The sequence below is a fragment of the Lactuca serriola genome, chromosome 5, assembly GCF_051521515.1.
Source record: "Lactuca serriola cultivar US96UC23 chromosome 5, Lser_US96UC23_V15, whole genome shotgun sequence".
In the NCBI taxonomy this organism is placed as follows: Eukaryota; Viridiplantae; Streptophyta; class Magnoliopsida; order Asterales; family Asteraceae; genus Lactuca; species Lactuca serriola.
In genome coordinates, this window is record NC_136412.1 from 318,479,470 (window position 1) to 318,551,558 (window position 72,089).

The 72,089-nt window shown below is 36.1% G+C and overlaps 2 protein-coding genes and 1 pseudogene across 2 annotated transcripts; all 3 read left to right on the forward strand.

Annotated features, from left to right (window-relative positions):
- The first annotated feature begins 24,142 nt into the window (after positions 1-24,142).
- On the forward strand, positions 24,143-24,972 carry LOC145050880 (uncharacterized protein At2g29880-like; annotated as a pseudogene).
- Positions 24,973-40,847: 15,875 nt separating this feature from the next.
- NRPE5 (Eukaryotic rpb5 RNA polymerase subunit family protein) lies at positions 40,848-42,802 on the forward strand. Its single transcript, XM_079003325.1, has 4 exons — positions 40,848-41,344; positions 41,971-42,147; positions 42,289-42,402; positions 42,475-42,802. Exons 1-4 carry the CDS (start codon positions 41,048-41,050, stop codon positions 42,598-42,600), a joined length of 714 nt encoding a protein of 237 aa, XP_078859451.1. The 5' UTR covers positions 40,848-41,047; the 3' UTR covers positions 42,601-42,802.
- A 222-nt stretch (positions 42,803-43,024) lies between these two features.
- On the forward strand, positions 43,025-44,602 carry LOC145055042 (UPF0481 protein At3g47200-like). The gene has a single exon (XM_079003324.1). It carries the CDS (start codon positions 43,122-43,124, stop codon positions 44,475-44,477), a length of 1,356 nt encoding a protein of 451 aa, XP_078859450.1. The 5' UTR covers positions 43,025-43,121; the 3' UTR covers positions 44,478-44,602.
- Positions 44,603-72,089: the final 27,487 nt, after the last annotated feature.

A 72,089-nucleotide genomic window follows, 5' to 3' on the forward strand; every position in this document is an offset into this window, starting at 1 on the left:
CAACAAGGTTTGATTATGCCTCTTAGCCACACTATTAAGTTGTGGTGTCCTAGGAAGTGTTAATTGTGAAACAATTCCACATTCCTTGAGGTAGTCGTGGAACTCGATGCTAATATACTCACCACCTCTATCAGATCTGAGCATCTAGATCTTCCTGCCCAATTAATTCTCGACTTCATGTTTGTACTCTTTGAACTTTTCAAAGGTTTTTGGCATATGCTTGATTAAGTAGACATATCCATATCTACTATAATCATTAGTGAAAGTCACATAGAATCGATTTGCATCCCTTGTGGTGGATCCAAAGGGCCCACACCCATCTATGTGTACGAGATCCAACAATCCTTCACCTCTTTCACAGGAACTAGTGAAAGAAGATTTATGTCTCGTTTGATAGTTTCTGTCCGGGAAACGTGCTGTATGGGAAAGTTTTCTAACTAGGAAAGAAGTCATGTTGTTTTATTGTACATCTGATTGACTGTGTTGAATGATGATAAATGACAATATTACCTTGTTGTTCTATACTGTGATGGATAAAGTTGCTGAATAATTATAAAAATATACAAATTGTCATACAAAATCAAGAGTAAATTACACGAATAGTCCCTATGGTTTAGGGTAATTTGCGCGTTTGGTCCTTAACTTATTTTTTTAATTCGGAAGGTCCCTACTGTTTGTTTTTGTTACATGCTTGGTCCTTGTCTTACCTAAAAAAATATTTTTCCCTTGATTTTTTGATTTATTTAAATTAACACACCCCAATCCCACCCTCCTCACCTTACATTACCTACCTCACCATTTTTTCCTATTTAAATAATAGTCTTTTTACGTAAGATAGGGATCAAACGTGTAACACAAATAAATAGTAGAGACTAAGCATGTAACAAAAACAAACAGTAAGGACCTTCCGAGTTAAAAAAATTAATTAGGGACCAAACGTGCAAATTACCCCAAACCATAGGGACCATTTGTGTAATTTACTCCAAAATCAAATTACATAATAATCATTAAAAAAACCAAATAAAATGTCAATTAAGTTGTTTTTAGTTTATTGCTTTTCAAGTCGATGTTACGTTGTTATTCTTTTTAGCCATTTTTTATAACTCAATGTGTGATTTTTGACACGGTTTATGTCCGATAGTGGTAGGATGGATGAAATTTTTAAAAATAGATTAGGATGATGGTGATTTCGTCCAAAAAAAATAATAAATCCGATAAAAAAGAATTATAAAAATTAACTAAAAAAAATTAATAATCCAATAAACTAATTTTTACTTATATATAAATATTATATATTTATAAATAATATTTAGTAATATATAATAATCTAATAAATAGAATTAATTAATCCATGAAAAGGAAAAAAAATATTTAAAAGAAATTAATAATCGAATAAAATAATTTCAATTAATACATAAATATTATATATTAAAAATTATATTTATTAATATATAATAATCCAATAAAAAATTAATAATTCAATAAAGAAGAAATCAAAAAATTATTTAAACGAAATTAATAATCCAAGAAAAAAAGATGCAAGGTTTGGAGCACAATTATCTTTACAGCCTATTCAGCCAAAAAGATATGGTTTTGGAGCTTTCTGAGAAAGACATATCTTACTGGGAAAGACCTATTTTTTGATGCATATCAAATAGTCTTTCCAGTCCATTCAGCCAGAAAGATCTGTTTGGACCTGGAAAGATGACTATCAAACGGGGCCTGAGTCATCTTTCCAAGCAAACATGATTTGCATGTATCATCTGATCTTAAGTCAAATGATTCCAACACTCCATCCTTTTGGAGTTGGACAATGCGTTTCTTGTTGACATGTCCAAGACGACAATGCCACAAGCATGCTTTGTCTAAACCATTAGACGAATCAATTTGCAAAACACTATTACCTAAATTGTCTACAACAATCACAATTTCATACACGCCATCACAAGGTAATGCTTCAAAATAAAATACACCATTTTTATAAGCATAAATAGAGAGATTCTCATTACAAAAAGAATATCTAAAACCTTGTATGTATAAACCATAAAATGAAAAAACATTTCTTGTCATTTCTGACAAATAGTGTAACGCCCACAGATTCAAGCTAGTCAATTTAGAGACAATAAGTGTCACAAATGACCTTTTAATAGAATATTATTTTGAATGAATAATCTTAACCAAGTAATAGTATATGTCACAAGGGTTCCGTACATATAAAGAACGCTGAAATCCGAGTTATAACGAAGAAGTTATGACATGTCGAAGTTTTATAGCTAAACCGACACAACACCGTGTAACATAAAAAGTGATTTTTTGATATATTACTTTTTAGCCTTAACGATCTAAACGAAATTAGTAGTAGCAATTTAACCGAAATCGTTCATAGAGAGAACGTCGAAATCTGACTTCGTATGAGAAAGTATGATTTTTCTAAGATTTAGCATAGCCGTGCACAAACCAAAATTCGAATTTTAGATCAATCGATTTTTAGCCGACACAATCTAAACGAGAATTAAATATCTCGTTAATAAGAACTCAACGATATAATGATAGACAAAAACAAATATCGAATGACAAAGTTATGAATTTTTAATGGATTTTTACTGTCTAAATCTGTTAAAATATAACTTTAAAAATAAAATCAAATTTAGCCAATAGAGTCTAAACGAAAGTCATAGATTACGTCGCCACCTACGCATGGATAAAAAGATCATAAATAACAGAGCTCGTATGTGAAAGTTACAGAATTTAGAAGTCTGGAATAGGTTGATGTGAAGGGGGACACATGGCTTAATCTCGGCCCTTGCTTTCTCCTTACGGTCTCGCATTCGGATCTTGATAGTTAGCCCTGTACGTGTAGCATACTAAGTACGCAAAACAAACTTTGAGGATTACTCCCAACATAGTCCGAAGCTGCCACTATAAATAAGATGCGAGGTTCCTTATTCTTCTTCACACTTTTCCCATTCTTTTTCTCTCAATACTGCAAAATAAGATCCGAGAAGAACAACTTTTGGCTCAGAAATTATGCCCGCGCAGAGCCCGGTTCCTAGCTAAACTCCATTTTAAGTGAGTTATGCTTACCCTTCTTTAAGTATAACTTATATTTAAGTTTATTATCGTTATTATGAACCTATAAGCAATATATGTGCTAAGTATAAATTAGAAAAAATGTTATTGTAATACCTGATTTTCAAATAAGCATAAATATAATTTTTAAAATGGTCGTGAATTTGAGGATGTCACAGTTGGTATCAGAGCATTAGTTTAAGCAAATTAGGAATTGTAGGAAATTTCTATACTTAAACTTAAATTGCTAAGCGATGATCGTGAGGAGTGTGTCTATTTGGTAAATGATTTGTGATCCTTTATGATGTTATCGTTTGATCGGATCTATGGTCTGTTGCCGACCGGATCTGGAAACTTTATGCGTTCATATTTCTAAAAGTTTAATTGCGGTATTAGAACTGGCATGTAACTTTTCGAAATGATAAGGAGATTTATACGTCAATCATAAATAAAGCTTTCTCTACCTTAGTTCTCGTCATTGCATACCGAACGTCTGATTTGGTGTATAGATCGACATGGTGAGAACTCGAAGTGGATTTGGAAACGCCAATGGAAATGCTAATGCTAATCAACAGCCTGTGATCGAGTGTGCACCAGAGGTAGCAGCTACACCCGAGCCAATCACAATGGCAGGAGTCCAAGAAATGATTTTCGCTATGATGGTCGAACAAAGGGAGGAGATCATGAAAATGTTGCTTAATATGGATGAACCTAATGTAGCCATTATACAACCTGAACTAAACATTGAACAGTCAGATAGTCATATTGTTAGTTAAGCTAAGCCACGAGTGGTTAAAAGAAACCAACCCAATGAAGGAAATGATGGATGTAGATGTAAGTACAAGGATTTCATGGCATCCAAACCATAAAGTCTTTCTGGAAGCCTAGCACCGGTAGAAGTCATGGATTGGATCTCCGAGATGGAGATGATGTTTGAAAGTTGCGACTACAACAACAAACAGAAGACCGCCCTCACGGTAACACTTTTGAAGACTGGGGTATTAAGCTGGTGGAAGCTACTAGCTGATACCATGCCCAAAGAAGAAGCTAGTAAGATGTCTTGGGAGGAATTTTTGGTGCAAATGAGAATGCAATATTGCGCTGAGCAGGATCTTCTGGAGATCAACAACGAGTTTCATAATCTGAATAAGGGAAAGATGAGCGTCACCGAGTATGCTGCTAGTTTTACAGAGAAAATGAAGCTTGTTCCTTATTTGGATCTGACTGAACTCTCCAACGTCAACAAGTTTGCTAATGGATTAACAACAGACTTTGGTATGATGGTCAATCAAGCGACCACTTTGAAAGTAGTCGTATGGGCTGCCAGGAATGTTGAGACCCAGATAAGGGAAAAGGGTTTGGAGAGGCTTGAAGTTGGAGAGAATAGGAAGTTTGAAGGGTCTTCAAGATCCGACAAGAAAAATAGGTTCCTGAAGTCTGACCCAACAACAAGAGGTATGGGGATAACAGTGAAGAAAAGTGGTGTGACAAGTGTAGAAAGAAACACATTGGGAGATGCTCTAAAGAGGTGACCCGCTTCAAATGCGGGAAGACTTGTCACTATGCCAGTGAATTAACGGTCAAGAGCATGGTTCTAAAAAGCGCGCCATGACGTACCTCAAGGGATGCCATGGCACGAGGCATGACCTAGCCGTTATGAAAACGTCCAAGGTAGGTTTGTTAAGTGTGACTCCCAAATAACATGTCAAGGCGTGCCTTATTGCGTTATGGCACGAGTTCTTTTCAAGGCGCGGTTTTTTTTCTTTGTTTCTTCTGATTGGCCCTAAAATAGTTGAGTTTTTGTTAACTTTTTGATACTAAATATTAATATAACACTTCTAAAAACTTGATATATTTGATAAAATTCAATAATTATTTGATTTATCTTTTTTAATTTATATAGAATAGTCACGCCTTGAAAAACACCATGGACCTCACTGCCAAGCCCACGCCTCACGTTATTTAGAACCTTGGTCAAGAGAAAAGTTTGATTTAAGTGTGGTGAAGATGGACACTTCAAGTAAGACTGCCTAAATAGAGAAGGAGCTACAAAGCCAAACGTATCACCGAAGCCAAAGGCAAGAGAATTCTAGATGATCCTTAATGAGGCAGGTGATAATGCAAGGATCAAGAGTGAGGATCTATAAATCTGAAGATCGGGATGTGAAGTAGTCAAATAGATAGTATTATGTGGGTAGCCTAATATAATAGGCATAGTGTGGGGTGAACTTGAATACCTATGTAATCGTTTCAAGAAGTAATATAAACCTTGGTCATGTTATCTGATATGTTAAGTTGCTATATGATTTTTCTTGTATGGTGACTTGGAAAACTATGAGACAATACTTGGGACGAGTATAATTTGGTGTGAAAGGTAGTAGAGGCCTATACTACCGGAAGAACAGGACTCACACTTGGATCAGGGAAAGTCACAAGGTTACCAAGGCGCTAGTAATTGATTATGTTTTATTCATGTATGTCGTTACCATCGTTTCGGTAATGAATAATAAGATGATTATTATTCTGAACCTAGTGGTCATATCAGATCGAGTGCGACTAAGATGAGTATCTTACGTGGTTCAAAGAATCAAGTTTGATGTAGTATCCAACTTAATCCAAAAGAATGAGGTGAAAAATAATCGAAGCGATCAGTAGAAGTATCGCGATCATTGTTAAAGTAAGAAGCTTGTAGATAGAAGTGCTACATGCTAGAATGTAATTATATCACATTAGAAGATGAAGGAAGGTATATTCCATTCTGGAATTCGACTCTAAAAGACCTGAGTCTAAGCATTGCATCATACGATGAGAGGTCATTAGAACATGACTCATCGTTCTGTTACGAAAATCAAAGTAATGAACCTATCGCAAGTAAAGTAGGAGCCTCCAATAAGGATTGATTTTGTAACTCGAAGGTTACAATTGAAAGTCCAACATAGGATAAATAGCAGGTGCAAGATTGAGCACCGCAAACTGTCAAGAAGTCCAGGAGTTAGAAACTCGTTGGAAAAGACATAAGAGTTATGGTTATTACCTATGATGAAAAGATAACGTATGGAGCGATTATACAAGCCATGATTTGTTGATGATTCCGGGACGTAATCATCCTAAGGGGGAGATAATTGTAACGCCCGCAAATTCATGCTAGTCAATTTAGAGACAACAAGCATCAAAAACGACTTTTTAATAGAAGATTATTTAGAATTAATAATCTTAACCAAGTTATAGCATATGTCACAAGGGTTCCGTACATATAAAGACCGCTAAAATCCAAGTTATAACGAAGAAATTATGACATATCAAAGTTATACGGTTAAACGGGCACGACACCGTGTAACATAAGAAGTGAATGTTTGATAAATTACTTTTGGCCTTAGAGATCTAAACGAAAGCAGCAGTAGACGTTAAACCAAAATCATGCATATAGAGAACATCCAAATCCAACTTCGTATGAGAAAATTATGATTTTTCTAAGATTTAGCGTAGCAATGCACAACCCAGAATTTGAATTTTAGATCGATCGATTTTTAGCCGACACAATTTGAACCAGAACTGAAGATCTCATTAATAAGAACTCAATGATAAAAAGATAGACAAAAATGAACGTCGGATGACAAAGTTATTAATTTTTAACGAATTTTAACTGTCTAAGTCTTAAAATATAACTTTAAAGATAAAGTCAAAAATTAGCCGACAGAGTCTAAACGAAAGTCGTAGATTACGTCGCCACCTACGCGTTGATATAAAGAAAGTCAAAATTGGAGTTCGTATGTAAAAGTTACCGAATTTTGAATTCAGGAATTGGATGATGCGAAGGGGACACATGGCTTAATCTCGGTCCTTTCTTTTTCCCCACAGTCTCACATTCAGATCTCGACAGTTGGCCCTCGTACGCGCAACGTACTCCGACGATTACGCCTAGCGTAGTCCAAAGCTGCCAATATAAATAAGATGCGAGGTTCCTCATTCTTCTTCACACTTGTCCCATTCTTTCTCTCTTAATGCTCCAAAACTATCCCTCCCCTTCCCTAGCACTTCCTAAGTGTTAGAGGAGAGTCCCAGAGTGCCAGAAGGCTCCAAGAAGAAGAGATTTTGGCTCAGAAGTTCTACCCGCTCAGACCCGGTTCCTAGTTAAACTCCATTGTAAGTGAGTTATGGTTACCATTCTTTAAGTATAACTTATATTTAAGTTTATTATCGTTATTATGAACCTATAAGTAATATATGTGTTAAGTATAAATTATAAAAAGTGTTATTATAATACTTTTTAACTGCTCGTGGAACAGGGAATCTGGTTTGAAGGGCCGCATAGGGTTGTTAGATTTCAAAACATCTTAAATGCCAAAATGGTCCTGCCCTACGGTGTTTCATGTGTGGCCCCTGTCTATACATAGTGGTTGAAAAGTATTGTTTAACACTTATAAAACAATATCGCTCTTAAATAGTCACAATAAATATTAGACTAAAATCTAGCGGTAATGATAGTAGGTTTTGTCGAAGGAAAATACAATTGTTAGAAGCGAAGCGTTGCCCGAGATTGGAATAGTCACTTTAACAAGTGAGTAAATAGTCCCTTTCATGAACATGATTTTAATTCAAGTATTGATTAAAGTATTAAATTTATGTTTATGTGTGAAATATTTTCTATTGCATGATATATGTGTTAAGAGCATATCTGATAGTATATGATGATTTAGGATACAAAAAAACCTAAATTAATTGAGATGGATATCGGGCAGTATCTACTTATGAGTGTGGGTGAGATACATATGGAGGGTTGAACTTTAAGATTTGTCATTGATCCAAGTGTATGGATTAGACATGGTCATTTGTCCTTAGTTCAAGAGTACGAAGATGTCATAGTTATTTGTCATTAATCCGGGAGAATGGATTAGACATAGTCAATTGTCCCTAATCAGAGGGTATGGAATCGGCATAGTTAGTGATCTGAGAGCATGGATTAGACATACCTTATCCGGGAGTGTGGATTTGGTAAAGAGGTTAATTTTAGATCCGAGAGTATAGACCGTGTCGTTGTGAGGATCGACGAGGTGGGGGTAAAATGGCTTATATTAGGTGAAATTGTATATATTATGAGTTCTAAAACATATATATATATATATATATATATATATATATATATATATATATATACATACATACATACATATATTATTCTTGCCAAAAAAATATATAAACTTGAAATATTCGAATTTCACTTGTTTACCCAAATAGAATTCCTAATCAATAATTTGTGAGAAGAGCGGTACTTTGTATTAATGCTTGTATGTTGTACATTTGGAATGTTAGGAAACATGGCGCTTATCCTAAAATCCTAATACAAGTCGAGTTGACTTGGTTGATTTGTTGACTTTGTTTGATCTAGATTTGATAGTTGTCACAGCATGTTTCTCTGTTCAATTAAGAACATGGGTAATGTTTCTACTTTCAGTCCCTATTTGTCCATCATATGGAAATTTTAACCCAAAATTCAAAACATTTTACCAATTCATGGGTTTTAACCAAATTTACCCTTTCTACCCAAAATATTTTTATTTCTTATCTTTTTCTTGGTCTTATTCTTTCCAAACCCTTCTAATAATTATTTATTATTCTTTTCTTTTTGTCTAAACCTCAAAAACTTGAAAATCCAAAAAGAATTTATTTCATTATCTGATGTGTTTTGAAGATCCATATTAGCAAACTTTCTCTTTGTGATAGAGTAGGTTTAGCAAACTTGCTCTTTGTGATAAAGTAGGTTGTTGTGATTCTTCTTAACTTTCCGGATTCTCTCCATGGTATTTGTTGAAGATTCAAGGGGGGGGGGGTGTTGATTATTCAAGGAGAAGTTTGTATTTAGAAGATGATATTTGATTCTTTTTCTTTGAAGACCCCATGTTCTGATGAGTCTCACAATTTAGGGGGAGAAATGCCAAGAAGATTGGAAATCATGATCTTCATCAGTTTCAACGTCTAGGGGGAGTTTGTTGAGTATTTGAGATACTGAAACTGATTTGGCATTTTGGTGAATAATTAAAGGTTTTTTAGTCTTTTTAGTGGGTTGTGTATTTTAGCATGTTTATTTTATAATATATCTAGCCCATAGCTTAGCTTGTTAGGTAAGCTTTTTCCTGAAAAGGTTTCTTTGTACGTCCCATTCTAAATCAATAAGATACAAAACCGTTGATAGATTACTTGCAAATTTATGGTGGTTGATTCATGATTGTTCTTCAGATTTCGCATTCTTTATCTCATTCTTGTTCCTAATACAAATATTAGTGAGTTCCCCAAAATACCACATACCATACATATGTTTCCATGATCTTCCTCCATGGTCATGCATACAAGTTCCATGGGCTACCCCCATGATATTTCCTTGCACTACCACAGGCTACCCCTATGGTTTCATGTATAAGTGTCATGGGCTACCTCCATGGTCTTGATGGGTTTTACATGTAATAATGCAAAAAAATCCTTATACTCTTAAGGTTACATGCAACCTACTTTTATCTTTGTCATAACATTATTGAAGCAACATACCTCTGATTAGTTATTGTAAACAAATCTTTGATTCCACCAAGATCAACCTACAAGTCTCTTTGAAAACACGCTCCAATTGTGTGCGATCCTCTATTGGTTCACACCTACAATACAAGAACCCTAGAAAGATTAGGAGAGAGGGGAGAGAGGATGAATTTTTAGATCTTCTATGGAGAATAGTGACCGAAAATTCTCATTCATAAGGCCCTATTTATAGTTGATTAGGAGATATCTAGAAACCCTGATTTTAACATAAAATAATATTATATCAAATAAGGCACATATCTAGTTCATTGATTATCTAAGTGGAGGATTCCATAAAACCTTTAGGGTATCCAAAACCGTCCATAGGAGGAAGGTTCTTGAACCTCTCCTCTGTTCAACTTTTGAACAATTACAACTTTAGTCCTTCAACATTTAATTAATTCTAATTAACCCATAACTAATTCCAAATTAATTCTAATTAATTCTAAATTAATAATAGCTATTTATTAGTAATATATTAATCATATGTTATATTCATAAATTATTTATCTCTCTCCGATAATCAATCTAAGCAATTTTTTGGTTATGAGGGCAACGCAAAAAGTAATTTACTTTTATTTATCAACATTATACCAATTTAGTTAGGACCTTAGACACTTTAATCCAATAGTCTCCCACTCGAATAAGTCGCTAACTATAATTGCAAGTACAACTCGAAATAACCAGTAAAAAGTGTTTTCAAAGACACTACCACACTTTGTTGGTCCTAAGATAAGTGATTAACTATTCCTTCATTCTTTCGATATCGTATAAACATGAGACATGGATTAGAATAAATCTCATTGTCCAAGATTCTGTTTCCCGATAATCTCGTTTTCTGATGACGTCATTGAACTACTAATTGAACACATCAATTTAGTCTCGGTTGGTCCGAGCACTATAATGTCAACATCAAAACACCTAGGAGCCCAAAGATATATCTTTTCCTATTAAGGAAAAATCAACGAATAAAATTTGACTATATAATCATACAATTTTATTTATCGAGTCATACATGGAATTACACTTTATAACACCCACTTACAAAATGCATTGGAGTAATCCAATGTACAATAAATTTGTATATATCTTTGTTTTAAGAATAGAGGATATTATCTTCTTAAAATTACTCGTGATAGAATTCATGAAGTAATCTCTAAGCGTGGGTCTAACCAATACTTAAAATCTCTATTTCTATGTACTCATGAACTTTAGAGCAACCCCAATGTTATGTCTAGTCTCTATGAACAATATAAGCGATTCATGACAGTCTTAAATCAATAATTACTCCCAACGTACGAACGACTATGGTGTTTCGAATAACTCAATATTAAGGAAGTAAAACATGAAAATGCAAAACAAGGATAAATTAATTGACAAATGGTTTCATACACATTTATATAAATAAATCTCTATTTAATTAGTCACCATTCAATTACAATTTATCATTGTTACAATGTTCCAAATTAATCAACTACTAAAACCTAAAAGCTAATATCAACTCTTAGTCCAATGTTCCTAGCATGGTCAAAGTGCTTAACCTTACTTAGACACTCTATGAGAGGATTAACAGGATTCTCTTCTGATGATATACGATTTACCATGAGCGCACCTTCTTCAACCCTATGTATAATGTAGTGATATTTTCTCTCGATGTGCCTAGATCTTCCATGATCGTTAGGTTCTTTTGTCAAAGTTACTGCACCCTCGTTGTCGTAGAAAATATCCATTGATTCTTCGATTGATGGAACAACTCCAAGTTACTACTCCACTATTCAATAAGAAAATGCAAGCACATTTAGAATAACTATTATCCCGATCTGTTTCGAAAATGGCATCACTATACCCATTCACCTTAAGTTCATATTTTCCACAAAAAAAAATAATAAGATCATATCCTTTGATTTTTGCAAATACTTAAGAATGTTCTTCACTGCAGTCCAATGAGCTAAACCAGTATTTCCCTCATATCTGCTAACCATACTCAAGGCATAAGCCACATCAGGTCGATTACATGTCATATCATACATGATCGATCCTCTAGTGGAAGCATATAGGATTCGACTCATAGTATCTATTTCCTTATCAATATTGGGGCATTAGCTAGCCTTGCTCAATTTAACAGTATGATGCATGGGTAAATCCCCTTTCTTGGAATTTTCCATATTGAACCTTTTCAATATCTTATCTAAGTATGTACTTTGACTAAGTCCTGGTAAACGTTTCTTCCTATCCCTATAAATTTTTTTCCAAGAATATATGTAGCCTCTCCTAGATCCTTCATAGCGAAACATTTCCCAAGCCAAGACTTTACTTCTTGCAAGGTTGGAACATTGTTTCCTATTAGGAGTATCTGATCCACATACAATACTAGAAAGGTACTATGCTCCCACGAGCTTTGACATATACGCAAGACTGATCTTCACTTCTAGAAAATCCAACTCTTTGACCTTTTCATGAAACCAAAGATTCCAGCTACGAGATGCTTCTTTCAGTCTATAGATGCACTTCTCAAGCTGCCACACTTTATTATGGAATTTGGAATGTACAAAAACTTCTGGTTGAGCCATGTATACATCTTCATCTAGGTTCATATTAATGAAATTACTTTTGACATCTATTTTCCATGCTTCATAGTCATAATGAGCAACTATGGCAAGCATTACCCTAATTGACTTAATCTTAGCAACTAGTAAAAAGGTCTCATCATAATCAATTCCTTAGGTTTGAGTAAAACCCTTTGCAACTTGCCTAGATTTATAAGTCTATACATTACCATCCATGTCATTATTCTTCTTGAATGTCCATTTACAACCCACTGTCTTTCGACCATGTGCTTGATCAACCAAGATCCATACTTAGTTATCATACATGGATTGGATCTCACTTTCCATCACCTCTTTTCACTTAACAGCCTCATGGTCTGGCATCGCTTCCTTGTAGTTAGCAGGCTCATCTAAATTTACTACTGTTTCATCACTGATAAATGTGTCACCTTCTACAATTATATGGACACCATACAATGAGGGTGGCCTATTAACCCTACTGGACAGACGAAAGGGCAACGAATTGTCAATGGACTCAAATGTTTCAGTCTCAGTTTGAGAGCTAGAGTCTTCAAAAGTTGCTTCATCAGATGACTCTTGAATTTCTTCAACATCAATCGTACTCCCACTGCCCTCTTTGGAAACGAGCTTTCTCTCACGAAAGACTTCCCTTCTAGATACAAACACCACGCTCTCACTAGTTCTATAGAACAAGTATCCAAATGAATTCTATGGATAACCAATGAAAAAAACTTCTCGGCTCTACGTTCAAGTTTGTCCGAGGCTTCTCGCCTAACGAGAACCTCACAACCCCATACCTTGATATATGTGAGAGAAAAGGAGGTTTCCCTATCCACATTTAATGAGGCATTTTGACAACCTTCTAGTTGGAACAAGATTGTGTCACACCCCCAAACCAGAATGGCGGAAACATTCGGAGGTGGATGACTTCACGTAGTACCATAACAATTGAATATTGTAAAGAAAGTAACACAACCATCATATATATAATAAAAACATATATTGTTGCGTCATACATATTTCCAAAAGAATATTACAATATGATGATGTAAAATGTTTAATAATAAACGTCCTTAGTGTTCTTTCTTCAAAAGCTGGTAGTTACCTGTATTACTAATTCCCTGAGAAATACAAGTGGTTTCGAAAAAGTGTCAACAATTAAGTTGGTGAGTTCATAAGTGTTTTGTATTGAAAAGTGTGTCCTTTTGGTAGAAAATCGGTGAACGTGGTTTTCAGAAAATCCAATATTTTCTATATATAGTTTGAAAAGTTCCCAAATTTGGAGTGCGTTAGTATTTTTCGTACTTGAATGATAAAGATAAACTTTGTGTTCAAAATAAAGTAAATACTGAATGCATATATGAATCTCGTAAATCAAACTTGTTTTTATACTTTCATGTGAGTCTTATAACCATACTATTGACACAGACTGCCTGTAACAACATTCTTCAGGTGTTGTAGTGTTATGACATTTGTCACCCCAGACCTGCCGGACTAACTGTAGCTAACAGTTTAGGTGCGGGGTTGTCAATCCCGTATAGATCTATACACAAGTATCACGCTCTCCCTCCAAGAGATTATGGTATATAATACAGGACTTGAAATGCATACATAAGAGTACGTTGAAGTTTGAATATCTCACATCACTTAGTATAAATAGATTTACGATAAGAAAGACTTTACTTCATTTTGGTTGAAAGTATTTCGTTTTTCAAGATGTATACGTAAGAATGTATGAATAACTTGCTAACTATACCCATTATAGTTTTTCAGAAGGTATGTTCCATTTGGTGAAATAACTTGATGATATACTAAACTTTATACGTAAAGTAAGATGTTGGTATCGATAAATAATAAGATAGATGTTTCATTTATGTTTATAAAATGATACGTTTACTTGTATTGTACTTGTATTTCCCCCCTAAAACATGAAAAGACTTGAAAAGTAGGGGTATGAACTCACTTGTTTGGTTTGAAGAGAGTGGGACTAGAGTCGAGCAGAACTTCAACCGCGGAAAGCTGCATCTTCGAGCTTCTCGGGGATCTCGGTAGCGTAGAACCTTCGTCGAGGGATCGGGTGCGGAAATCGAGGGTGTCGGGACAGCTTCTGGTGCTTATAAATGTGTGAGAGTGAGTGTGGGTTTGAGAATGTGTGCCAAAAATCTGAAGCTTATGCCTTCTATTTATAGGGCTGGAAGGACGAGTATGCTGGGCGTACCATCGGAGTACGCTGGGCGTACTTCGGTTACACTGGGCGTAACTTTGCGTCATGGCTTACGACTCGAGTCTAGCTAGGCGTAGAGCTGCAGCCGATGGGACTCGACCCTGCACCTGAGTACGCTGGGCGTACTCCTACATTACGCTGGGCGTAATCCTGGCTTTCGTCTTCTAAATTTCATAACTTTCGCGTACGGGCTCCGTTTTTCGTGTTCTTTATATCCACGCGTAGGTGAGATTATGATCTACAACTTTCATTTAGACTCCATCGGCTAGTTTTGACTTTATTTTTAATGAAATTTTTTTAATAAGTCGGGACTGCTAAAGTCCGTTAAAAATTCATAGTTTCTTTATCCGACATTGGTTTTCGTTTGTCTTTTTGTCATTTTACTCCTTTTGTGGAGACCTTCAACTTTCGTTTAGGTTGCGTTAGCTAAATAACACTCGATCTTCAATTCGAGTTTTTAGCCTTCTACTACTGTTACGAAACTTAGAAAATTTGTAACTTCGTCATACGAGGTCCAATTTGGGCGATCTTTTTATGTACGTTTACAGTTTAACGAACTCTACAACTTTTGTTTAGATACTTAAGGCTAAAATGCATTTTATTGTAATTTAGTTTTTACGTTAAATAGTGTTTTATCGGGTGTGTCGTAAATATTTGAGTGGTTATAGTTTCTTCAATATAACTCGGTTTCGAATGTTCTTTATGTTTTTGGAAACCATGGCACGATATCTAACATTTGATGTATCCCAATTTAGATATTTGAACACTTTATTTTTGCGGTTAATTTCGTTGATTCCGAATAGTTTTCATTGTATTTGACTTTTGAGTGTTACATAGCTTTTTGGAAAAATATAGGGTTGTCACAGATTGAGGATGTGGACGGTTGTTTCTATGGTATAGCCCCAGATGGATATTAGAAGTGAAGCTCGAATCATCATGGGACGAGCCATATCAAGTATGGTTCGATTACACCTCTCATCTACAACATTTAGTTGTGGTGTCATATGAGGTGTCAAATGTGAAACAATTCCATATTCCTTTAGATAGTCATTAAACTCGATACTAAGATACTCACCACCACTATTAGATGGTAGCATCATTATCTTTTTTCCTAATTAGCTCTTTACTTCGTTCTTAAACTCTTTGAAATTTTTAAAATTTTCCAATTTATGTTTGATCAAGAAAATATAACCATCTATCTTTTTGAAGCTAATATTATATGTTTTTACATATCAAAAGTGATGTTATATGTTTGACATGAACATGCATACAAACATTAAACAATGATGGGATTGCAAGTTTGGATTTTGATCAGGGGAGTCAAAATTTGAGCAGTGACGAATGTTAAAATGAACATCCAATTTTTAAATCCTTTAATTAGTCCTTTTAAAATTGCTCATGACTTAGTGTGATAATGCGTTTGCAGTCACTTTTATGTTCATTTGAAATCGTTTAACAACAATTTATACACCAAGTCTTGACAACAACAAAGTCTTGGCATCAATTTGGGCACCAATTCCTAACAGCAACTAGGATTTTGATTAACTTGAATTAGATAAAGGAGTAGCAAATATATTAATGGCAACCTGTAAAAAAACCCAATAAGTTTTAGTTCCCTTTCTTTCCTAGCCCCTCTACAACAAATTTTTTGTTTGTACACTTGATTAACAAATAACTCCCATGTCACATCTACATTTTGTTTGATTTCTTTAGCAAAATAAATGACATCATACCATCCTGATAAGTATGAAACATGTGATTGTTTTAGTATAATTCATTTACATATTCCACATTAATAAATTTATGTGCTTTCAATATTTCATTATGTTAAAAGAATTTACTACTATTGCAGTTATGGCTCGCCTTAAAATGAATAGTAGGAAAAGAGCAAAGAAACTGGATGCATTTAGTACATTGCGGATTGAGATAATCAGTTTAGTAAATTAGTATTTTCAACTAGTGAGTACTATTTTTACCATACATATATTTATGTGTCCAACTAGACCTCGCTACAAGATGTTATACCCATAGAGAAAAGAGTATATGAAAATATTAGTGTACGAAAGTGATGAGACTTGTATACCACAATTAAGCATGAATAAGGCAACAATTGTTAAGTTGTTTCGTATGGTTGATATTGATGGAAAGTTAAAGGGCTCTAGATATCTCCAAATCGACGAACAAGTAGCGATATTTATGTATATTTTGGCCTACAATGTGAAAAACAGTGTGGCGAAGTTTCAATTTCATAGATCAGGAGAGACAATTAGTAAAAATTTCAATAATGTAATCAATATTGTTATTCAATTGGAAAATAATTGCTTAAGAAACCCGAGCCTATATTAGAAACCTCAACCGATAAAAGTTGGAAATGGCTCAAGGTATGCGATTCACTAGACTCAAGTATATATAGATTATTCTTGGTTGGTATTCTAATTCTCAAACACATTTAATTGTGGTTATAGGGATGTTTAGGAGCAATAGATAGGACACATGTAAGTATACATGTACCAGAGGCAGACAAACCTAGATACAGAAATCAAAAAGGCGAAATAACAATGAATGTACTTGCTCCTTGTACTCCCGATATGCAATTCATTTGTAGCATTTGTAATTTGGTATATTTCCTTTTATCCACTTAATTCAAAGTCTATATCTTTCTGGTCTCTAGCTAGTACGTGGGGCGTACTCTATGACTACGCTTAGCGCACTGACTCTTTTTTGGACGTGTGATTCACCCATGTACGTGGGGAGTACATAACGTACGCATGGTGTATGTCGTGTAGTGGCAAACCCTAATTTTTAGGGTTGGCATCCTATTTAAGCAACTTATACCACCTTTTTTTTATTGATCAACCTCCATCATTCTTTACCCTAAAAACGAATCCCTAAGTGCTTTTGGTGGGTTTTGAGCTTAAAAGTGTGTTTCTTGGTGTTTTGTGGTGAAGAAGAAAAAATGAGCACATGGAGGTTGCTTGGGAGTGGCTTGTGCTTATAGATCCAGATTCATATTCACCTTAGCAAGCCATTTGAGATAAAAAGATCCCATCTTGAAGATTATATGTGCTAGATCCAACTTAGGGTGTTACTTACGCATTTTTTAGTTTATGAGCTAAAGACGAGTTTATGGTCTACTCCAGAAGCCATGGATCTTCGATCTTTGCTCCATTAAGGTCCCTTGTCCATAAAAATGCAAACTTTATGCAAAAAGGAATTGATTATCACGAGGTATTCTCACCTGTCATGAAGCATAAGACAATTCGGGTTCTTTTGGCCATGGTGAGTGCATTTGTTCTGGAGCTTGAACAACTAGATGTGAAAACTACATTTCTTCATGGGAAATTAGAGGAAAAAATTTATATGTCCCAGCTAGAAGGGTTCCTTGATTCTAAGAAGGATCATGTATGTTTGCTGAAGAAATCCTTGTATAGGTTGAAATAGTCACTACTAGAAAAACAACCTTTTACGACGCGCAACGCGTGTCGTAAAATGCTCAGACGACGCGCAAATGTGTGTCAAGGAAGGCCCTGTCATAATGAGAGATGACACGCTTTTGCGCATTGTCTATAGACGACGCGCATTTACGATGCTCATTTACGACACGTAATGCGTATCAAGGAAGGCCCTATCAAAAAGGAAGATGACACACATTTGCGTGTCGTTACCTTATGACTCGCATTGCGTATCATTAAAGCCCCTGTCAAGAAATGCCATGTCATAAATGAAGATGGCACGCCTTTTTGCGTATCGTAATTTTAAATGTTTAAAAAAGTATTATTTATAGATTTAATTACTAATTTTCAAATTAAAATATCAGTTACAAAAAATATAATGCATTACATAAAATTTAATGTCATACAAATATTTGTTCCATGGAAAAATAAAACAAATCAATGAAATGCCATAACTCTAATCTACAAGACTTCTATCACAAAATAACACATACTTAAAGCTGAAACAGGGTTTGTAATTTTCACTTCACAAAAGCTTTACCGAGGGTATCCTCTTCATAATTTTTTTACAAAAGCAAGATTACACAAAGGGACTGACAGAAGAGACCAAGCTGGAAACAAACCAGAATGAAGAAGGCCTATTCATATTGGAGCTTTTTTAGACCTATCAGCAAGAGAACAAGACAAAGATTCTTATTAACAACAAAGGATGGATTGCCAATAATCTTAACTAGAAGAGAAAATGATCTTAAAAATTATAGCAAAACCAGCAAAATGATCACAAGGAACTGGACCATGGTGTTTGGCACACAACATCAACCCTACATACATAAAACATGATTTTAGTATTTCTGGAACCTATAAGGGAACTAGAATTCTCCATTGTTCCTTTGTTCCTAAACATGAGAGCTATGCCATTTAATATTATTCCAATCTTTGGATGATGAGAACCTACAACATATGCAATGCATAAGAGTCAAAATACACACAGAAGCATTGTTACTTTTTGACTTCAAGGGGACAAAAAAACAGGCTCTTAATGGATGACGAGAATACATGACATGACTTTGGCATGCATAAAGTCTATATGATGGCTTAGAAGCATTCAATTTATTTCGAGGCTTTCTTATATCAAGCAACAATAGGTCCATCAGTATCTTTACCATAGACGAACGGGTGTCACCATCAGCACACAAATTCAAAAGCAGTCTTTGGAGTTGAGGTTTATATAGTGGTTGTGACAAAACTGAACAACAAAATCTTTAAAGGGAATGTTTAGCATGTATGAATACGGGTGTAACAAACTGTGACCTGTTTAAGATCTTCTTGGTTAACTAGAGGAGCTCCATCAGTTTCAACAGGCTTACTTCCACTTGACCTACGGGTAATGATCCCACCACTTCTATCCATGCTAGATCCATCTCCTTCCTCTATTTTAGAAGACTCACCCCTCCTACTTCTTGGGAACACACCAAAAAGTGTCCGATTGTAACGATGTGTAAATCTCTCTCGCAACATATTTTCCTCTGCAACAAGAGCAGGTGTCAGATTAGCAAGAACCGCATCATATGAAGTTAAAAGAACCTGAACATATGAACACACCAAAAGATCAAATAGATGATAACAACAAACTAAAATTACAGGAAGAGAAAACATACCTCTTCCCTTAGTTTTGAAGGGAATGTGGCTATTATTGATACAGTATCCATCTCCACGGGTTGACCTTCCAATTCTTGGGCTCGGTGAACCCCTTGTGCTTGTTGTTGTGCCAAAACATCTGCCCGGATGTCTGGAGGAAGTGCTGCAAGGAACTCAGGGTCTATGTCTCCATCATTTTGTGGTTCGCTGGTTGCAGGTGGCTGTGGCGCCACCAGTCCCTGTCGGCCTGAAAGAACCTTAGCATGTCACTCTTCGGGAAGTGCATCTAGAAATGCAGGGTCAATTGGTGCAAAATATGCCGATGTTATAACCTTGGAAATCGAGTTCATGAGCATGAATGTTGTTTGCCAATAACAAATTCCCACTGAAAATTTCACATTTGTCGACATGTAAGATAGGGTTTGAGTTCCCTGATTGAAGGTAGGGATGATCGATGAAACAATGGTCCCTGAACAAAATTCATGGCAGGCATTTGCTGAGGAGAATCCCACAAAAATTGAATAAACTACAATCATCCGTCCTAAATCTGTTTCATCCTACAATAAAGGCTTAAGCACAAGGTTAAGAGTTTCTTTTTACAAGTAAATATAGATTTAAGCAACAAACAACACGGCTACCCTGAGCCAGATCCAAATCTAGGCATGAGAGACATGGCTCATCTAAAATCCAATGGCTTGAGTGACTCAGGGAAGTTTTTCCCTTGTCGTAGGATACTACAATAAAATACATGACAATTTCTTGCATTCAACCATTAATTGAGGACATTTGCTTTTATGGTTTCTCAAAGAGATTTATTTGGGACCCTTTAAGGAACATAAAAAACTAGAGTTAATGTAATATTATTACTTGCAAACGCCTCATGCAAACAAGAGTCAAATCCCATAAGAAACAAAGAAAAAAGCATGTGAAATGGAAGAAATCATACTGCCGTTTAGCTTTGATATCCTTGTTAAAGTCAATGGTTGGCTCACAGTCAAGAACCAAAGTAGGTACCTGTTGATAGTCAATATGCAAGCAACCCTATCATCCATCAAACTAGCTTCAAAAGCTCTCACAACTAAGGTGTTGATTCTTTTCAACATAACAAAATGAGTTGTTCCTTTTGTTACTTAAATAAGAATCGACTTAATAGAAAAAATCATGGAATGGAATGGAAAAGGCCTAAACACTAGATGTGAAAGTGAAAGTGAAAGTACCTTTTGAATGCTTGAATGCATATGATTACCCTCCAAGTGACTTTATTTGCATCAGTAGGATCTGCATCACAAAATTCGTACATTCCCCATAATGGCTGAAATAACTCCTCGGTATCTATAGAACTTCAAGTCGAGGAACAAACAGTAGAAACCATATCTCCACAATTCTTGAAGTATTGTTAATTTTAAGGTTAACCAAAGTAGAAAATCCAATAAATTTGTCAAGCAACATATACATGTACTCAGGTTAAAAAGACACGAGAGTACCTTTGGTGGGAGCGTTGATAAATAAAACCCTAGACGAGGGATTTCTGGCTTATGTAGCTGATAACGAGGGTTTATGAGTTTTTTTGGTGGGGTATTCTTTTTATTAGTGGATTCATCTTACTCGATCTCACATACTGATATTGATTTCCTTCTTCTAATCCTAGAACTTGAACGATAGCTCTTCTTCCTCCTCCATCACCTGGAATCATATGAATCGTCTGAATCATTGATGAGAAGAAATTGAAGATGAAAGATGGAAACAGAGGTGGAGGAGAACAAGGGAAACTAGATACAATAAAAATGAAAGCCAAAGACCGCCTAAGAAGTGATCGATGCCAAAAAAAATAGAGGGGAAACGAAAATCGCTAAAATCGCTTGAGAGAATCCATGAATTTTAGGGAAAATACCACCGGTTATTTGGGGTTTTTCTTAGTAGCAGGATTTTTTATAATTCTTTTGGGATTTCATTATGTAATTTTTGGGAGTGCAATTCGATCTTCGACGGTAGAAGGGTTTTTACAGAGAATGAAGATCTAGAGGAGAGGGTGAGGATGCGTATCACGGGTGGTTTAAAATAGTGATAGGGGTTTTGTTATCGGTGTAGAGTGACATGAAAGAATGGTTGGAGAATGTGATCGGAGACACTTGGCGGTGCGAGATCAGAGGTTGGGTGGTGGTGCCATGTTGCTATGAAGATGAAGTCCTAGGACTTTTTCTTGATAATTGGAAGAGGTGGGGGGTTAATTTTTGGGATTCAATAGGAGGGTAAAATCCAGCCATAAAAACACGTGCTTTATTAAAATGTTATAAAACGACACATTTAGACGACACACATATTATGAAAGGCGCCCTCTGCATTTCCTTTTTTTCTTTTCTGACACTAATTTTAGGGCACGCACAAATGTGTGTCCTCTATCCTTCAAATTTTGCAAAATTGACATTATTTTTTAGGGCACACACAAATGCGTATCCTCTATCAGCAAGTGTCATTGTTTACGCGTCATTAAAGGGTTGTTTTCTAGTAGTGAGTCCCCAAGACAATGGTAAAAGCAATTTGATTCATTCATGATCTCGAATGACTACACTTGGAACTAGTTTGACAATTGTGTTTACTCAAAGGAATTGTCACCATATTCCCACATATATATGTTGCTATATGTTGATATATGCTCATCGCAGCCAAAAACATGGCTGGAATAAATGAATTGAAGGCAACCCTGAAGAATGAATTTGAGATGAAGGATTTGGGAGCAATAAAGAAGATATTGGGGATGGAGACTTGAAGGGACAGAAGATCATGGAGGTTATGTATTTCTCAACAAAATTACATTGAGAAAGTTCTCCAGTCCTTCAACTATGATCAGTCTGAGCTAGTTGGAAATCCTTTGGCGACTCACTTTAAACTTGGTGCAAGCACTATACCTGCTACTAATGAAGAAAGTATGTTCCATACTCAAGTGTTGTTGGAAGTCTCATGTATGCTATGGTCTGTACCAGACCTGATTTGGCTCATGCAGTTAGTGTGGTTAGTAGTTTTATGATTAATCTAGGGAAGACTCATTAGGAAGCTGTAAAGTGGATCTTGCGATACTTAAAGGGAATGACAGATGTTTTCTTGGTGTATGGAGCAAATACAAAGAGTGCCTTAGTGGGATATGTTGAATCTTATTATGGGGGTAACTTGTTGAAGCGCATTTCATGGATGTGCTACATATTCACTTTATTCAGATGTGCCATTAGTTGGAAGTCAACATTACAAGATACCATTCCTTTGTCTACAATTGAATCCGAGTACATGTCCATGACGGAAGGAATAAAGGAGGAGATATGGTTTCAAGGGCTTATTCAGAATCTTGGTCTAAAGGTGGAGAAGCATGTCTTGTTTTGTGACAATCAAAATGCTTTGATTCTTATAAAGAACCTTGTGTATCATGAGAAGACGAAGCATATTGATGCCAGGATGAATTTCATTTGGGATATTCTATAATTTCCATACTGAAGATTGATACCAAGGTCAACCCAACTGATATGTTGACAAAGTCGTTGCCCATAGATAAGTTCAAGCTTTGCTTGGACTTGGTTGATGTTCGCAGGAAGTAGGTCCCTTCGGGAACGAACGGTAGGAAGGGAGAGGAAGTTCTTGTTTGAGGTGGAGATTAGAGGATGCTCAAGTCAAGGTGGAGATTGTTAAATATAACTCGAGCATTTAGATCATGCTCATGGAGCATTTGGGACAACTCGATGGAGCACTTAGGGTTCAAGGAGCATGTGACAAAGGAACATATCATCTGAGAAAGAAATGCATCATATAAAAAAAGGAACGGATCAAGTGCCAAAGGAACGGATTGTACAGAAGGGGTTTGGGAGCACCGAGAAGAGGTTTGGAGCACTTACGAGTGATATGGAGCAACAAGGGAACCTTGTTGCACTATATATTAAAGGGATGGGCCAAGAAGGATGTTTTTGCGCCAAGGGCATTCCTTCTTGCGCCATGGGGTACTCCTATTAAGCCATGTAGCATACTCTTGCGCCATGCATGGCCTTGTTGTGCCATATATGTTCCTGTTGCCCCAAGGTGGTGTTGTTGCTCCAATCTTGATGTTCTTGTGCCACACGTGAACCTGTTGTGCCATCCATACACTTGTTGCGCCATCATGGTGCAAGTTGGACCATCTTGGTCCTTGATGAGCCAAGTATCATATGAAGTCCTCTATGATGCTCAAGAATGTTCCAGAAGATGTTGTATGGTGGGATATGATTGATTTCCTCCATTCATGGGCCTATGGGCCAACGGGCTTGGCCCATTAAGGTTTTAGGTCTGATCCCACAAGCATAAATAGGGATACATGCTAGGTTATTTTGTCTCTTGAATTCTAAAGTGATAGGCGAATCTCTGTGTAATTATACTTGTAACCTTTGTTTGAGAGCTATAAAATCAAATAATACTCCCCTCCTAACCGTGGACGTAGGTCACCTTGACCAAACCATGTTAATAATGTGTCGTGTGTGCTTATAGTTTTTCTAGTTATCCGCTTTACTTCCTAACATTAGGTTTTCATTTATGTCGTGTTTTATAGTGACTTTTTATTTATTTAATAATTTTTTTGTAGTTATTTATATATCATTGTTGTTGCTTGGCAATGTATGGAGTCACAACATCATGGAGATAGGGGTCCACGAAAAAATAAAAGGAAGTGGAATGAGATGGAAGATGAGAAACTTATTGAAGCTATGGTTGATATACTTAATTCGGGTTCTCACTTTAAATCGTACAATGGTTTTAAGCCTGGGTTTTTTTGGTACGGTGGAAACCTAACTTGCAGTCTTACTTCCTAACTCGAGAATAAAAGCAAAGCCACATATCGAATCACGCATTAAAAATTTGAAGAGTAATTTGTCTGATGTGCATGATATGATGTCTTGGAAAAACACAAGTGGTTTTGGATAGGATTATGAAAATAAAATGCTTGAAGCTCCTCAATCCGTTTGGAAAGCATACACACATGTGATGTTTTTAACTGAATGATCCAATATTATTTCTAAGTAATTTTAGCATAATTTATTATTTATTTATTTTTGGATTTCTTTTATAGGTACATAAGAATGCTGCAAAATGGAGAGGAAAAAAATTTCCTCATTACTGGGACCTATGTCTAGTATTTAGAAAGGATCGTGCTAATGGAAGAGATGCTCAAACAGCAGCGGATGTTATATCTGATATAAATAACGAACAATAGGAGCCTGGCGATCTCAGGCAAGGAACTGGAGACAGATTAGAGGATATAGATGTTGGTGCTCCAATGAATAGTCGTACGTGTGCTCCTTCTAAAGAAGAGTCAAGTGCACAACGAAAGAGAAAAAGAAGAAATAGTTAGGATCCTTTGATGAACAACTTTAAAGATTCGACATATATAATCGGTTCAAAGATTGATAATGCAACAAGTACCTTCAAGCGCTTGGCATTATTTATATAGTCTTTTTTTATGATATTGCATTTTTTAAGGTTATAAACACTATGATTATTTTTTTTGTTAATGTTGGTTTGACCTTGACATGTTTTTATAACAGAGTTTTTTATTATAAATAAAATTTTACATTTCTATAAAGCATTAATATTTATTGCAATAGTTTTTGTTATTAGTTCTAGAAACTATAATTTTTTACTAGATAATGTAGAATTTGTTGAATTCTATTATCTTTGTGTCGGAGGGGTATTTTTGTCATTTTAAAATATTTTTATTCCATTCTTTCTATTTTTTGTACATACCAAACAACATGGATGAATGACACATTCCATTCCATCAAAGTAACCAAACATGAAAACAGAATGGTAATGAATCATTTCATTACCTCGTCTATTCCATTACTTAGTTCATTGTATTCCTTTCTCATTCCATTCTACCCAACCAAACACACCCTAAGCAACAAATGTTATTCTTATTCCTTCAAAACCACAAAAGGCTTGCATGAATGAGCTCAAAAGCTTCAAGAGTGTTAGGGTTTGGCCAAAGGGTCGTTTGGAGGTGATGGAGGCTGAGGGTGCAAGAAACCCTAGCCATCACTTCCTTTAAATATGCCCAAAGCCCAAAAAATTAGGGTTTTGCCCTCAGAAGGTGGCCATGACGTGACATACAAGGTGTCATGTCGTGAGGCACCAAATTTCCTTCACGAACACCATGCCATGTCATGAGGATATAAATCCCGTGTCATAGGCAATCAAAACTCATAGATAAATGATAATTAATTATACTTAAAATTCAGATGTTACATTACCCGGTTTCACCCTACCCACTTTGATGGTTCCGAGTTTTCCGGTTCTAGACTCTCTTTACTCGGTACCATACCAAAAACATAACCAGAATTGGTTCCTATATATCGGTCTGGTTTCCGGTCCAACAAAATCCCGTTAACCAGTTCCGAGTTTTCCGAGTCTAGGTCCATCTCATCCAAGTTTAGACCCACTTTCATCTATATAGCCATGTTAGAGATGCATGCACCTTCACTGAGGTTAGCAGGTGGCCATTTGTCGTTTGATGACTTTCCCACGTATATTCTAGGCTAGACATTGGACAACAGGCCGATCTGATGCATGATGTAACCATAACAGGGTAGTCGGGTTATGAGAGTGTCCGACTACTTCGATCGTTCTTACGTGGCTACGAGGCATGTTATATATATATATATATATATACACACACACACACACATATCTTTATGTCATTTTATATATCTTCCAGCAAGTTTATTAACTAGCTTTTTCCAAACGTTACTTTTTATCAACTAGCTTATAAGCTAACAACTTGTTTTCAGCTAATAACTAGTTTTTCAACAATAAACTAGTATTTTAGTTAGCACGCCAAACATAAACTAACTAACTAATTTATTATTATAAATTAAAAAAATAATGAGAGTTTCTTATAAATCTAAAATGTCTTGTCATTTTAAAATAAGATGACAATTTTTTTTCGACAATTTAATAGTATAATTGATGTGTTTTATTTGCACTGTTTTTTTTTTATTTATAAACTTGTATCTAATCTTAACTAGTCTTAAACACAAATAAGTAGTGTACCTAGTCGTAAAGTAATACATTTATGTTAAGAAAGGGTGTCGAATACAAGGAACATGATGGTTTAGATCAAATAATTCAAATGTTAATTACATTAATGTTAGTAAAGTAAAATGTGGTTTTTGTGTAAACTAAATTAAACTAATTTTAACACTTCATTAATCAACGAATCTAAAGAACTAACTAGAAACAATAAATAAGAAGTACTTCCACTAGAATATGAATCCCCCAAGTTTTTATGTATGATTTATTAGAAGTGCAATAAATTAATGAATTAAATACCGAATTGTAATATGACTAGTTACCTCGATCAGATTTCCTAGTAGTAACAAGTATCACAATGATCATGCAATTAGTGAACATATAATCTACTAAATATATATGAAGTATGAACGATATGATCTAGTGGTTTCTCTTCAACGATCATGACAATCAATCTAAGCATAGCATGGATATCTAATGCTCTCTAACACAATAAGAGTAACCGATTAATATTATCTAACCAACCTAATGATCATATATTTATATGATCAAGTACATCAAGATAGAATGATCAGCTAATCCTAATAATAATCAACAATAAACAATAAAAGTCAAAACTTTAACATGAAAGGTAAAGTAATTAATTGAATACGAGTTAAAACCAAATTCAATTAATCTTACTAACGAAATCAAAGCACATCAACAATGGTCCATAAATATCTAGTGAAACTACAGGTTTTTACACCATATTCAGTAAACTAAAGTAGAAAAACATCACCAAAAGAATGTGACGTGATCATCAAGTAAATTCGAAGTGAAATCTTGATACAATAGCGCTTGAATCTTTAAATTCATGCTCCAATTGAATGTCTAGCTTCAAAATCGACCCTTGGAGGGTTTTTCCTCGTGAATAATCACAACCTAAGGCCTCCACCTCCTGGAAATGACCTAACGTCCGGAATATATACTTGTTAAATTATGGCCACCAAGAAGTGGTTAAGAGGCACTACGTCAAGGTCTTCATGGATATCCTATATTCTCCAAGTCAACTCAATGATCGCGAAGTTTCTATTTACCACGTCGTGGTGGTTGGATTTCATATTTTATCCCAAACACAAAACTCGTCCGAGATTTTTTCTATTTTTCAGATCATTTTGAATGCCCTTAATTGGAGTTGTGAGTCATGACATATGGCCATAATATTGATGAGGGGTTAAGCTGCCAACAACATCCTTTTTGTGTCTTTTTCAGCTAGGTTTTCCTCCTTTTGCAGCCCAACTCCCATTTTAACAATAATTGAACATTTTCAAGCATATTAAGTATCATATATCTAAAAATATAACATTATAATCAAATATATTAAGATAATGGCCTAAAATATATAGTTAAATAAGGTCATATCAAAATACCTCACACTTATCTTTTGTTAGTCCTCAAGTAAACTAGATTGTTATTATGCTATATCAAAACTTTTCCTACCAACATCACATAGAATAACCCATTTTGAATTCGCAAATTATGTCTCGTCTCAACACATATATTTGTGTCTAGACCCTAACTACATCCCAAGTCCTAAATACTTATAATCCTCATAAACGTTCACCACTTATTTTGAACAACATTCATTTCTGCATCCCTCCAAATACATCCTCAGAAAACTTTCTTAACCTCTAGGTAATTTTTTTAAGTTTCCAAGCATACATATGTTAAAATAACCTATAAAGAAAAATTACAAATCAAATAAGCCCTTGGAAAATTTCCTTATTCTTCACTTCTTCATGATCTCTATTGTTTGCAAACTTTTATCCACTCAACAACTTTTGACAACTTTTTTTTCCACAACTGTTTTCATTTTTTTATTCTTTTTTCCATATCTCACTTTTTTCTCTCAATCTAAAACCTAAAAGAAAACATATGCTTACGCAAGAGAAAATTAACCTCAACCCTTATTGGTTAAAGGTATGAGTCTAAAGTGCAATGAATACATAAGTTTTCATGGATTCATTTTAAGTACACGATGCAAAACATATTATATCCCTCAAACTACATAAGTTCCCGTTTTTGTCTGATGATTTCACTAGAACTGGGAAGCCACAAATATACTATAACATATAAGCTAAACAAACCTTTAAATTCGCATCAAATTATCCCACACAACAGTAGAAAACTTAGTTCTAACACAAGCAAAATTTTATATTTTCTAGAATTTTCTAAATTAGACCATTTTTTCAATTCTATATTTTCTTTCATTTTTTTAAATCTAGCATATATATATATATATATATATATATATATATATATATATATATATATATTTCATTCTTGCATGCTATTTTCCTTTTTAAATTCCTTAACCCATTTTTAAATTATATAATGCCCTCATCGTATAAAAACAATCAAAAGCCAATAAAATAAAAGAAGGAGAAAAGGAACAAACCCACCTTGGTTATGTAGTTGCGAGATCAAATGATTATTGTGTGTAGCTTATCGATACTAAGCTTGACTTTCTCGGTTAGAACATTCCTAGAACTGAACGTCCTTGTCGAAGTTGGTGGACTCTTGGCATAAAGGTAGGCGAACAACTAATCTTTATAGCTCGAAAATTTGACTGAGGCGTTGCCACGTCGTGGCAAGTTGTTGGCCACGACATGCTCCATATAAAAAACTGGAACTCAATCGCAAGAAAATCATTATTACAATGCATAGTGAGAATTGGAGCGTTGTGGTCTTCAAATGTTAGGAAAGTAGTCGCGATGTAATAAGAAGTCGCGTCTCGAGGTAGCTAGGCTCGCGTTGTGTAACACCCGGTCCATGGTACGTATTTAATTCAAGTATTTTTTATGTTTTGCCATGGGACTCAGTGAGTTGGAGGCCCAACTCTTCGGGTAGACTCGACTTTGGACGCGGAGGTTTAGTGACCTACTCGACGAGTTGGGGGACCGACTCGACGAGTAGAAGTTGTCTGGAGGAAACCGTAATGTTAGGGTTTGCATCCTATTTAAACATCTTATTCTGCCTCAACCCAACCCCCATCATCCCTCCCAACTCAGAGAAACCCTAAATCGAAATCCTAAGCCCCTTTTGAGCATTCTTGAGCTTTTTGGTGACTTTTATGTGCATTTGAAGTTGGAAGAGAAGAAGAAAGCTTGGGAGTTCAAGTGGAAGCTAGTAGATCTAGAGGTTTTGCTTCATTCTCAGTTCATTCAAGGTAAAAAGCTTGAACCTTGACCATCTATCTCATAGATCTTGTTTTGGGGCTATTTTCTACCTTTTCTTAGCTTTTGAGAGGCTATACTCGGATTTGTATGTATATGTGGAGTTGCACTTAAGATATGGAACAATTGAGGGTTCCCATGGCATAAAGGTGCCAACTTTATGGCCTTGGGAGACCCATGCAACATATAAATCCCTTTTTATGGCTTTTTTAGCCAAAGGCCCCATGCATAGACATCAAGTTTATAGCTTTACGTGTAAAATGGACCCTAGGAGGCCAAATCTATGGTTTTGATGCATTAAGACCCATTATAATCGACTGAATAGTTTTGGACAAAGAGGGACTCGGCGAGTCAGATCACATTTTCCCCAAATGCCTTCTGGAAATGGTTTGTGGTTGAGTGGAAAGAACACTTAGCCTGTTAGGAGTTTGTTATGGACTTGAAGATCGAAGGACTCGACGAGTTCAAGGAGGAACTCGGCGAGTTCAAGGCAATGTCCCAACCACATGAAGACGGACTCGACAAGTTCAAGGATGAACTCGGCGAGTCGTAAACTGAACACCTTCATATGGATGAAGATGAACTCGACGAGTTCAAGGACGAACTTGGCGAGTCGGTTGAAGATAGTTCGATGTGTTGTTGAAGGCGAACTTGTCGAGCTCTTGCTAGACTTGACGAGTAGGGACAGGATTATGGCATTTTAAGGTCATGGGGACTCTGCGAGTTGGTGGACCAACTCGGCGAGTCGAGTCAACCAGATGTTGACTTTGACCAAGGTTTTGACCTTGACTTTGACTGGGATTTGAGTCACCCTTGTAAGGGTTATGAGTATGAATTGGTAACATAGAAAAGTTGTCGTATAGGGATCGAGGAGTCGAGAAGAGTTGTTTTCCATACTGAGGACAACGCATACACTACACGACATTGAGGTGGGTTACCTTCCAGTAGAAGTGGGTCTAAGGCACCAAGGCTGACCCACTAGTAGTTGATTATAGCAGAGATGATTATGTATGTAATAATTGTCTAGTTGCTATTACTAGATGTGTTCTATGTGTCAGTATGATATGTTCTATGTGCTAGAGGTAGTAGGAAGGGGAATAGTCCCTGATTTGGTCGTTAGGACCAAAGGGTAGGTTGGACACCCCATACATGACTGGCAGCATGATTATGATATGTATTATTATGTGATAGTAGTATGGGGTGAATACTCCATGTAACCGGGTGAGATAGACCGAATGGTAGGCAGGCACCCCAGAGTGGCCTGACACAGGTACGTCAGCACCCTAGAATGGCTTGACATAGGTAGGTCGGCACCCCAAAATGGCTTGACACGGGTAGGTCGGGCACCCTAGAATTGCCCGACAATATGTATGGTTGTATGGTATGCGATATGATGGGGGAACTCACAAAGCTTTGTGCTTACCGTTTTTAGTTTTGCTTTCAGGTACCTCTTCAACTAAGGGGAAGGTGTTGGCAGGGTAGCAGTGCATCGCACACATATGATTTCCGCTTTGAGAACCCTGGGATTGTACTCTGACATTTTACTACTTGATGTATGGTTTTCGAGACTTGTGATTTGTGACTTGATGTTTTGAAATGATACCAACGATGTTTTCCGTAAACTATTTTTATAAGTAATGTAATTAAACAAAAAAAATTTGGGTCTCGATTTTGGGATGTTACATGTTGTGTCTTCATGAAAATCTAAATTTTTCATCACTGAATGAATCGACCAAGCTGGACGTAGCTAACTTTTCGACCTGTCCCTCGTATCAGTTCTTCCTATATGTAGCATTGGTAGCTCAGTTGACTCGTTGATTTTTGCTCCACATCGATTGTATACCACACACTTATTTTTGTGTCACGCCTGTTCCTTTTCTTCTCACAATACTCCACCCCACGCTTGCATTTTTTTCAATCATCAATTTCTTACCTGGAAATCTCTTGTAACAAAAATAAATCATCAAAATCACTTTTATTTAAAATAAAACTAAAAATAAAAATTAAAAAATAAAAATGAAAAGAAAAGAAAATGCAAACTAATTTAAAAGTCGGGTTGCCTCTCGATAAGTGCTTCTTTTTGTGCGAGTTTTGAGTTGGACTCTCAACTTAATAAACTATTAATCTACTCATTGTCAATCCATCGGTTTCATTTAATATTATTTTAAGAGCAATTCATGAAATTTAACTTTTTGTTTCAGAAATCAGCCAATTGAATTTGAATCTTTAAAATCCAAGAATGTTGACAACGGTTGTAACCAGTTGGACACTCATTAGAAATTAATTGCACATCATAACTTTCTCCAAAGTTGGAATCATCAGCCCATGCTTCGAAACACAAACCGGTAAAACAAGGGTCCACGCTGTGGTAATGATCATACCACGACATGGTTCTTGCATTTCAGCATGTTGTTGTTCTTCGTCCGAGTCTTCTGCTAGCAAACTCTCCAGCTCATCCAAATCTTTTTCTGGATCGAATAGATCATCAATTGCCTGCAACTCACGCTAAAGAATAGCATCAGTCTTATCCTATTAAATAAAAAAAATAAAAACTAAACTATAAACAAAATTTAATCAACAAATAAAAATTTGAACTAAACGCAACTGTTCCCCGGAAACAACGGCAAAAACTTGATGCGTTTTATTTGTACTAGTTTTTATTTATAAAGTCCTATCTAATCTCAACTAGTCTTAAACACAAATAGACAATGTACCTAGTCGTGAAGTAGGTGTGGTAAGAAAGGGTGTTGAACACAAGGAACGTGATGGTTTAGATCAAATAACTCAAATGTTAATTAAATTAATAATAGTAAAGTAAAAGGTGGTTTTGTGTAAACTAAATTAAACTAATTTTAACACTTAATTAATCAACAAAACTAAAGAAGTAATTGAAAACAATAAATAAGAAGTACTTTCACTAGAATAAGAATGCCCTAAGTTTTTATGTTTGATTTAATAGAGTGCAATGGATTAATGAATTGATTACTGAGTTGTAATATGACTAGTTATCTTGATCGGATTTTTCTAGTACTAACAAGTTACACAATGATCATGAAATTAGTGAACACATAATTTATTAAATATATTCGAACTATGAACAATATGATCTAGTGATTTCTCGTCAATGATCATGACAATCAATCTAAGAATAACATGTATATCTAATGCTCTCTAACATAATCAAAGTCACCGATTAATATTATCTAACCCTACACATATGATCAAAATCCTAGTCATACAAACCTAATGATCATAGATTAATATGATTCAAGTACATCAAGATAGAATGATCATCTAATCCTAATGATACTCAACAACAAACAATAAAAATCATAACTTTAACATGAAAGGTAAAGAAATCAATCGAACACAAGTAAAACAATATTCAATTAATCCTACTAACCAAATCAAAGCATATCAACAAGGGTTTATCAATATCTAGTGAAATTTAAGGTTATATACCATATTCAGTAAACTAAAGCAGTCATCACCAAAAGAATGCAAGACATGACCATCAAGCAAACCTGAAATGAAATCTCGATACAATAGCGCTTGAATCTTCAAATCCTTACTCCAATTGAATCTCTAGCTTCAAAATCGAGCCATGGAGGGTTTTCCTCATGAATAATCGTAGCCCTAAGGCCTCGGTCTCCTAGGAATGACCAAATGTATGTAATATATATACTTTCCAAATTCTGGCCACCACGACGTGGTTAAAAGGCACCACGTCGTGGTCTTCATGGATATCACATATTCTCTAATTCAACTCAATGGTCACGAAGTTTTCATTTACCACGTCGTGGTGGTGGTTGGATTTAATATTTTAGCACAAACACAAAAGTTATCCATTTTTTTCTAGTTTTCAGATCATTTTGAATGGCCTTAATCAGAGTTACGAGTCATGAGTTATGGCCAAACTACTGATGAGGGGTCAAGCTACCAGCAACATCCTTTTTGTGTCTTTTTTTTCAACTCTGTTTTCATCCTTTTGCATCCCAACTCCCATTTTAACTGTAACTGAACATTTTCAAGCATATTAAGTATCATATATCTCTAAAAATATAACATTTTAATCAAATATATTAAGATAATACCCTAAAATATATAGTTAAATATGGATGAGCATATGGACCAGGGAACCGGCCGGAACCGGTCCGGTCGGGACCAGGACGTTAGTTTTGTGGATTTTTTGAACCGGAAACCGGTAGGAACGGAATCGGTAGAACCGGAAAAAACCAGAACCGTATGATGCTATTTTTCGATGAACGGTTCCAACATTTGAAGACACGCCAAGAACCGGTAGGAACCGGGAACCAGTAGAACCGTCGGGTCGGTTCAGTTCTTGATTTCGGTCGAAGCCAGTTCCCGGTTCCGGCCGGTTCGGTCCTTTTGCTCATCCCTATAGTTAAATAAGGTCATATTAAAATACCCCACATTTATCTTTTTCTTGTCCTCAATCAAACTAGATTGTTATTATGCTATATCAAACTAGATGTTTAGACCCTAATTACTTCCCAAACCCTAAATATTCACAATCCTCATAAACATTCCCCACTTATTTTGAACAACACTCATTTCTGTATCCCCCTGAATACGTCCACAAAAAACTTTCTTAACCTCAAGGTAATTTTTGTTAAGTTCCTAAGCATACATATGATAAAATAACCTAGAAAGAATAATTATAAATCACATAATCCATTGGCAATTTTTCTTCACTTCTTCAAGATCTTCATACTTTGCAAACTTTTTTTGACAACTTTTTTTTTCTTTTTTTCCATAACTTTTTTCATTTTTTTTTCTTTTTTCCAGATCTTGCTTTTTCTCTCAAACTAAAACCTAAAAGAAAAGCATATGCTTACGCAAATGAATTTAACCTCAACCCTTATTGATTAAAGGTATTAGTCTAAAGTGCAATGTCTACATAAGCTTTTCTGGATACATTTCAAGTACACGATGCAACACATATTATGTCCCTCAAACTACACAAATTCATGTTTTTGTCTCATGATTTCACTGGGACTGAGAAACCACAAATATACTATAACATATAAGATAAACAAAACCTTTAAATTTACATTAAATTATCCCACACAACACTAGCAAACTTAGTTCTAACACAAGCAAAATTTTAAATTTTCTAGATTTTTCTAAATTAGACCATTTTTTCAAGTCTACGTATTTTTTTTCATTTTTTTAAATCTAGCATATATATTTTTATTTCAATCTATCGTGCTATTTTCCTTTTTCATTTCCCTACCACACGTTAAAATTATACAATGCCCTCATTGTATAAAAACAATTAAAATCTTATAAAATAAAAGAGGGATAAAAGGAACAAACTCGCCTTGGTTATGTAGTCGCGAGATCGGATGACTGTCGGGGTAGCTTATCGATATTAAGCTTGACTTTGTCCGTTGGGACACTCCTGTAACTCGATAATCGTTGATGAAATTAGTGGACTCTTGACATAAAGTTAGGAGGACAACTAATCTTCATCACTTGAAAATTTGACTGGGGCGTTGCCACGTCACGGCAAGTTGTTGGCCACAACGTGGTCCTTGTAAAAACTGCAACTCAATCACAAGAAAATCATTGTTACAATGCATAGTGAGAATTGGCACGTCGCGGTCGTTAAATATCATGAAAGTAGTCGCGATGTAATAAGAAGTCGTGTCTCGAGGTAGCTAGGCTTGCATTGTGTCTTTGCAAAAATCTAAATTCTTCATCGCTGAATGAATCGACCAATATGGAAGTAGCTAATTTCTCGACTTGTCCCTCATATTAGGACATCTCATATGTGGCATTGGTAACTCAATAGACTCCTTGGTTTATTCTCCACATCAATTGTATACTGTAGCATCCATAAAAATCATGCAAAATTTAAGCTTTTAAAACCGTCAATTATTACAAACTTGTTTTCAAAATGGTTCTACATCATAGTATCCCAGAAACAAAGTCAGAAACTGTGAGGAGCTGTACGATCATTCCTTTGCCTTCCCGCAATCATCCGAGGTACCTGAAACCAAAACTGAAACTGTAAGCCCGAAGCTTAGTGAGTTCCCCCAAAATAACCATACACATAACAGTATACATATAATCACAAACAACATACTATGGGTCCAGTCAACCATCGGGTTGGAATACCCCAGGCCCTCAATCATCAGGTTGAAATGTCAGCATACTATCGGTTCAATCATTCTCGGGATGGAATACCCCAGGCCCACAACCATCAGGTTGGAATGCCCACATACTACGAGTCCAATCATCCTCGGGATGGAATACTCACGGCCAAAATCATCAGGCTGGAATGACCAGGTATATTAGCTTTCGCACAAAGCAGATAATCCTCAACCACCAATCAAACACATTCACATATAACATATAATCACATAACAATCTATAGATAGATAAACCAATCTAACGGATCATAACAACATAATAACATCCTATCTACCAGGATATTGATCTAACAAATCATAATAGCATAATATCATCCTATCTACCAGGATACTGATCTAACATATCATACTAGCATATCATATCAGGATAATAATCTAAAAGGGCCAGCCTTGGTGCCTTTGACCCTTGAGTATAGCAGATCATACTAGCATATCAATGTTGAACTGAAGTGATATGCTCAAACTCTCAATCACAACTACGGGCCCCACTACCTATATTTTCCATAAGACCACTTCCATAAATTTCTAATTTACTAAAATACCCCAGAAGTCAAACTGGTCAATCCTTGGTCAAAGTCGAAGTCAACTGTCAAGGTCAATAGTCCATGTTGACCCAACATGTCGAGTGCAGCTCGCTGACTCGTCGAGTCCTTCCATAACTCGAGAAATCGTGAAATCGCCAGTTGACTCGTCGAGTTTCCAGACAACTCGTCGAGTCCATGCGTGTCCACAAGTCGAGAAAACCCTAACTGACTCATCGAGTCGTCTTGCTGACTTGCCGAGTTCATGCAGAAACCTTCAAAGGCTAATCTTCGTCGGACGCGCCTAGTTGGCCATGCGACTCGAAGAGTCCCTTCAGTCCTTTCTTCATTCAGATGTTTATAAGCCACCTCAAAGCTCCATATTACATATCTAAGCTCCTAGGGCATACTTCCTACGTAAAGTTGCAAACTTTACGTACATGCAAGGTGCTAAGGGCCAAAATCAAGCTAAAGAAGAGGTTTTAGGTGAGGAAAAAGCATTATCTTGCTAAAGGCTGAAGCTTTATGACTATAAGGACCAAGATGAGACTAGATCTGAAGTTGCAACTTCATATCATGCCTAACACCTGAAATGAATCACTAACATGCTAAAATAGCCCTAATCTCAATCATGGAGAGATCTAGCTAGAAGGGAGTCAAGGTAACGACTTGTTACCTTCAAAGTGATGCTAAGATGGAGTAGAATCCAGATCGACAACTTTTCCTTGCTCCAAGCTCCTTGGTCTTCAAGCTCTTCTCACCAAGATCCACCTTCTAAGCTTAATAACACACAAATATAGAGGGTAAATACGATTTAGGGATTCTGAGCTCAAGGGGGGCTGTAAGGGAGGCTAATGACCCTTTAAATAGGGTGCAAAACCCTGGGAATTAGGGTTTCATCCTCCAGTTCCAACTCGTCGAGTTGGTCACTTAAGACACACGGCCAAATTCGTTCTTACTCGATGAGTCAGGGCATCCAACTCGTCGAGTAGACATTTCAAAATAAATAAAAGACTATAAAGTTTATACCTGAGAGTCAGGGTGTTACATATACCCCACACTTATTTGTGTGACATGCCTCTTTCTTTTTTCTCGTAATGCTCCACCCCACGTTTGCATTTTTGCCCATCATCAATTTCTTAGCTAGAAATCTCTTGCAACAAAAATAAGAATCATCAAAATCACTTTTATTCAAAAAAAAAAATTAAAAATAAAAACAAGAGAAAATGCAAACTAATTTAAAAGTCGGGTTGCTTCCCGATAAACCCTTCTTTTTGTGCGAGTCTTGAGCTAGACCCTCAGCTTAATAAACTATTAATCTACTCATTGTCGATCCATTCATTACATTAAATATTATTTTTAGACCGATTCTTAAAATTTGACAGTTTGTTTCAGAAATCAGCCAATCGGGTTTGAATCCATAAAATGCAAGAATGTTGACAAGGGTGGGAACCAATTGGACACTCATTGGAAATGGATCATACATCAGAACTTTCTCCAAACTTGGAATCATCACTCCATGCTTCGAAACACAAACCAGTAAAACATGGGTCCACGTGGTGGTAATGATCACACCACGACGTGGCTCCTGCATTTCAGCATGTTCTTGTTCTTCGTCCGAGTTTTTTGCTAGCAACCTCTCCAGCTCCTCCAAATCTTTTTCTGGATCAAATAGATCATCAAGTGCCTGCAACTCACACTCTAGAATAACATCAATCGTATCCATTAAAAATAAAAAAATTAATAAAAAATCAAAACTAAACTATAAACAAAAATTAATCAACAAATAAAAATTATGAACTAAATGCAACCGTACCCTGGGAACGACGCCAAAAACTTGATGTGTTTTATTTGTACTAGTTTTTTATTTATAAATTCCTATCTAATCTCAACTAGACTTAAACACAAAATAGGCAGTGTACCTAGTCGTGAAGTAATATAGGTGTGGTAAGAAAGGGTGTCGAACACAGGGAACATGATAGTTTAGATCAAATAATTAAAATGTTAATTAAACTAATTATAGTAAAGTAAATGGTGTTTTTGTGTAAACTAAATTAAACTAATTTTAACATTTAATTAATTAAAGAAACTAAAGAACTAAATAGAAACAATAAATAAGAAGTACTTCAAGTAGAATATGAATCCCCCATGTTTTTATGTTTGATTATTAGAAGTGTAAGGGATAAATGAATTGGTTACCGAATTGTAATATGAGTAGTTATATTGATCGAATTTTGCTAGCACTACCAAGTAACACAATGATCGTGCAATTTATGAACACGTAATTAATTAAATATATTCGAACTATGAACGATATGATTTAGTGATTTCTCGTCAACAATCATGACAATCAATCTAAGCATACCATGTATATCTAATGCTCCCTAACACAATCAAAGTCACTAATTAATGTTATCTAACCCTAGGCTTATGATCAAAGTCCTAATCATACAAAACTAATGATCATAGATTCATATGATTCAAGTACATCAAGATAAAATGATCATCTAATCCTAATAATACTCAACAACAAACAATAAAAATCATAATTGTAACATGAAAGGTAAAGCAATTAATCGAACCTATGTAAAAACCAAATTCAATTAATCCTACTAACGAAATCAAAGCATATTAACAAGGGTTCATCAATATATAGTGTAAGTAAAGGTTTTACACCGTATTCAATAAACTACAGCAGAAAAACATCACCAAAAGAATGCAAGATGTGATCATAAAGCAAACCCGAAGTGAAATATCAATACAATAACGCTTGAATCTTCAAATCCTTGCTCCAATTGAATCTCTAACATCAAAATTGATCATCAAAGGTTTTTTCCTCATGAATAATCAAAGTCCTAAGGCTCCACCTCTTGGAAATGACCTAAATTCCGAAATATATATACTTGCCAAATTCTGGCCACCACGACGTGGTTAAGAGGCACCACGTCGTGGTCTTCATGGACATCCCTTATTTTCCAAGTTAGCTCAATGATCGCAAAGTTTCAATTTACCACGTCATGGTGGTTGAATTTCACGTTTTAGCCCAAACACAAAAGTCTTCTAGAATTTTTCTTGTTTTCAGATCATTTTGAATGACCTTAATCGGAGTTACGAGTCATGAGTTATGACCAAAATATTGATGAGGGGTCAAGTTGCCATCAATATTATTTTTGTGTACTTTTCAGCACCATTTTTCTCATTTTGCATTACAACTCTCATTTTAACTTTACTTGAATATTTTCAAATATATTAAATATCATATATCTAAAAATGTAACATTTTAATCATGACCTCAAATAGATAGTTAAATAAGGTCCTATCAATAATATAAATTACTATATATATATATATATATATATATATATATGTATGTATATATATATATATATATATAAATGTTAAGCAAATAATTCTTTAAAAAATTAATTAATAATAACAATAACTATAAATACCATTGAAACATATATTATTTATAAATAATTTAGGCGTAGAAATTATTGAAATGAATGAAATTATATAGTTTTAATAGATGTCTGTCTTATCGTGTGTATATATATATATATATATATATATATATATATATATATATATATATATATATATATATATATATATATATAAAAGGCATTTTTTCTTTTGCATTTGAAACTCTATATTTTTCAAATAATAATTAACAATTGATTAATAATATTAAACAATGTTTGGTATTTGAAGTAATTACAATGATAGAAATTTAAATGTTAAGCAAATAATTCTTTAAAAAATTAATTAATAATAACAATAACTATAAATACCATTGAAACATATATTATTTATAAATAATTTAGGCGTAGAAATTATTGAAATAAATGAAATTATATAGTTTTAATAGATGTCTGTCTTATCGTGTATATATATATATATATATATATATATATATATATATATATATATATATATATATATATATAAATGTTCAAATGAGAACCAAAAAAAGTTAAGAACCGTAAAAACCTCTAATTTTAGATGTTTATAAAGGGTTTAAGGTGTTTATATAGGGATTAGAGTTTAGGGTTTACGGTTACCCTAAACTCTTTATAAACATTTAAAGTTAGAGGTTCTTACGGTTCTTAACCTTTTTTTGTTCTCATTTGAACCACTCCCTATATATATATATATATATATATATATATATATATTAAAATAATTAATGTTTTATATTAATTTAACATAAAAATATTGTATATCAAAGTGAACTCAATGCTATTGTTTGTAAAATATATAAAATATATATTTATAAATATTTAAATGATATAGTTGTATTTTACATAAACATTTATTTTATGTACTATAAATATTTTAATTATATAGTTGTATTATGCTATTCACCAGAACTACCTTGTTAATGTCAAGGGCAACAAGTTGATCGTAAAAACCCTCTCGAGTCTCGACGTTCGAATTCGCTGTTTGCACCCACCACAATCGGTTTTCAGGAAACCCAACACTGACAAAGTGCACGAATTTCAAAGCAACGTGAATACCTACAACCAAAACACACAAATCCACAGGCCAAACCAAACTACCCACTTTAATTCTACAGAGAAATGGGCGAGAATGGAGCAGATGCCATGGAAACGGAGATGAGTAACGGCGGCGGAGGCGGAGGCGGAGGAGGAACAGGTAGGTGTTTGAGCAGCTTTGTTGACGAAGGTAGCACTGAGAGTCACAGATACTACCTTTCACGTAGAACACTGTTAGAGATGCTCAGAGACAGAGGGTACGATATCTCAAATTCGGAAATCGAGTTCACTCTCCAGCAGTTCCGGGACCTCCATGGTCAAGCTGTCGACGTTGACCGTCTTCGTATCAGCGCTTCTCATGTTTCTGATCCTGATAATAAGGTTTCTGACTACTCTCTCGAACCTTTCCCTAATTCTTTTCGAATCTTTTTTTGAAATCTAAAATGGGTTTGTTCTTTGACAATCAGAAGATAATCTTTCTCTATTTTGGGCGTCCGATTCTTGATTTTGTTAAAATCGTTTGTGATTTTGGAAATTCGCTTTCGTTCTGGTTTCTTGAATACATTATGTCACCAGCCGAATTAGGGAAATCGAATTGATTTATTCCACGATCTTAGAACCGATTGCATGGATTTTAGGACTTTGATGTTTGATTATTGCTTCGAAAATTAGAGGCAAATTTCCTTCCTTCCTCACAAAACAAACAAGAACACACACACACAAGGTGTATTCTTGAACAGGAAATTGATGCATGTCTTCTTTTTGCATTGAACTCAAATCAATATCGATGAAGATAACAAATGCTGCTGAAACGACAATCTTGGTGCTCCATTTGTAACAAAATCCATGTCAATTGAAATGTGAAATTAGGGCTTCGACCAAAAAAGACTGGTTATGTTGTTCTTCAATAGAAATGAAACCCACCAAGCAATTCAGTATACATGTTATTTGTTTACATTTTCAGACTGAAAGTTTGAAACTTTCTGCTTTGTTTTTCTTGATCACAGATTCTCGCTGTTTTCTGTGGGACGGGTGTGGTAAAAGTGAATGCCATCCGTTGGATTGCAACACAGATCATGAATAAGGAGAGTTTAAGCCGTTTGATAATTGTAGTCCAAAATCACATTACAAATCAGGCTATGAAAGCAGTGGATCTTTTTTCATTCAAGGTCGAAATATTCCAAGTAAGTGTCTTGTTGATTACCCATAAGGGCCCCACTTCTAGAACACTAAGTCATTCTTTCTTTCTTTCTTTTTTCTTCCATCAAGTGTTATCTATTACTTTTAAAGTGCGACTTATGATATTCAAATCTATGTTTCTACAGATAACAGATTTGCTTGTTAATATTACAAAGCATGTGTTGAAGCCAAGGCACAGGGTCATAACAGATGTAGAGAAAGCAAAACTTTTGAAGAAGTTCAATTTGAATGAGAAACAGGTCAGTGCAAGGTTTTTCATGATTGAAGGGCATTTTAGACATTTAATCATTCTTTGTTCCACACATTTCCAGCTTCCAAGAATGTCACAGAAAGATGCAATTGCTCAATACTATGGGCTTGAGAAGGGACAGGTGATTGAAGTGACCTACAATGGTGAAATAACTGGGCTTCATGTCACTTATCGTTGTATTTGGTGATCATCTTGCATCAGATTTGGTATTAATGTAGGGAGATTGTTTGTTTGTTTGTTTGTTTGTTTGTTTGTGTGTGTGTGTGTATGCTAATGATCTTTAATTCTAAGAACATAAAAGCTTTCTAGGTAGTAGTAGTAGTAGTTTGTGTGTTGAAAAATGTATGAGCATAAAGCACATTGTGCTGTTTAGAAGTTAATTTGGCTCATGTGATTCGGTTTTATTAAACAACACATAAAAAAAAAAAAAAGACATTGGAGAAAAAACTAAAAAGCATTCTAAAGGTACATTACATTTTTTTAATATAGTATCATGTTTACAGTTGTGTAGCCTCCACATGAAGCAAAGTTTCTGTAGATAAAAAACTATTCCTGTTTTGGTGCCACTCCCAAGTTCTTTTCTGACGGATTTTATCACGTATGAAGCTAAGCATATTTCAACCTTTAAAAAGAAACACATCTCATTAACGTTCATCACACTTATGATCCAAAACAACATCATCAGCATATTCTAAAAAAAATCGACAAATGGGAGAGGCTAATGGGCTTACATTAAGCATCGAAGATGATAGAAACACAAATGAAGAATGGTTTGGTTCGATCTTGAAAGCTAAGTTACCACCTTCTTGCACAACCCAAATTAACAAAGTTCCTATCATTCTAAAAGAGCACAAGGATGATGAAAAGTATTACGTGCCCAAAGTTGTCTCTCTTGGTCCATATCACCATGGGAGATCAACCCTCGAATCTGTTCAAGACTTCAAGCCACTCTTTACAAACAAGCTTGTGAAAGGGAACCATGAGTCACTCAACAGTTTGTATAACAAGCTTGCTGAAATGGTTCAGACATTGAAAGGGTATTACAACAATGAAGTTGATCGCTTCTCAGATGATGAGTTCACAAGGATGATGTTGCTTGATGGTTGTTTCATTTTGTATTTCATCGAATATATTTTCTTGAATAATGAAGTAGATTCAGTAGGGTTGAAAAGCCACCAGATTATGTTCGTCCAACAAGATATGTTCTTGCTAGAGAATCAAATTCCTTATCCAGTTCTAACTGAGGTGATGAAGTTTGTGCCAGATGAGATGTGGGATTCCAAGATACAAAGGTTTGTTGATGACAATATCTTGGCAACAGAAAGACGAAGAAGAGGATCTTGGAAAACTTCTCATAAACCAGTTGCAAATCATCCAATTCCATCTAGTATAAATCATCTTCTCGAGCTTTTGCAAACCAGGCTTACAAAAGAGAAATCTTTAGGTTCAAGAGCAAATGACAGGTATACTTTTCGTAATGTTAATGAGCTTATAGAAGTAGGGATTCGTTTTAAGCCGAGTAAAATCAGATCTCTAGCACATATCGATTTCTTTAAACATGGGTTTTGTGCAAACTTAGAACTCCCTCCGATCACTGTGGATGATGCCACAAAGCCGACGTTGTTAAACTTGATAGCTTACGAGATGTGCTCCAGTGATACAAATGCTTCATGGGTCACCTCATACATATGCCTTTTGGATTCTTTGATCGATCATTATGAGGATGTTAAAGTTCTTCGTAAAGCTGGGATTATTGACAACAGGCTTGGGAGCGACAAACAAGTTGCACTACTTTTCAACGAGTTAGGAACAGATCTTGTGCCCAATAGTTTTGCGTATTCGGATGCGAGGTTTGCAATTCAGAAGCATTATGAGAGTAAGAGGAATACATGGGCTAGCCAACTGAAGCATGAGTATATCAAGAGTCCTTGGGCATTTGTAGCACTTTTAGTTGGAGTTGTGGGTCTTTTTCTTAGTGGCGTTCAAGCTTACTTTAGTGTTTGGAGTAAGCCAAGCGTTTGCGACGGACTTTGTCAGGCTTTGAAGACGAATCATCACTTATGATCATCTCCTCAACTACTCCGGTTTCATCAAAATATTTCAAAAATTTTAGCATTTTTTCTTATTTTCCATTTGAAATAGGTTAATTTCTCTTTCTATTGGAGTCTTTGTATTTTATTTTGTTTTTTGAAAATTGTTTTAAATTACGATTCATATAAACACAATCAAAAGAAATGCAAATTTATATGGAACCAACACCTTACGTAAAATAAAGTAGTGAAAGCAAACCAACAAAAACACTAGGACTAAACGTGGTTCTACTAGTGAGTATAGATAATATACGTCCATATGGAACATGAAAGTATCTTTGTATTAATCTCAAAACCAAAGGAATATCACACAATGTTTTTGAATGAACAAGAAGAAAAGACATCTCGTTATGTCTCGTTGTTCCCTTGCCGCCAAACAACGGCGAACCTAAAACCAAAAATCAGGTGGTTCCTTATGTACATAAAATTGAAATAGGTAGGTCTTTTAGCAAAAATAGGTAGGTTTTCTTTAGCGAAAATACCATTTTTTTTCTATATATATTTGTTGTATTAAAAAAAAGTAGGTCCTAGGACATACCTTGTATAAGCATAGCTACGCCCCTGCCGCCAAAACACCAACAAGAATGACAAGCTCTTTAAAATGAATGCTACTTTTTGTTAGTTAACCTAGCGGTAAGGAGTGACCATCTTAAATGAAATGTCATGGGTTCAATTCTTTTAGGAGACATATGTGGTATTTAGAAGTATGTTAGTAATTTCTAAATGATGGAATAGTAATTTCTCTTCAAGTCTGTTAGCTGACAGTTAGTAGTTGTTCTCTATTTTCCTTGTACATATATTCATTCTTGTAGCTTGGTCATTTTCTAATGGAGAATACAGAAAAGATGTCAAAACTCTCTCTCAGTTGTTCTTGATCTTAACATGGTATCAAACTTTCAATCGATTTGATCTTTCACAATGATCTGTTATTGATCTTATTCTCTTTAGTTTCATATTCATTCATCTTTTCTTTTCATTTCAATTTGACCAATCATGTCTTTTCCTAATAACGATTTTACACAATCTGCCATTGTTGATAACTCGAGCCCTTTTAATCTTGGATCAACCGACAATACACGCATTGTTCTTGTTTCTAATGTTTTCACTAGAATTGGCTTTTCCGCCTAGAAACGGTTGATGATTATCACTTTATCTAATGAAAAACAAGTTTGCTTTCGTTGATGGCACAATTTTCCACCATCTATCAAGTCTCCATTACATACAAGCTTATATAAAGTCAACTATGTAGTAATCACCTGGTTGTTAATTTGTTTCATTGAAACATTGCTGATAACGTTCTATTTCTTCAAACTGCTCATGCAATCTAGAAAGAGCTTAATCATCGCTACGAACAGTATGATGGTGCTCTCATTTATTCAATTCAACAATAATTGTATTCCTTTACAAAAGGATATGATGATTTCTCCAGTTATTTCACCAAATTAATGAAGATTTGGGATGGGCTTCAAATTTCTCAAGGTATTCTAGATTGCGCATGTGCTGCACCTATTGGAATTTATAAATATCTTGAAGAGAAATGTGTAATTCAATTACTCATGGGGCTGAAAGACACTTATAAAGTTTTTCGATGTCAAATTCTGAGGATGAATCCCTTTCCAACTATTTCGTCTGTTACTCCATGATCATACAAGAGGAACGCCAACGAGACATTAATCTTGCTCACACCATCAACACTGATACAATTGATATGGTTGTATCTACTGATCCAATTCCTAATTCTTCAAAGAAATCATTGGTGTGTACTCATTGAAAGAAGTTTGGTTTCTAAATCTCAGTGTTACAAATTAATCTACTCTTCATCTACTTTCAAATTCACAAAATCAAAGAGAAAGGAACCTAAATCTGTTGTTCATATTGTAACTACTTATTATTCATCAACTATTTTTCAAGATCAATATCATCATCTTATTTAAATTCAGAACCAAAACAACATTCACTCTTCTTCCCCAAGCCATGCTAATTCTTCTATACTTGATGGTGCAATGTATGCTGATGGTAATTCCTTTTCCTTTGCACATTTTGTTGCTAATGTGTATAAGTCTCATGCATTTCTTCAACTACACTTACATTTTATCATCACTAATTGAGCAACACATCATATGTGTTCCCGTTTACATCTTTTTTTTTTATCCATGACCAAATTCAGATGTTCCACATTCAAAGTTTATTCATCTCTCATTATGGTGATGTTCAAATACATGATATCGGCTTGCATGATGTCTTATATATGACATCCCAAAAATTATAAATGAAAAATTTTCTTTCAATGAGTCAAACAAACCTTCATTCATTAAGAAAACCCATCTGAATATAAAACATGTCATATAATCATCAGAGTAAAAAACAAAATCATAGAATGCGGAACAGTGGTGCATGCAGTGCGATCATACCGAACCCTTCCCTTTTGAACCAGAAGTACCTGAAACCATAAACATAAAACTGTAATAACAAAGCTTAGTGAGTTTCCCTAAAATGCCCATACTAAACATACATAACAGTTTGAAGCTAAACTAGGTTTATTTCACCTTCGAGTCTATTGCTACTTCTTCGATATCTTTCAACCGATATGGGTCTATTTCACTCCCGAGTTTATTTTACCCCTACATCTAAGGATATAGTAATATCAACAAGAGTCGACAGCAAGCACATACATGCATATCAACAAGTTTCACAAAGACAAGTATCATCCTAAAAACATAATCCAGTGGGCTGCCATTGGTTCCTTCAACCCATGAGTACAGTGAAGAGACTTACCTCTCAGTCAATACTCAACTACTATAACTCTTACTGCCAGCAACACCGTTGTTATGCACATCCTATAGAATTATACCAAGTAATCCTTTAGCTCTTCTTTCAACACTAGGTGTTTGTCCAAAAGTCAACTCAATGCAAAAGTTAATTGTTAAAGGTCAAGATCAACAGTCAAACTTATCCCTTCAGTGAATCGCCATGTCGTGGCTATATTTGGCCACATCCTGGCACTAAATCAAGAAAATTGTTGAGCCATCCCCAGTTGCCACGACGGGGCGACCTAATGCCACATCGTGGGAACTAGGTTATAGAAACTTAATGGATTAAGCTATTCCCTCCAACCTCAAGTGCTTCAAAGCTTAGATCTGGTCCGAAACATGGTCTAGAAGGATAAAGTTTCCAACTTTATCCATTAACACTACCCAAAAGGGTCAAAATCTCAAAACCTAGGTTCCATAAAGGCTAAAAATGACATGGATTAATCCACTAAACACTTATTTCGAAAAGTCCCAAGCTCATTAACTGCAAAAGGGTTTCTAACACCAAAACTAGCAAAAAGGTTGGTGCCTTATAGACATGCATGTCCAATGCAGGTCTTGAAGCCATAATGAGTCAAAATAAGGGTTTTTGATAAATCTCATGCATGGCACAAAAACTTAACTATACTTCAGATCCAAACCAACATTCACACCAAATTTCCTATAGATTCATAAAGTTGCAAGATATATGAGATCTCACCACTCCAAGTTATAAGAACAAGAGGATTATGGGATAAATTTCAAGATCCAGAAACCTAACATGATAAAGATCGAATCTTGGACATTTACAAGGGTCCAGAAGAGTGCTAAGGTGAAGAATGGAGACTTGCTTGCTAAATCTAAGCTCATTTTTCTTCTTTCTTCCTTCAAGAACTTGTAAGAACACCAAAAAGAGCTTCAAAAATGGAGGAAAGAGGTTAGGGTTTCTTCAGAGATTTAGGATTTTGATGGAGGATGAGGATGAGTAAATCCTAGCCTCTTCATTCCTTTATAGAGAGAAAACCTGAAAAAATAGGGTTTTCTATCAGACAGATGCCACGCCGTGACCATATACTGCCACGACATGGGGGTTTTAATGAAACACTTCATCCAAGCTTGCCGCACCACGTCGTGGTGGTGCCTCCATCACGTCGTGGCAACCCTAAAATGTCAGCAAATTAAAACATAAAGTACCTCAAGATCCAGGCGATACAACTCCCCCTCACTTGAATCAGACTTCGTCTTTGAAGTTTGTTACTGCAAACAACTCTGCATAATTCTCTCTTATCTCTTCCTCGAGTTACCATGTCCACTCCAAACCCTTCCGGTGCTGCCATGACACATTCATCAGACCTACTTCCTTGTTACGTAGTGTTTTCGTCTTCCTATCAAGGATTGGTCTCTCTATATAGTTCATACGTTCATCAACCTGAATATCCTCCAATGGTAGTACCGCAGATTCATAAACCAAGCATTTCTATAGCTGAGAGATGTGGAACTTGCTATGAATTTGACTTAGCTCGTTGGGTAACTATAAACGGTACGCAACCTTGTCCACCCGGGCAACAACCCTAAACGAACTAATATATCTGGGGCCCAGCTTGCCCCGATTCCGAAATTGGATGACACCTTTCCAATGTGACACCTTCAGAAGTACTATGTCACCAACCTGAAACTCAATATCGAAACGCCACCGATCTGCATAGCTCTTCTGTAGACTCTGTGCAATATGCAATCTCCAACGCACCTGTTGTTTCAACTTGGTAGTATGGAGCAGCACCTATGTACTACCTATGACTCACTAACTGACCTCTCCCCAACAAATCAAGGTCCGACACTTCCTCCCGTAGAGCATCTAGAAAGGATTCCGATCAATACTGGTCTGGTAGTTGTTGTTGTATGAGAACTCTGCCAATGGGAGGTACAAATTCAAACTACCACCAAAGTCCAAAACACATGCCCGAAGCAAATCCTCTAGGGTCTGAATAGTTGGCTCGCTCCGACCATCTATCTACGGGTGCAAAGTCATGCTGAATTATAATCGAGTACCTAACTCCTCGTGAAACCTCTTCCAAAATCTGGAAGTAAAACGCACATCCCGGTCCGGAACCATTAATACAAGGGCTCCATGTCGTGCAACTACCTCACAGATATAAATGTATGCTAACTTATCTTTCGAGATGCTCTTTTGAATAGGGATAAAATGTGCACTCTTGGTCAATCGATCCACGATGACCCAAATCGAGTCCACCCCTCGCGCTATCCGCTGTAACTTTGTAATGAAATCCATCGTGATCTCTTCCCATTTCAAAACATGAATACCCAATGACTCCATTTTGTCATAAGGTTGTTAATGTTTGGCCTTGAATTTCCTGCAAGTCAAGCACTTCTCCACGTACTAGGCCACATCTCGTTTCATATAGGGACACTAATAATTGGGTCGGAAGTCTCTATACATTTTTTGTTGCACCCGAATGAATAGAGAATCTCTACTTGTATGCCTCCTCCATCATAATATGATGAGTACCTCCTAAATACAGAACCCAAACTCTCCAATGTAAGGTCAAAAATCCCTTACTATCATAATCAAAAGAAGACACCTGACCCACTATGCACTCACTCTTCCGATTCTCCTATTTCATAGTCTCAACCTGAGCCCCACGAATCTGATCCAAAAGTGGGGTAATCACTATATCCTCAAACACAAATATCAGATACGAGTACTAGCCATTTTGTGGCTAAGAGGATTGACCATTACATTGGCCTTTCTTGGGTGATAAAGGATCTCACAATCATAATCCTTCACCACATTGAGCCACCGATGCTTCCTCATGTTCAGATTCAACCGATCCATCGGATATCTCAACTCTTGTGTTCTGTGTAAATGATACAATGAACCCCATACAAATAGTGACGCCAAATCTTGAGGGAAAAAACTATAACCTCCAGCTCCAAATCACGAGTATGATAATTTGCCGCATGAGGCTTCAACTGCCTCGAAGCATAAGCAATCACATGGCCTCTCTACATAAGTACTGCATCCAACCCTATGATCGAATCATCACGATAAACTATGAAATCCTCCATACCATTGAGTAGGGCTAGAAACAGAGCCTTACACAACTTCTATCTCAAAGTATCAAATGTCGCATGCTGCTCAGGCCCCTAATAGAAACTGATAGTTTTCTTCGTCAATTTGGTCAATGGAACTACGATTCTGGAGAAGTTATCAATGAACCTCCGATAATACCCTGATAACCCAAGGAAACTCTGAATCTTAGATGGAAACCTCAAAACCTCCCACTGCATCACGACCGTGATTTTGGTTGAGTCGACTAATATTCCCCTCTGATTGACAAGATGCCCCAGAAAACCACCTCCCACAACCATAAATCTCACTTGGAGAATTTAACATAATGCTTCTCTTTCCTCAGAGTTTCCAGAACCTCACACATATGATCCTCATTCTGCTCCTTGGTCTTAGAAAATACCAGAATGTTGTTAATAAGTGCAATGACAGACCAATCCAATATCGGTCTACACACGCGGTTCATGAGATCCATTAACACGGCCGGAGCATTGGTGAGCCCGAAAGGTATCACCACAAACTTGTAATGACCATAATTAGTTCTGAAAGCAGTATTCTACATGTCTTCCTCTCTGACCCTCATCTGGTAATATCCCGACCATAGATCTATCTTGGAGAACCAATATGCGCCCTGTAACTAATCAAAAAAATCATCGATCATCGGGAGTGGGTAATGATTCTTCACCGTTAACTTGTTTAACTTTGGTAATTGACGCACATCATGTGGGAACCATCCTTCTTCATCATAAACAGTATCGGTGCTCCCTAAGGTGAACTACTCAGTCTGATAAACCCCCTGTCTAACAGCTCCTGTAGTTGTATAGACAATTCCTACATCTCTGGAGGTGATAACTGGTAAGGTCCCTTGGCTATTGGATCTGCAGCTGGAACCATATCTATACGAAACTCGACTTGCCTCTCCTTAGGCACTCCGGGTAAATCCTATGGGAACACATCAGGATATTCCTGAATGGTAAACGTATCATCAACCGTCTTCTTTCCCTCCTCTCATGTATTCAATACGTAGGCCACAAAACCAGAACAACCTTGCTGAAGAAATTTACTAGCTCTCGCAGTTGAACATGGATCTTATCTATGCTGAGCATTCTCACCATGAATAACTATCTCTCCCTCACTTAGGGTTTGAACCCGAACTAATTGGTGCTCGCAATAGATCATAGCCCCATTAGGGCTCAACCAATCCATCCCCATGATAACCTTGCTCTCACGTAAATGAATAGAAACCAAGTCGATCAAATATCCCTCTCAAAATAACTCCAAAATACAACCTCGATGAACCCTCGATGCTCTCATTGAAAGATTGTCAATGGTCTCTGCCTAAAACGGATAATAAAGCTCCCCAGGAGTGTCACAAAATCTCTTGATGAGTGCAAGAGATATGAACTATCGGGTGGTGCCCAAATCGAAATGAACCAAGGCCAAAACGTCAATCACTAAGAACGTCCCTATAAACAGCATACACATTAAGGAAGATACATAAAAATAAAATAAGATAAAGGGAGTTTTAGATTAGGTGTCTAAGTCCATAACTATAACTGGTATGTACTTGACCTGATAGTAACATGGTCCATTTCGGGTTGCCTTCACCAGAACAATTTGATAGATGGATATTTGAGAAAGATGTTATTTGTGATTTATTAATATATTATAAGTATAATATATTAATTGAGAAATCATATTATATAAGTAGTATTGATCAATAATTAATTTGAGATTAATTTAGTGATCAAAAAAGACTAATTAAATAAACAAGGACTAATTATGTCAATTAGTGAAACATATGATTTGGGCTAGTGATCCATGATTGGTTTATGTTGGACTAAGCTTATGTGAAATTCCACTAAGTGATAATCCAAATCATTTTGTTGGATCATAAGCTTAAGTGTAAGAATTAGGGTTAACACATGACTCTTGGAATTCTACACTATAAATATGTACCCTAAGCCCTAAAATCGGTTACCCCTAAAATTGGTGTTTATGAATTGTTTGAGGAATCACACTTGAGGTGCTAAGCTCTCTAAAGGTCAAGATTCTACATGATACTACACAAGATAATCTTCTAACTAGTTTTTATGATTCACATATCACCTTTGCATGCTAGTTACACTTTTTGCTTTGGAAAATGAATATTGCATGTATAATTAGAGAAAACTTAGATCCAAAGCATTAGGGTTGTATGTGAACCATAGGAATGTGATAGTACATAAAACCCAATAAGGAGAAGATACATACCAGTAACCGCATCTGGTGCAACATAAGCCTCCTCGACTGTAAGCTGGAAAGCTCGAATCCTCACGAGTGGTGCCTCCGCCTTGCCGTGGTGGCCGCCAGTGATCCTTAATGATGATGGAATGGGTGCTGCAACCTATCCAACTACCAAAATCAGACAATAGGCCTTCTTGTGTCCCATTTGATTGCAATGAAAGCAAATCAGACTCGATACCTGGATGGTGGTAGTACAATCACTGCTGAAGTGACCAGTCTTGTCGCACCTATAGCAACCCAAACCACTCACCCTGTAAATCCCATGATGCTACTTGATGCACTTGCCATAGCGGCTCCGACTCTTCTGCCCCTCGATCTAGAATAAAAAATATTTGGCTTCTTCGCTGAACCCTATGTTATCTATACCTGTGCTACCTTCCTCTTTCTGCAACATCCATAAAATTCATGAAAAATTTTAAACATTTAAATTTTTTACACAGACCATCATTGTTTAAAAACTAGTTTTCAAAACATGTTTATTATCTGAGTTTTCCCATAATCATAAAACAAAACATGCGGAAGTGTACGATCATACATTTTCCTTCCCGCGATTATCTGAGGTACCTAAAAGATAACCCAAAATTGTAAGCCCAAAGCTTAGTGAGTCTCCCCCAAATTACCAAAACACAACAAATAACACATATACAATAACAACATACTATGAGTCCAATCAACCATCGGGTAGGAATACCCCATGACCCTCAACCATCGGGTTAGAATGCCTACATATTATGGGTCCAACCAACCATTGGGTTGGAATACCCCACAATACTAGAAAAATAGCCTTTTACGACGCTCATTGTGTAACGCCCGGGTTTCGGGGCTAAGCATTTTTAGATAATGTAATAGTCTAGGTCAACTATTGTAACTTTTTTTGAAATAATAAAAATAAAATATTTGAGTATTATGTGAATTATGTGTATTTATGTGCTTATTACTCATTTATAAATGTATAATAAATGAAGGATAAAAATAAGCGTCAAAATTAAAATGTGATATAAACCCGATATCTTTACATAAAGTTGTAGTGGTCGAAACAATGATTCCGAAGATATAAAGAACGCCGAAATCCGAGTTGTAACGAAGAAGTTATGACCCGTCGAAGTTTCGCTATGGAACCGACACGATACCAGGAAGCGTAAATAGTGAATTTACGATAGAGCGAGTTTTAACCTTAACGATTAAACAAAAGTCGTAGAATACGTTAACCAAGAGCGTCCATAAAAAGAACGCCCAAATCTGACTTCGTATAAGGAAGTTATGATTTTTCGAAGTTTCGGCTTAGCAATGTACAACCTGAAACTCGAATTTTAGATCTAGCGGTTTTTGGCCTACGTGACCTAAATGAGAATTGAAGATCTCATTAATAGGAACTCAACAGTAAAAAGACAGACGAAAACAGAGTCCGTATGTAGAAGTTATGAATTTTACACGGACATTTAACAGTATAGTCTCCTCGTACTGTTAAATTTAAGATCGGTCGAGAATTAGCCGACGGAGTCAAAATAAAAGTTGTAGATATTATTTTTACCTACACGTGGATATAAAGAACGTTAGAAACGGAGCTTGTATGTGAAAGTTACGAATTTTAGAAGTCGAAAGTGTACTGTGCGAAAATGGATGACGTGGCACAATCTTGGCCATTGCTTTCTCCACAAGGCTTGCCACCAGATGGTGACATGTGGCACCAAGTTCAGCCACATTTGTCACACCCCGAAACCGAAGGCGGAAACGTCTCGGGGCGGAGGTGACTTCATGTGAATCATAACCAATGTACATAGTAAGCGAAGTAAAACACAAAACATTACATTACATAGATTTCATTACATCAGTTGAAAAGTAAAGTAGTACAAGTTTCATAGATATATAGTTTAAACAAAAGAAATACGATTCTTCTACGCACTCCGTCTTCACCAAAAGAGATCGTCGGGTACCTGTCTAAAGTGGACCTGAGAATACAAGCAGTTTGAAAATCAGCATAAAGCTGGTGAGTTCATAAGCGGTTTGTTTTATGAAAAGAACAAGTTCCTTTAGTTTTCCTGTAAAAGTGATTAACCAAGAAAATCCCATATTTTCTTAAAAGTAAAGTTACCAAATCCGAATCGTATTGTAAAAGATGTACAATAAAAACGTGATTGTTCTTATGAATTATAAAGTTTAGATATCTAACTTGTTACACTTTTCTGGTTACGAACTACTATTACTCAGGAAAAACCTATACTTTCCTATATGTATAAGTGTGAACTATTACTGGTTCTGTGTGAGCTAAATGATACTGATTTCGATTATGTTCATTATTATTCATAGGAAAACCCCATGTTTTCCTGAATGTGTGTGTGTGTACTATTACCAATTCTGTGTATGCTAATTGTTACCGATTCTGATTATGTTCATTGTTATCCATAGGAAAACCCCATGTTTTCCTGAATGTGTGTGTGTGCATCATTACCGATTCTGGTTATGTTCAGTGTTCTCCCCAAGAAAACCCCATGTTTTCCTGAATGTGTGTATGTGTGTGCCTGTCATCCTTGAACGTACACTAGCTTTACTACGTACATAAAGCTAGTAAATGAGTCTAAAGCGTTAATAATCTAGATTGCGAGCCCTTAACCATACTCAGACTAGATATGACTTGAGTCGTGGCCAATATCCTTTTTATGACTTTCGTCACCCTTGAACCTTTCGGTTCGGCTGTAGCTAGCAGCCAGGTGCGGGATTGTCAGTCCCATATAGATCTATACACTCAAGTCACGCTCTCCTACGTTCGGAGATTCTGGTTACAGGGGTAGTCCTCCACTCTCGTTCCACGGGACGTGTTACAAAGGATGTGTCTCCAATCTTTAAGATTTCTCATTACTTCTCGCCTAGGAGAAGTAGTACCTACGACTAACTAAGTTCTAACGTGCCTGTCCTTTACACTCGAGCCTAGGTGTATTATTAAGGTCATTACACTCGAGTCTAGGTGTTATCTAATGATGACTATCCATTTACGCTCGAGCCGAGGTGCATTATTAAAGACATTACAATGTTCTATATTATCAAATGACTGATGTCCTTTACACTCGAGCCTAAGTGTATTATTAATGACATACCAAAATTTTATGTGTTCTTTATGGTGTCTGACTTTTATACTCGTACCTATGGTATTTTATTACATACTTTACAATGTTTTATGTTTTCTATCAATATAAGCATGAACAATCAAATGTGAAGTATACAATATGACAGTATATAATAAGAATTGAAAATCGGTTTTTAAACAAATAACTCTACAAGTTAAAACAGTTTGTTAAAAGGGTTTTCAATCCTTAAAAATGTACAAGTATGAAACCATTTAACTAAAATCATAAGTTTAAGTACAAGATATTCTTGTACTCTTGCTTGTATTCCCCCCCCCCCCTGAAAACATTGAAAAAACATTGAAAAAGGGTAGGGGTATGAACTCACCGGACGCAGAAAGTGTCGAATGGGATACTAAACGTCGATCCGAGGCTTGAATACGAGTGATGATCCTATGTAATATTAAATAATACACAATATATATCTAATTAGATTTAAATAACTAATTAGATACACTTGAACATTCTAAGACGCGAAAACACTCCAAAATCAGCGTTTGAAGTGACCCGGGTGGCGTTTCAGGACATGAATGGCTAGGATATAGAGTTTACTCTTCAAGGGTAAACTCTTAGGGAGTGTTCACGGCCTAAATACCACATCCCCATGAGTTTACGGCCGTAAACTCATGGTGGGTGTTTTTATGAGCTAAATGGCCTTAAATCAAATAATGGGTGTTGCTAGGTTTGGCTTTTGGACATTTGAAAGGGATTAAATCATTATATGAATTAATAGAAGAGTTTAGGGTAGTAAACTAAGATTTTACGGCCGTAAACTCTCACCCACATCCAACTTAATTATTTTGAAGGCCAAGGATTAATCACAAGTGATTCAACTAATTTTTACAAGGCTTAGGGTGAGTTTAAGGCTTCATATGGCATCCATCTAGGAGTTTACGGCCCTGGAGCATATGCTCTGGCCGTAAACTCTCAATTAGAGTGTTTATGATATGTTTAAGTCCCCTAAATGATTTTTGGTTGGTTCTAGGATTTATTCCAAGGCTTTTGGTGGAGTTATATGGCTTTCTAACATGTTGGAAATGAGTTTACACTCATGTTTGAGGGGTTTACAGCCCAAGCACATGCCTTGGCCGTAAACTCATGCAAATCCCTCAAAATCATTGTCTAAGGTGTTCTAAGTCCATTTCATGAAGTCATATAACCATATCTAAAGTCTAGTTGTGATTTGGAAGGGTTTTAAGGCTCGAAAACCCCATTTACATGTGTTCACGGCCTAAGGCTGATCAAGGGCTGTAAACACATGTTTATGGTCTTATCCCATGATTTAAACACGAAAATGAAGCCTAAGGATGTTATACTAGGAGCTAGGATGCTTACCTTGGTGTTTTAAGGCTTGAAATGGTTGATTTTGGCTTAACAATATGGATTTGAGGAGAGAGGTTAGAGAGAGAATGAAAAAGCTTCAAATGAGGCTTAATCCACTTTAAATATGGTTTGAATTGGATACACGGTGGAATTTTACCCGATACCGACGTTGAAAAATGCTTTGGGTCGCACCCGATTAAGTAGTCGTTACCCGATATGGTCGAAACTATAATTTTTCAAATTACTAGTTCGGGACGTTTTCGCATGTTTCCAACATGTTTGGATACTTACCAGGTCAAAATAAAGGTTTTGACTTAATTGACCTTGTTCAGCATGAAATCGGAACAATTCGCTTAAGACGAGTTTTGACGGAACGGTTACGGCGAGGAAGCAAAGTTTCGGGTTGTTACAACATTTCACTCTATAAATACCATCTCTCCCACCCTCATTTTCTTCACACCTTTCCCATTCTTTCTTCTCTTTACTCTCTCTCTAGAACCTCTCTCTAGCCCTGAAATCCCCCGAAAAGCCTAGCGAACCTCCCTAGCACGAGGTGGAAGCCACGGAGTGCTCGACGGCTCCGAGAAGAAGAGCTTTTTGGCTCGGGAACGCTGCTCCAATCAAAGCCTGGTTTTCTTTAAAACCCGCTGTAAATGAGCTACGCCTACGCTATTTTTAATATAGCTTTTATTTAATTATATTAACGTTATTAAGAACTTATAATAAATACTTGGGCTATTATTATGGGTTATATAAGTATTTTTTAACACTTATATAATAGTAATAATAGCTAGACTATTAATTAGTCTCGGCGAATAATACTAGGTTTCGTCGAAGGAAATTATTTTTAAGAAGCGAAGCGCTGTCTGAGTTCGGAATCACCACCTTTTCAAGTGAGTGCATGGTCCCTTTCATCTTACACATAGATATGAACTATTTTATATAAACTACGTGCTATGTGTGTATATTATTTTTATACTTGCTATCTATGCTGGATGAACGATTTTATACAAGTTTTATATGATTTAAATTGTATATGTATTTTATATCTACAAAAATGTTGGGGTAAAACATGGGTAGATGTAATAGGTGATGTGTGATAAAATGATGAGAGGCCTCGATGTTGTTGTTGTTGATCCAGTCATCTAGCGGAGTATAGATGACGACCACAGACTCTTCTAGACAGTCCAGTGGAACGCTGGCAGGCTCGCAACCTGTAGGTGTTGTGAACGATGTGTTCCATCGGTGTACTCCATCCCCCTCATGGTTGCCTTTAGGACATTTATTGCTGAGGAGCCCCCTTAGCAGTAGTGTCCATCCCGATGATGATCCTTAAGATAAGTCCCTTATGATAAGTGTTTAGGGACATAATGTGAGGATAACGGGAACGGGTAATCAGGTTATTATTGGTCGATGAAATTAATAAACTTATTTATTGTGGGTCGAAAACCCTATGTGCTCACCAGGCTCCTAAGCCTGACCCACTCAGTTTTATGTATTACATGTAGTGGGGCTCGAGCATAGTTGTGATGTGTTGGGATGAGGGATTACGGATATAGGCCTGTAGATATGAAATAATGTAGTAAGACTTATATTGTATTGTTTATACTTATGTACTGTATCGAACATGACATCCCGAGTCTTTTAATGAAATACATTTAGAAGGAAATGCTTTTGATAACTCTTTATCATATTATTGTTTTGGGACACATTCCGCAACTCTTTTATTAAAAGGTTACTTTGATTTTGAAATAAAGTATAAACAAAAACCGGTCTTTTATGGCCGTGTTTTTGGGGATGTCACACATTGCGCGTCGTAAAACGCTCAGACGACGTGCAAATGCGCGTCAAGGAAGGCCCTGTCATAACGAGAGACAACGCGTTTTTGCACGTCGTCTAGAGACAAAGCTCATTTATGACGCACATTTATGACACGCAATATGTATCATTAAAGTCGCTGTCAAGAAAGGTCATGCCATAAATGAAGATGACACACATTTTTGCGTATCGTAATTTAAAATTAAAAAAATGATTTATAGATTTATTAATTTTCAAATTAAATTTACATTTCATGTCTCATAATAGAAAATAAAATACGATATACAAAAAATACAATCCATTGCACAAAAGTTAATGTCATACAAATAATCATTCCAATAGTAGACAAATGTAATATATCAAATGTGAAAGAGATGAAAGTCATCATCAAATAATAGTTGAACTAGTTCATTATTCGCCATACACTCATCCCTCATACCCTAGAGGAAACACTAATCATATCGGAACTGGCCGGTTGACCCCACACAACTCATCCATGAAACTTCCACCAACCCTGCAGCACTCATGTATGCTAATCATACATAACGTTGGAACCTATAGACATTCGAATATCTGACCCTACCCTAATCCCTTCATCAAATAAGACATGAAATAAGGCCAAACCAAACATTCTCAGGCTATAAAATCCTAATTACGTATAACCATGATGCGTACATTAAGTAACTACAATAATGATGTCAATCCCGTACAAGAAGAGCCTTAGGCTATCAGACATCATATAATCAGGCAATTCTATCATGCAAATTCCGGAACCAATCCTATCACTAGCATGTTGTTTTAACATATCCCAATATCAAATAATAGTTTAGTACTTTAGGGTCTACTAACTGGCTCTGGCTGATCATACACATCACACCCTCCTTGATTATTTTGAAACATTTTAAAAATTGTTTTTAAAATCTTGTTCCTTAGTTTGAGACTTGATTCATACGAGTGTTCCTCCAATCCACTCAAACCAAGGCTTTGATACCAACTTGTAACATCCATAAAATTCATGAAAATTTTTAAACTTTTCAAACATTTCAATAAACCATCAATGTTTACAAACTAGTTTTCAAATAATGTTTATTATCTGAGATTCCCATAATCATAAAACAAAACATGAGGAAGTGTACGATCACTCCTTTTCCTTCCCGTGATCGTTCGAGGTACCTGAAACATAACTCAAAACTATAAGCCCAAAGCTTAGCGAGTCTCCCCAAATTAGCAACACACAACAAATAGCACATATACAATAACAACATACTATGGGCCCAATCATCCATCTGGTTGGAATACCCTAGACCCCTCAACCATCGGGTTGGAATGCCAACATACTATAGGACCAATCAACCATCTGGTTGGAATACCCTAGGCCCTCCACCCTCGAGTTGGAATGCCAATATACTATGGGTCCAATCATGCTCAGGATGGAATACCCTAGGCCCTTAACCATCGGGATGGAATGCCTCGCCCTGCTGGCTTATGCACAAAGCAGTGAAGCCTCAGCCTCTAACCAAACATGTGCACATATAACATATAAGAATACAATAACCAACCAGTAAACAAACAGACAAATCTTATAAATCACTAAGCATATCATCATCCTATATACCAGGATGTAGATCTAACAGATCACTATAGTACACAATCCTATGATAAATCAGGATAACAATGCAAAGTTTCGGCCTTGGTGCCTTCGACCCATAAGTACAGTGAGGAAAACTCACCTCGCAACTGGATAGAATTTATGAGGCCCGACTCCGAATCTCAGCTTACAACACAATACATAAATCCACCAAGTGACCAATTCCATCAAAATCCCAAAATACCCTAAATGCCCTCAAAGTCCAACTTGGTCAAAGTCAATGGTCAAGGTCAACAGTGCATGTTGACCCTGATGGGTTTTAGGCATAAGAACAACCCTATGTGCTCATACAAACCCTAATGCTTGGATCTAGGTTTCTCTATTGTACATGCTTTGAATCCAAGACTAATAAAATTAGATCTAACATATTATAAACTGAATTAGGGTTTAGAGAATTACCTTTGATTGTTATATAGCAATAACAATCAATTCCTTGCTTGGATTGGCCTTAGAAAGCTTAGTGCCTCAAGTGTTGCACCTCTAATGGAGTCACAAACACCTTATGCAACTTGGATGAAGAGGAGAAGAAAGGAGGCTGCCAAAAACGACTAGAAAACCTATAGAATCAGTTGTCCACGTTTTTGGAGCCTAAGGGGTCCTTTATATACTTGTGTAGGCTGCTAGGGTTTCAGTCAAAACCCTAATGGACAACTTAAACTCTAAGCAGCCCATGGAACCTTCTGGATAAGGCCATGGACGAAAATATGATGGGCTCCCATCATGATTTCGTTCACCCCTTGTTCCTTTAGCATTCCTTAGCCCAATAACTCAATTATCCAATAATTGCAGTCCAGTCCCCTAAATTTAATTAATCTCTTTTAGCCACAAAATTAATTATCAATTAATTGTTGACTAATATTAATTAAACAATATGATTTCTCCTTTAATATATTATTCTCATAATATATCAATAAATCATATTTAAACCTTTCTCTACTTAAATCATCCTACATATTGCTATGGTGAAGGCAACCCAAAAGGACCATGCTCATAATCGGGTCAAGTACATACCAAAATAGTTATGGACTTAGACACTAATCCAACAGTCTCCCACTTGGATAAGTCTAATAACTATTTCCGTATGATTTCAGAACCTGATCAGCAATCGTAGCTTTCAAAAGCCGATGTCAACTCTGATCTTATCAGATAGCGTGTCCTCTAGATAAGGGATTATACATTCCTCCATTCTCAAGATATCGTATAGACAAAAGACATGAATTTCAATCATTCTCTCTATACTGTTTCCCGACTTCCGATTTATGACGACAGACAACAGACTACAATTGAACACATCAACTTAGTCCCGGCTTGGCCAAGCGCTTAGGTGTCATCACTAAATCATCGAGAGGCCCACATATATCGCTTTTATCCCACTTTAGGTAAAAGGAATGGATAAACTTCGACTCAAATGCTCGCTTGCATTTACTGATCGAATCACACACAACAATAAGTTTTATAACACCAAGTTACTGGTGCGTTTACTTATTATCAATGTGCAACCGACCAACAAATAACAACTCACATGTCTCGGTTTCAAGAATATACAATATTATCGTCTCACTAATCACTCATGATAAATCTATGAAGTGATCCAAGTGAGCGTGGGTTTAATCCAATACTCTAATCTTATCAAAGCACTCATTAACTCTGCAGCAAACTTGTGCTATGTCTAAACACTTCATACAATCTACAGACAGATTCATGACAGTCTTTATTCATACCTACTCCCAACGTATGACTGACTGTGGATGTTTGAATAACCTAGTTATTCTGGAAGTCAAAACATGCAAACTGAAACATAATAATAATACTTAATCATATATGGCCTCAAACTTGTGAGAGTAAATAAAACACTTCTATTTAACCACCATATTGATCACTCATTATTTATCATTTAATGTTTCGGACAATCAACTCATTACTTGAATTACAACAACAATTGTCCCATGCTCTAAGCATGCACACTTTGTTTCCTATGGTCCATGCTTTGTGAAATAAACCTTTTCAATGATGCTCATTTCACAATTCCCTAATCCCCATTGTTAGTGTAAGAACACAAGGTTCTTGCCACTACTAGAATATGCTAGATTCTAACATTTTACGCAACGATCCTTTCGCAAATTCATAGCACAAAAGTCACCAAGACTTGGCCAATGAAATTACAAAGTACTCTATCAGGAATTGTTACAAGACAATTCTACAGACGTGAAGTCTCACATTCAAAGTACATTCCTTTGAACATCCTTCTTGCATAAAAGTTTCTAATCTAGACATAGATTCTTAATATCCAACTCTCAATATGGAAACATTTCCACATTTTCCATATGACAACTCATTCTTAATAGAATCTTATCTATTCATAATAATGTCGATATGGTCCATCCAATACCATACTTCCAACTTCTTACAAGCGACCAATCCTCAGCGAACTTTGGATCGTCCTTTGATGGTTGTTTAAATATTTTAGTCAAAACCAATTCTAGTCCTTTTTCCCTCTTAATGCGCTAGACATTTGGAAAATTTTTAGAATGGTAAAATATTATAGCATTTGCAATCGATCCTATACCCGAAGCGTATGGGACACGATGCATAATGTCTTACATAAAGATATGATACTTTACCAATCTTTTGCCATAATATTTTATGTGTCATGTTCTCACAATTCGAACTATGAAGAGGGATGCCGTAGTCATAATCGAATTTTAAGAACACACAATGTATCCTTTGACTAAAAATATTAAAATTTCTCAATCTAAGCTTTAGATTTTGAAACGAAGTATAATATTCTCTCCCTTAATTATATTAAAACAACTTTTCAACCCATGCAACTTTGCAAATTGAATCTTTGTTTTTCTATAATTAATATTGCTAACTTGCAATACTCGCCATAATAATCATACAAGCATAACACTTATGCTCCCACTATCATGATAATTATTATCATATAAGCATAACACTTATGCTCCCACTAGCTTTGACATGTATTCAGAAAACAAATGAACTTTCAGAAAACAATGCCTATTGAATTTCTGAAATTCATATTTCTAATACCAGATGCTTCGATAAGCCTTTATCTAGGATTCTTAACCTTATACACCTTTGTCTTAGATAGCTCATATGTGTGTTTAAACAATTCAGAACTTATGTTACTAAGTTCCAAATGTTGAAACTAATTGCCAAATCTCATAATTCGAACTATGGAAAAGGATGTCGTAACCATAATCGAATTTTGAGAACACAATTTTCACAATCGCTATCTTCTTAAAATCTCTTTTAGTGAAAGCATTTCCTCACAGTCATTTTCATGAAGGAGGGAATCTTATGACACTTAGATTTTATGGTGTGTGAGTTCCTATCCATGTGAATTTGCCAAAACCAAAGTTTGTGACAAATTCAAGCTCATATGGACTGAACTTTCTTAATCTTGATTTCTTGCCTTATGGTAACACGAGTGCCCACCATGTCTTCCAAGTAGTTTAGTAACTTGTCCTTACATATCAATGTACTTTCCATCGACTAAGGCTCTAGTATGCATTCAAATGAGAACTCATAGAACTCACATACACAATTAACTCAATTGGAATGGCACAGAAACAAAATAATGTCAACACGATAGGTTATAAACCTCAAGTCGTGTGCTAGTGATGATCGATAAGGTTTATTCTTGATTTGTTCTTGAAACCTTTCAAGACCATTAAGACTCCCACTGACTCCTTGACATATAAGATTCTCTTGTGAAGAAACATTTCTTGACAAAGCAAATATTCAAGAGTTAGTGTAGTTCTTATCAAGACAAAACACTTCACAGATTGGTCCTAGTTGGTCTTTGTCTTATCTAAGACATCACAACTTATCAATTTCTAATGTGCAAGAATAAGAAAACTTTTCCAAATTCCACATTTGATGAGTGTTATAAACCTACTTAAGACTTGTCACTCATTGTCACAATCTTGGAGTATGACTCTAAGACTTGATATTGGAACGAAGTATGATTGACTCTTTGATTTAACCATTTCTACAATTCTTGATTCCTCTTCTTAGACATGCAAATGCACTAAGACTCACTTAGATGATCAATTGAGATATGGTTCTTAATCATTAAGACTTCATCATAAAACACAATAAAAGGTACTCTCCCTTCTTCTTAGAATGGAGAAACTTTTATCTTTCTGCCTTCTTGATTCTTCTTATTCGTTCTGCTATTGATTGAAACTATTTCAGTTAACTCAGAATTATACTCAATCTTATAAGTATAACCATATTTACTAAACTTTAGTAAATCATGACGAATGTCTTTGTCACTCTTGTGGTAGACTTGATCAACGTACGACCTAGTGTACTCGATCTCCTAGTCCTTCAATTGACACTTTGTCAAAGAATTAGTCTAAATTTCCCAAATGTGAAAGTTTTTCATTCATCATACAATACACGTTGCATGATTCCAAGTTTCTGTCCAATTGAAACTTGGGTGATGAGAAACTCTCCCTATTTGGTAAACTTTTGATATGTCCACAAATAACATAATTAAGAATCAAATCCATTGTTGCTAATAATAGAAACATTCAAACATCAATTTTTTTTTCATACATGCCATCACAAGGATAAGTAAATAAGATAAAATCCAAATTCATTTTATTGCGGAAAAAATTTGTCCTTACAATGCAATTCAATTGAAAAACTATGTTATTACATATTTCTTAACAATCTATTCTAACTCCAAGTAGTAGCTCAAGAATCCATTCTTCAAGTAATGCGATCGAAATCCATTTCTTCATGATTAGATTCAGCTCACTTCTTCCCTCAAGCTTCCTCTCTTTTCTTCGATCCTACAAAACATCAAAATGTAATCTTATCACATCATGTATTAAGAATCTAGAATAGGAACTCAAAAGAGTTAGATAATGGATTTTACCTGAAGCAGAGCCATACGTCTTGACTCTCCCATCTCTTAGATCTCTCAGGTAGTTAGGGTAGCTTCGTCTCCAATGCCCCTTCTCTTGGCAATAGAAGCAAATGGACTCCTTTGGCATAGCACATCGGACAATCACAGACTTAGTTCTTTCTGCACTTCCAATGTTGCCAGTGTCCATTGAAGTTTGGGAGTTTGATTCACCAGACAAGTTTGCTTGACCAACACGCCAAATCATTGCTGATTCAGCAACTATAAGCAAATAGGTGAGATTAATGAGGGTCACGTCGTGATCCATCATATAGTACTCTCTAACGAACTCACTATATGATTCAAGAAGTGACTGAAGAACCCAGTCAGCAGCCAACTCGCTTGAAATCTCGACACCCAACATGCTTAACCTATCAATGTGTGACTTTATCTCCAAGACGTGTGCACACACAGGTTTCCCATCTTCGTGTTTACTTGCCAAAAGGGCTTGAGTGAGCTTGAACTTTTCAAGCCTTTGAACTTGTGGGTCAGGGAGAACGATTGGAGGAGGTGGAGGAAGTGAAGCATGACTCTCATTTCCTTGATTGTATCTCAGAACGTCATCTTCATTTGGAAAGCTTGTTCCAAAGGATTTGGGAAGACCATTGTAAGATTCAGACATCTACAAAACGGGAGAAAATTCAAGTTATGTTGATTAGAATTCTTGATGTAACACCCAAATGAAACATCAAGCTAGGATCCAACACAATATTCTACAACCTAGAAAAGGGGTGCCGTAATCTAGTTGCAAAATATTTGAAGGTAGGTAAATGACGATTTACCAATTTCCACCATGAAAAACGAAAAGGAAGATTAAGTTTTAAATGAATTGAAACTCCTAGATCTTTTGAGATTCATTGAACTTTTCAATGGCATGTTTAATCTCGATTATGCCCTACTATTTGTGACTGGGATGCCGAGGATCACAAACAAGGTGTGAATAACCATACGAATCACGTGGTGCACCCAATGCTAGTATCACCTAATCAATGTGCCGGTTAGCCACACACGCTCCATTGATCTATGCCAAACATCGAGTCACCCTTCGCTACCAATGTCATCCCCATATTAGTGTGCCGGTTAACCACACACGCTCCACTAACGTTTGACAGGGGTACGAAGTGTAATTCTATGGATTAGCATACAATTTCACATTTTTTCTAAAGTAACTATGATTTGGGAATTTGAAAAAGCATTTAGTTACTTTGTACTTCATTATACTTAGAATGGAAGGTTTCTGTCCTATCCTACCCGTTCGGCTAACAACCCTCCACTAGTCAAGAGTGCGGTGGGTAAGAGTGGATACCCATTCAATCGCCATTTTATAGGCAATTTCCTTAAACACCCCTTATAGACCAGCTTCGTGAATGAGGCCTACTAATGGTAAGACTGATTGTTTACTCATATATAATACTAGACTTTTAATGTTATATATAGTATAGGGTGTATTTTATACTTTTAAAATACTAGGTGGTTTAACTTAGTAAATTATACTTTTAATTTAATTAAATGTAAACCAAAAACTTTATGGGTTTATTAAATCACTTTTAATTATACACTTTAATTAATTAACAAAACCATAAGGGTGTGATTCGAACTTTTCAAATTACTAGGGTTTTAGAATTTAATATTTCAAAATTAAACTTATAATCAACTTTTAAATTCCAAAACTTGAGGGCAAGTTTTGAAACATTTCAAAACCTTAGGGATCAAATAACAAATAATTCAAATTAAACAATTAATTTCATAATTATCTATATTTGACCTAATCTTATTTTTTCACTAGATAATTACCAAATAATTTGAAATAATCCATATTTATCATATAAACAACCAATATTTAAAAGATTTGAAATTATCAATTGTTTTGGCAAGGATAATCACTAATTTAAGATAAAAATCGGATTTTAACTTCAAAAAACGAATTAGGCATCAAATCCAAGTAAAAACAGCAGTTAAATCCCGAAATCCCCTTTGTCTGACCCCTGGACTCGCCGAGTTCATCCACTGACTCACCAACTCAGGTAGGGCAGAGGCCAAAAAATCATTTTTCAGTAAATAATTCGATATAGCATCACATACAACTGAAACCAATCAAGGCTCTGATACCACTGATGGGTTTTAGGCATAAGAACAATCCTATGTGCTCATACAAACCCTAATGCTTGGATCTAGGTTTCTCTATTGTACATGCTTTGAATCCAAGACTAATAAACTTAGATCTAACATATTATAAACTGAATTAGGGTTTAGAGAATTACCTTTGATTGTTATATAGCAATAACAATCAATTCCTTGCTTGGATTGGCCTTAGAAAGCTTAGTGCCTCAAGTGTTGCACCTCTAATGGAGTCACAAACACCTTATGCAACTTGGATGAAGAGGAGAAGAAAGGAGGCTGCCAAAAACGACTAGAAAACCTATAGAATCAGTTGTCCACGTTTTTGGAGCCTAAGGGGTCCTTTATATACTTGTGTAGGCTGCTAGGGTTTCAGTCAAAACCCTAATGGACAACTTAAACTCTAAGCAGCCCATGGAACCTTCTGGATAAGGCCATGGACGAAAATATGATGGGCTCCCATCATGATTTCGTTCACCCCTTGTTCCTTTAGCATTCCTTAGCCCAATAACTCAATTATCCAATAATTGCAGTCCAGTCCCCTAAATTTAATTAATCTCTTTTAGCCACAAAATTAATTATCAACTAATTATTGACTAATATTAATTAAACAATATGATTTCTCCTTTAATATATTATTCTCATAATATATCAATAAAACATATTTAAACCTTTCTCTCCTTAAATCATCCTACATATTGCTATGGTGAAGGCAACCCAAAAGGACCATGCTCATAATCGGGTCAAGTACATACCAAAATAGTTATGGACTTAGACACTAATCCAACAGACCCAACATGTCATGTTCCCTCTGGCTGTGCCGTGTTCCACGAGCATGCAAACACGCAGGAAAACTTAAGCTAACACGCCATGTTGACTTGCAATCACGCCGTGTTCACCAGAGTTCCAACAACTTAATACATCCAATTGCCTTTTTCATCCCAAAGAGCTCCAAAGCTCAGATTTAGACAAAAAATGTGATTAAGAAGGATTAAGTATCCAACTTTACCCATCGTGACTACCAAAAGGTCTAGGAACCTAAATCACAAGTTTGACAATGTATGGGCTTAACCAGAATCCCCTTAATACTTAATATCCGAAGTCCATCCCTTCCAGAAGTGGTTCAAACACCTAAACCATCCCAAAGGTTGGTGCTTTTTAAACATGTATGTCTAATGCATACCTTGAACCCATATTAGGTCAAAAGGTGGATTTATGACCTAGTCTTTATGCATGGCATCAAAAATTGGTTATAGACCAGATCCAACCCACTACTAGGTCACCTTGACTTGGAGTGTCATAAAGTTGCAAACTTTATGAGATCCATCCAATGCAACATCCAAGAACAAGGACAAAAAGGGACAAAACTCAAGATCTAAAAACTTTAAATGATAAAAATCGGGTTTTTCACACTTATAAAGGTCTAAGAGAGTGCCAAATTGAAGAATGACGCTTGCTTGCTGGATCTTCTCTTCCTTCTTACACCTTCTTCCTTCCGAACACCAACTAGGTTCACAAATGGGAGAGGAAATGATTAGGGTTTCTTTTAGAGTTTGAGGGCTAATGGAGGCTGAGGGTGAAGAAACCCTAGCCTTCATATTCCTTTAAATAGGGAGAAAAACCCATAATATTAGGGTTTCATTCTCAACGGTCAACACGACATGCTCCAAGAAGAAACAAACCGTGTTGCCCAAATAAAACTCGTACCTTTTAATATTCAGACACGCCGTGTTGGTACCTCTAACACGCCATGTCCAAACCTCAATTATGCCTAAGAATTCCACCACTTGACCAATTGACATGAAATGGAAATGTAGGGGTGAATTTAGAAGTACCTGAACATCGGGTTGTTATACTTTCTGAGGTGCTCCAAATCGATCTCCCGTTCTCGGGCTCTGGCTATCATATCCTCCATTGTATGACAAGTCGAAAAGCTAAAAAAATCCCTAATATCTGGTCTTAGCATGTTGTGGTACCATGTATTCTTAATCTCCTCGTCTGTGGGATACTGAGGTACCAATAAAGCTCTCTTGGAACTTGGCGGCGATCTCTTCCACAATCTCATTCGTCTGGCGTAGGTCCTGGAATTCCGTTGCCCGCTATTTCACCTCGACAGCTGGTGCAAACTCCGCTCGAAATCAGAAAAAAAAGAGTCTCTCCAGGTCATGGCCTAAATATTTGGTGATCCTGGAGCATATCCAACCACTTCCTACCAATTTCGGGCTCGCTCCCTTAGACACCCCGCAATGAACCTTGCCTTCAACGCCTCGGGGTAGAAGCTCATAATCTGGGCACACTCCATGTCTGCTATCTATCTCCTGGCTGCAGTGGGGTCTTTTACTCCGAAAATCTGGTTCCCCACATCCCCGAAAATCCTTGAATGTGAGGGTACGAGCTCCATACTACCCTGCAGACATGGTTGCCTGAAAGGCCCAAAAGCGCTCCTACATCATCTTTATGATCCCTTCCTTGACTGTGGTGAACATCACCGGGCTTGCATCAAGGATACCTTGCGTAATGTCAGATGCGATGAAATCGTATAGCCCCTCGTCAATCGGTCTAGTGCCATCTCCCGAACCGGACCCATATTTTGAACCTCCTGCTCCACCGCATGTCATCACCATACCGAAACACAATATGAAAATAATCAGTTTACCTATGAAGAGGTTAACACTCCAGAAGTTCCTCAGAATCATCTTGACTTTCCTTGACTTGGGTACAAATCTTGTGCTTTCAGTAGTATGGTCCCAATACTAACTTCGACACCTATCCATACCTTCCTCAAGCATAGCCTCAAAACCTCCAAGTCACCTTTCTACTATCAATTACTTCACTTGCACTATAGAGCGCCCTATACGCTAATACATTCCCTAGGCTTCCTAAGGTTCCCTTCCCACTACTCTCCTCCATCAGTTGCAGAAAAGACTCACTCCAATATCTTCTACCTACCTCACCAATACAATTACATGACATCGATACTAGATAATTCTTCAATTGCTAGGCCCCACTGTACAATGGTTGGACTCAAACAAGAGCTACATAAGCGGGGTGAACCTAACCTTCTAAAATTATTTAGTTCCCATAAAAATGTAACTTAACATATTTGATTAATAGCTAGATGACATCATTGGGGTCTTTAAAAGCACAATGCAAGCCACATTCGAGCATCGAGTAGTCCAAAACAGTGCATCACCTAAACATGTCATTCTATCTAATGCCCAATACCTATGATAGCATGCAGTTCTACAGGCTTAATCAACATGCATATAATGGCATCTCTCATAGCATCCTATCATGCAATCCTAAGCAGATCATTAACCCTAATCTAGCATGCAATTCTAATATAATCATATCATAATAATATCATAACACATGTGTGGGTATTTTGGGAAATACTTACTTGACCTCAACCGATTTCATGCATCACACCCCTTTTCTTTTTAGAAATATTTATAGAAAAGTTGTTTTATTTCTAAATATTTATTAATTCCACAGTTTGAGTTCAGACACACCCGAGAGCGTACCCGAATCCCTCAAACCAAGATTATGTTACCAACTTCTAACGTCCCAAAAACTATAAGTGAAAATTTCTCTTTCAATTAGTCAAACAACCATTAATTCATTAATAAAATCCCATCAGAATATAAAACATGTTTTGCCTTTTGAACCAAAAGTAGCTGAAGATAAACATAAAACTATAAGCACAAATCTTAGTGAGTTTCCCTAAAATACCCCATACTAAACATACATAACAGCTCAAAGCTAAACCGATTCTACTTCACCCCCCGAGTCTATATCGACTCCTTCAGTATCCTTCAACCAGTACGAGACTATTTCACCCCTGAGTCTATTTTAACTCCTTCCGTATCTTTCAACCGGTATGGGTCTATTTCACCCCGATTCTATTTTAACTGGTACAATATGTCACCCCAACATCTAAGCATAAAATCATACCAGAAAGAGTCAAAAAGACAAAAAGCACATACAATCATATCAACAAGTGTCATAAAGAAAACTATCATCCTAAAAACATAATATAAAGGCTCAACATTGGTGCTTTCGGATCACGCGTACAGTCAAGAGACCCACCTCTCAGTCGACACTCAGCTGCTACAACTCTTACTACCAAAAACACCGATGCTACACACCTCCTATATAATTATACCAAGGAAGCCCTTAGCACTTCTTTTTAAAACTAGGAGTTTGTCTAAAAGGTAACTCGAGGAAAAAGTTAACAGTCAAAGGTCAAGGTCAACAATCAAACTTCTCCATTTAGCGAATCGCCACGGCGCAACACCGAGTGAAAACAATAATCGAGCCATCCCTAGTCGCCATGACATGGTGCCCTAATGCCATGTCGTAGGAACTGGGTTCAAAATAGCTTAATGGATTAAGTTGTTTCCTCCAACCTCAAGAGCTTCAAAGCTCATATTTGGTCCGAAACATGGTCTAGAAAGA

What these genes read in the sequence shown, in the direction of transcription:
- NRPE5 (XM_079003325.1), top strand. Translation starts at nt 41,048, where the DNA reads ATGGGCGAGAATGGAGCAGATGCCATGGAAACGGAGATGAGTAACGGC. An exon ending in TTTCTGATCCTGATAATAAG is followed by an intron (nt 41,345 to 41,970) that starts GTTTCTGACTAC and finishes TCTTGATCACAG; the next exon opens with ATTCTCGCTGTTTTCTGTGG. An exon ending in TCAAGGTCGAAATATTCCAA is followed by an intron (nt 42,148 to 42,288) that starts GTAAGTGTCTTG and finishes ATGTTTCTACAG; the next exon opens with ATAACAGATTTGCTTGTTAA.
- LOC145055042 (XM_079003324.1), top strand. Translation starts at nt 43,122, where the DNA reads ATGGGAGAGGCTAATGGGCTTACATTAAGCATCGAAGATGATAGAAAC.